Source organism: Scardinius erythrophthalmus (assembly GCF_964197995.2).
Source record: "Scardinius erythrophthalmus genome assembly, chromosome: 13".
In the NCBI taxonomy this organism is placed as follows: Eukaryota; Metazoa; Chordata; class Actinopteri; order Cypriniformes; family Leuciscidae; genus Scardinius; species Scardinius erythrophthalmus.
Genome location: NC_138233.1, coordinates 1,817,648 through 1,889,736, shown reverse-complemented (window position 1 = coordinate 1,889,736; position 72,089 = coordinate 1,817,648). Strand labels below are relative to the sequence as shown.

Below are 72,089 nucleotides of genomic sequence, written 5' to 3'. Positions count from 1 at the left end.
TAACATGTATACGTTTATAATACGTCTTTTGTTGTTTTTGATTTGCATTAATGACACAGACAGGTATTTTAGGCTGCTGTCAAGGCAAGTTTATTAATATAGCGCATTTCATACACAATGGTAATTCAAAGTTCTTTACATAGAAGAAATTAAAATAATCAAAAGAAATAAGAATAATTAAAACAGTTTAGAATAAAAAAAGAAAAGAAAATACAAACAGTCGGACGAACAGTGGCACAGTGCTCATTCAGTAAAGAAAGCTGAAGCTGGTTCCAGCATAAGAGCTAAAGCAGACTCGCCATGTTTAGAGTGAACCCTTGGTGTTTCTAGCGGATATGATCCTAATGATCTGAGTGATCTGTTGGGTTTTATTTTAGAGCAAATGGTTGCTACTCATTTGCACTCCCATCTGCAAATAATCTGTATGAGCCCCTTCAATCGGGATTCCCTAAACTCCACAGCACTGAAACAGCATTAGTTAAGGTCACTAATGACTCGTTAATCGCTTCTGATTCTGGCTGTCTTTCTATTTTCTGTTTGAAAGCTTTTGGGTCTCAAAAGCTACCCTTAACAAACTACAGTTGGTTCAAAATTGGAAACAGGACTGGAAACAGGACAAGGGATCATATCACTCCTGTATAGGAATCTTTACACTGGCTCCCTGTCAGATTCGTGTTGATTTTAAACTCCTTATGCTTACCTATAAGGCTTTGCATGGACTGGCACCTCATTATCTCTCGGAGCTTTTAACCCCTTACACACCAGCACGTGATCTCCGCTCCTCGGAAGCTGGCCTTTTAATTGTTCTGCTTACTCGTTTACAGTTTTTCTCGATTGCTTAAACACTATAACCAGGCTCTTGAACTAAAATTTCAAAACCATAATGCCATTTATCAAAAAGCACACCCATTTCACTAAACTATAAACACTATTCCCTGTTTTGACACACGAGTCAGATTTGTTGAACTGTCACTGCAAAACTCTACACACAAATCCCTTCATTTCTCATTGCTTAGACCATGTTGTCATTTAGAAAGTACTAGCATTCAATATTGTTCACTCAAGTCAGCACAGCTTCAGCTCAGTTACACACAATTACCGACGTGGAAACACTAAGAGTCAAAATTTAACACACATTAAAGCTCTAATATGTAACAATTTTGTAATAAATTATCCGAAAATAACTTGCACAGTGTGATATATTTCCTCCAGTTGTGTACTTACAATATCTCAAAAGTCTCCAAAGATTTTTTATTTCAGAGAAATTCAGATTTTAAATAACTGGCCGTCCCGGAAAAGAAATGTCGCCTCTTAGTGACGCAATGTCCGCTCTATTCTTTTTTTCCGGTGTGGACCATGTGATCAGAGCCCGTCTACATTCTCTGATGTGATGTTCCACCACACCGGAATATCACATTGTCAAATGCGGAAGTGGTGGTTATAGCGTTATCCATACTGTATGGTTATAGCTGTTATGGATTACGATTACTCTTTGGCGAGTATTGAAGTGGCAACAAAGCGAAAGCGTCCATATTCGGATACACGCAGACTGTGTGACAAACGGAGGAATAAAACCGGATTAAAATCGGCGTTTTCGAGATGGAGAGAGCTGCGCGACAATCTTGGACTTGACAGACAGAGACTCTGCTCTCGCGAGTGTATTGATAGACAGGTAAGCAAATCAATTATTTTTTATTGTACCAGTAACATAATAGTTACAGTAAAAATTATTTTAATCCTCTGAAGTCGGCAAACGCGCGGGCGCGTTTTGCTGGATTTTCTCCACATTGTAGCACTAAACTTAAATTACTCCGTCATTTATGGTCATACAGAAAAAGAAATATAAAAAAAGAATCTGTGATATTTCTATTTTTGTATGTGTCCACTTCCAATCAAATCAAAACATTGTGCTTTTGTAAAATAAAGAAAATAAACAGGGTGTGCGTTCTGCTTCTCCGTCGCGGTGAACTTTTTTTTCTTGAGCACGTCTATAAACTGAAACAAAACTCAGCGAATACTTGTCACACATTTATGAGCCATATACCTTTATAAACATTTAAGTGTGTACTTTTAATAGATATGAATTACACCACATGCCTGTAATAATATAGCATAACATTTCACGGTCCTTGCAGTTCAATAATTATGATGACATAAAATAATACAATCAGACATGCAGGTAATACAAAAACAATTAAATGACCTCATCCGTGATCATGATTAATTTATTCCATTTAGATACATCGCTAGATGGTGTAAACGCATTAAAAACGACATCTCCCATCGTCACCTCCTTCATAGCGTCATCAAGCTTCGCCTTTGTTATTGTTGGAAACTGCGCCCTCTTGTGGTCAAATACCAAAGTCACATACTGGAGCTTTAATCAGATCCTTCAATAGAGAGATAAAAGGGCCCAAATCAGTTTATTGCTGTTTGGAACAATGGATCCAGAAAGACATGAAGGAAGAGGGAAAAGAATGAGGAGGAGGAAGGGCAAGGACAAGAAGACAAGCAGTCTCAGATGAAATTCAAGCCACTCTAGTTGCCCATGTCTTTATCAATGGTATGACTGAGGGAGGCTGGGCTACGAGTAAGGCCAAATTTGAGTCGCTTTACCGTCGCCTCGAGAACCTTCAGGGAGGAGTGGTGGCAAACACAATTCTATCACTGAATAAGAGACAAACATTTCCAATAGTTTTTGATGAGGTTTATTTTCTTGCAAGAAAAGGCCAGCAGTCGTACAGTCACACAGAGTGACACAGAGTGTGATAGTGAAGGGAGGGTATCCTTTCTCCTTTATAGTCTTGACTCCCAGAATGCTAACTTTCTAGGCCAATGATGGTATTTCAGCCATATGTGGAACCAGTAACATGCGGTGAAATCTTGTCATCTTTGTAGGCTTTCCAAGTCATTAACCCAGCCATTAGTGAACTGAACGTGGGCTTCCATAGATTTATAATTACGAAACTGAGCCTCGGAATAAGCACTCACACCACAGACTAAATAAACAAAAATATCTGGAAATGTAAATCGTCGGGGTCTCGAGTATATTCTCTTGCAGGCACCTCATACGGATCCATATTTCCGATCAATGACATCTTTTCCATGTACCGTTTTCTTGCGTCAGGTAGAAGTTTGTCTCTGTATAATACATTTTGTTCTTTTAATCGACTTTTCAACATTGTTTCGTGTAGTAAGTGGTTGTTTTAAATCTCGCCCGATGTGGCCTCACAAAATGGCGAGATTTTGACATAAAATTCAATCTGAGGGCAAAGTTTGGTTTTTCAGCAAGAGTGAATGGTTTTGAGTGTAGAGCTTCATTTTGAACTGAAAATAGGATGTTTGGGGAATTGGGGGAGACGTTATGGATTTGTGTTTTGTTACAGTTTTTTACAATCACTATGGCAATTTTTTCAAAACTTTTAACAAATTTCCTAAACGCTTCACGCACCAACACACCTACAACAGTAACAACACACAACTGGCAAAACCGTTCATTTCATGCTCAAAATCACACATTGTAAACTAAACCCCAGCACTAATTTTCAAAATGCAATAATACACTAGCACAATACACTACGTCTACAAAAACACTGCAAACATGTTTCAAAATCAAATCATTTTTCAAAACACTGACGCACGTTCTCTTCAACAGGAAGATTTAGTCAATCACAGCACAGTGTCATAAAAACACTATCATCAGATGGAATTACAGAAACTGCATTACAGTTTTTTTTACGATTGCTATGACAGATTTTCCAAAACTCTTAACACAGTTAGCACTACATCCGTCTGTGTAAGCTATACTATTAACACATTTCTTGTTGCTTTAACATAAAATGCATACAATTAACACAAATTTAAAATGCTTGAACTTCTTTCACACACAAGCTCAAACAAGAACAAAACAATGGATTTTTACTGCCAGATTTACCAATGCTTTAACACTGTATGTCAGAACAGATAACACCATGTTCTAACCCTAACCTTACAGTAAAGTCAAGGTAAACAGCTGTTTATACTGTGAACTGAAACACAAATATATCCCCTGTATTTTATTATACAGTTTTTCTCGATTGCTTAAACACATTTGCCCACTCTGACATCACATTTTCAAAACAGTTAACACACAGGATAAAACTGAAGCTCAATGGCCAAAATTACTCATTTTGTTTGCAAAATGCTCTAACACTCAGAAAACATTAAAAACATGCAACATAAGCAAATATTTCCATCAAACACAACAACTTGGGGTCAAATTAATTTATTCTTTCAATCAATCATTACAAAATGGACAACAAAATACAAAATACAGCCATCAATATGAAATATGATACTACAAACTCGAATGGATACTGAAAAAAATAAAAAGCTACCAAAGGAAACTTATGGGTGGAAATACCTTTAAATATATATATATATATATATATATATATATATATATATATATATATATACACACAAAAATGAATTTGTGATGTGCCCCTTCAGCTTCAAGCGATGTGCCCCTTCAGCTTCAAGCTCCATTACTCTCTAAGGCTACGTTTACACGTAGGTGGCTATTTTCATAAACGGACATTTCACCCCTCTTCGTTTTCAAAAATAACATCGTGCACACGAACCTGTGTATATGCTGTCAAGAGCATGCCAAACCTGTAGGTGGCAGTGTAACGAGAAGCTCAAGCCCACCTTAGCCAATCAGAATCCCGAAAATAGTCACATTCTGTGACGTCGCTACCTAAAACTCCGGTTTTCTCTGTTTACATGCAAACGTACAAACGAAGATTTTCAAAATCTCCACTCTGGCCAGAGTTTTTAGAAAGAATCGGTTTCATTGGCGAATCCTCCGTTTGCGTGTAAACGAAGGGCGCAAACGAAGGGAAATGTCTCCGTTTTTCAAAATAACCATGTACGTGTAAACGGGGCCTAAGAAAAAGAGCAAATTCATAAAGCAAATTATTCCAGTCGCATACAACTATGGTAAACAAGGTATTACAATAAATCTGTACCTGCACATACTGGAATCGTGCCTCCTTTACGATGTCAGAGTTTCTTTGAAATGGACCTCTGTACAGCTGCTTCATTCTGACATGGTTTTGTTTAATGACTCGATCTATAGTTGCCAAACTCACACTGCACTGTAAAAAATTATTCTTTGGTGAAGTAAATACTACTGAAAAAAACCAATGTAATTTACATGAAAAAGTTAGTCCAGGCAAGAATTAAAAAAACTAAGTAAATTCCATATCAGTACTTAATTCAAGCGAGTAGAAATGGAAACGTAAATATTAACTCAATAAAATTAAGTAAAAATTACTCAACTTTTCTGATACTGGGGTTCCCATCATGCACTGGACCTTGAATAATTAATGAGGTTCATTTTTCACTGTTTTCCAGCTGTATTTACACTGTTTTATCATTGCTTTTGTTGTCAGGATTAGTAACTTGCCATTTTGTGACATTTCGAGTAAATTTTCTGCTCAAAATGACACATTCAAACACAAAAATGATCCATCAAATGTTACCGTCATTGTGTATTGTCTACGAAGTATTGAGGTACTGTATTTGCATTCACATGAGACTTAACATTTGACATGATGTAGTATAAATTACTTAGATAATCTAAGTAAAGCACATACTATAAATGATTGGTATAATTCAATATTATTGTTTGAGTGAAATGTAATGCAAAGGAAATTTCAACTCAATCGATATTAATCAACCATTTACTAGCCGAGTTAAAATGACTTATTATCTTTGTTACTTTCACTTAACTAGGTTAAGTAAAGTTTACTTAATTCCATATTTCAAGTAAATTTAACTTAAAGATTTCTAATTAAAGCTACTGATGAATATGTTTAGGTTTTTACTTGGCAAACTTTGTAAATTTACTAGCATTTTCTGAGTGAAAAAAATTAGCAAGCTTTTTTCAAGAAAATCTTACTCCAAATTTTTTACAGTGTTTATGTGTCTAAATGCTCCCTGATCTGCAATTACTGCTGCCTGGATTTCACACAGTCTGATTGCATTGTTTGCCACTACCATATCTACAATGGCAGACTCCTGTTCAATACTAAATATCTTTCCTCTGCCACCAGTATGTGATAATGTGTGGATTCTGCAAAAAAGCATGTCAAAATTGACATTACTGTATGACAGTCACATAAATGGGATTGATAAAACATCTGCATTACTACAGACACAGTTTGTTCTGCTAACAGAGCAATACAGTAAAGCTGAAATACACAGAAATACAGAGGTGGCATCTTTTATAAATGGATGAGGACTGATTGCTGATTGAAGAGTTGTGCAAATGAGTTTCACACAGGTGCATAGAGATTTAAAATTATGCAAGTACTTTCTATCAGCTGTGAATAGATGTTTTCCTTTTGTTCAACACAGTGAATCCAATAGAGTTCGGGGTCTTTCAATGAGATCTCTGGTTACTGTTTTGACAAAGGGTGTGAAAAATGTGTGAAACAAATGAAAAAGTGTTAAAACATTTGCAAAAGAAGACTTCTGCTGTGCTAATAATGTGATGATGAAGATCAAGCGGATCCCAGTTTCATTTAGTGTGTCTTAGCAAATGAGAAAAACTGTATTGTTACTGAGAAATAGCTGATTGAATTATGCAAATAATGTGGCATTCCACCATTCCCGTGCAGTCACAGCCAGGTTTGACGCCCATCAGAGGATGATGTCTATTCTCCTTGCCCCTTACTTCCCTTTCCTCAACCCCATTGAGGAGTTTCCTCCGCCTGGAGATGAAAGGTTTTTGACCATAGTCCACAGGATCAAATGTCCCTCCTATGCAAAAGATGCTGTATACCAAGACATCACAGCTGAACACTACCAGGATAAGAAAGCCAAAAGATTCTTCCCAAGATGCCTTGCCAGGGAAGATATCAGGTGTGATGTGGATGAGAACGTAGACAAATGCAGAAGACTGTGCAGATTAGAAGATGGCCTTTTCTGTTTGTATATTTAGTATTTTCACATACAGTAATACTGTAAATGGCAGCTATATTGCATATTTTTGTTATCTTGCAGAAATGTCCTGTTGCAAATAAAGCCGTTACTGCAGCAATTCTGTCTCTGTCTTCTTTTTTTCATAAACCATACATTCTATAAAGCTACTCTAAGAAGGGGCATTTATTTTGTTGTATTGCAAAAAAAAAAAAAAAAAAAATGCATGAATTTACATTACAAACAAAACAAAAATGTAGAGAGACTTAAAAAAAAAACAAAAAAAAAACTGCAGAGCAAAACACAATCTATGATCAATACAATATACTGTCTGTTGTATAAGGGCAGACCTGACACATATAAAATAATGCAGTTTCTGTAATTCCATCTGATGATAGTGTTTTTATGTCATTGTGTTATGATTGATTAAATGTTCCTGTTGGAAGAGAACATGTGTTAGTGTTTTGAATAATTATTTGATTTTGAGACATGTTTGCAGTGTTTTGTTAGACATTGTGTATTGTGCTAGTGTATTATTGTATTTTGAAAATTAGTGTTGGAGTTTAGTTTACAATGTGTGATTTTGAGCATGAAATTAACCGTTTTGCCAGTTGTGTGTTGTAGGTGTGTTAGTGCGTTAAGAGTTTAGGAAACTTGTTAAATGTATTGAAAATTTTTTATGTATGTCAGGTCTGCCCTTATACAACACACAGTATACTGTATTGATCATAGATTGTGTTTTGCACTGCAGTTTCTTTTGAAGTCTCTCTACATTTGTGTTTGTTGGGTTTAGGTCTTTTGCTGCAGAAATTCAATAAAAAAAGACCCGTCTCAGAGAGCTAGAATGTACGGTTAACCTTTTGCAAATAAACTCTTTATTGCAGCAATTCTGTCTCTGTCTTCGTTTTTGTAATGAAAAAGAAAAAAGAAGACAGAGACAGGATTGCTGCAATAAAGACTTAATTTGCAAAAGGACATTACTGCAAGATAACACAAATGTGCAATATAGCTGCCATTTACAGTATTACTGTATGTGAAAATACAAAATATGCGAACAGAAAAAGCACCAGAAGAAAAAAAAGAAAAAAAAAAGATTAATCTTCTAATTATCTATTTGCATAACTTTAATCAGCTGTTTCTCAGTAAGAATAGACTAAAATACAGGTGATATATTTGTGTTTCAGTTCACTATATAAGCAGCGGTTTACCTTGACTTTACTGTAAGGTTAGGTTCAGAACATGGTGTTATCTGTTCATACAGTGTTAAAGCATTGGGAAATCTGGCAGTAAAAATCCATTGTTTTGGTCTTGTTTGAGCTTGTGTGTGAAAGAAGTTCAAGCATTTTAAATTTGTGTTAATTGTATGCATTTTGTGTTAAAGCAACAAGAAATGTGTTAATAGTATAGCTTACACAGACGGATGTAGTGCTAACTGTGTTAAGAGTTTTGGAAAATCTGTCATAGCAATCATAAAAAACTGTAAGTAAACGTGTAATTTATTCTGTTATGATTAATGCCTCATATGTATACACTCAAAAAAATAATCTGTTGAATGAACAATTAAATTAAGGAAAGGTTTTCCACGAAATTGAATTACATTTTTCAAACAAAATCGAATTAGTTTGAAATAATTTGTTGTAATCTTGTTGTATGAATTTAAATTAATTTAGTCATTCATGCTAGATCAAGTTTTGTCAGGTTAACTACATATATTTTTTGTCCTGCCTTAAAATCACCAACATTATAATTTTAGTTTATTTGACTCTATGGTCACTTCTAATGATAGACACATAAAACCATTTTTTACATAGTAATATAATATTACTTGTGCAGGTCTGCGTGTGAGGTTTACACATAGTGTTTGCTGAGTGCCCACAGCCTGAACACAAGGTTCAATGCACATATAGTGTAAATCTGAGCCCACAGACTAAACACAGTCGCCACTCTTCTGCATAATGGTAACCACAAAATTCAAAAACATTACAGAAAGTCCTCTAAGTTTCTAACATAACTGACTCAATTAAAAAAAATTTGGTAAACCATTTTTTTTTTAAATTACATTGATTACATTTAATGAAATTAAGCTGGAATCATTTCTATGAAGGGTTGTGTTATATATGCTCATTTTAATTAATGAAATTGAACAAAGAGCTAAAATCATTTTTTGAGTGTAGGCTTATAATAGGGTATTAAGTATAATTGTAACTTTGTATAAGAAACCTTATTGTTAAGAAAAACACTGTAAAGAGTTTTTATAAGAAACCCTTGAATCTGGTTCACTAGAAAAGACACTGAGACTTGTTTTCTTAAACGCGTTTATTAAGACATTGTCATTAAGAAAGACACTGAAACTGTTATTTTAATGTTCTTTATTACAAATATGGTTTATAAAGAAAAGACACTACAACTGCTGTTTGTAAAAACATTAAGAAAATGGTTTATAAAGAAGAGACACTGCAAATGGTCATGTAAGGTCATTTATTGAGAAAATGGTTTATATAGAAAAATATACCACACTGAATGTTGTAAGCATTTATTTATTACAGCAGAGTAAAGAGTGTTAAGTGAATATGCAATTTATTCTGTACTAACCAATGCCTCATATATATATAGGCTTATGTATGTTATTAACCACAATTGTAACCTTGTAAGTGGAGTATATATGCAGTTTATTCTGTATTAACCAATGCCTTTTATGTATAAGCTTGTGAATGTTATTAATCATGATTATAAAGTGTTGTATAAGAAAAACACTGCGACTTGTTTTGTAAGAGCTTTTATTGTGAATCTGGTTTATTAAGAAAGACACTACAACTTGTTTTGAAAAAGTTTTTATGATGATAATGCATGAAAAGAAACAATAATAATGTACTAGATGTTTAAGCATTTAATCATTTGAAAGAATAACATATAGTAGATAGAAACAACACTGAGTAGTGAAAAGCATGTATCGTAGTGAAGTAGAAATGGAAAGTATTACCTGTTTCTTTGCAGACTAAGTGTAGAAGACGACAAAGGATCCAAGCAAGGAAAAGAAGAACAAAGGAGAGGAAGGCTTTTTATAAGAAGCTCTTGGAGGAACTGAAAGGGTTAACAATAGATCAAGATTTTGGATTGGATAAATTGTCTCCAAGTGATTGAATATGTGATAAGGGGGTGTGATATGAAGTACAGTGTAATATGTCAATGTCAGACGCTGTAAATACCCTGACAGTCTCCTCAGTTCAATTGCCTGACACCTGCAGTTGAAGCTTGTGAACTGCTTATTGTACGCTTTGAGTTTTTATTTAATTTCATTTTATTATTTAGCATGTAAACCAATTAATTTTTAAATAATAAAGATACTTATAATCAAAAGAAAGAACCAGCCTGCCTTGAGTCTCTGCTGTATGAAGAGTTGAGCTGAACTAAACCACGGAGCAGTCTTTCGACTGAATTGTTTTATATTCTTTATATTTATTATATATTCTTATTGTTTAGAACGAATTTGACTTACTTTACCTAACCTGAGAATAAATAAAATTAGGTAGAAGGTGTTTTAGAGTAAGCACCATAAAACAAGAGGAATTGAACATGTATTAGAAAGAGCTTTGCTAAATAAAGGAGGAAAATGCAGTCATTACCGTCTATGTGTTGCGGACGAGATCCAGGAGATCCAGCGATGAAGAAAAGGTCCAGAAGGAGGAGGACGAAGAGGCGAAGAGCTTTATATGAGGAAGACCTGAGGGGCTTTCCAGAAATAAGGACAGTTCAAGACTTTGGGCTTGACCGATTGGCTGGACAAGACTGAATGTTTGCAGAGGGAGTTTCCAGGAGGAGAGACTTCTGAACATGTAAAAAAGTTAAAGGACTGGAATGACACAAGGACGTCTCCGGTGTTAGATGCCTTGCCATTGCGCCTCGTGAAGATGAAAGCTTGTAAATTATTTGGTTTTGATTTACTTTTATTTTATATATTAGTACCTTTGATGTAAACTAGTTAACCTGTATTTAATAAAAAAAATATATATAATTGAAATTAAGAAGCTCGTCTGCCATAAGTCTCTGTTGTACAAAAGATTGAGCTGAACTGATCACGTCTTCTGTGATCTAAATATTGTAAATATGGAAATTCAAATACTTATTATTTAGGACAGGTTTGACTTACTTTACCTAACCTGAGAATAATTAAAATAAGGTTAAAGATGTTTAAAATTACGCACCATAAAACAATATATATATTAGTATATGGGATTTATATTACTCTGACCATTCAAATATTGTTATAATTGGGAAAATGATTTGTAGATGGTAAGGAAAGACAACTTAAACTTTTAAATTACAATGAACTTTTTCTGCTAATGATGAAGGCATTTTGATTATACATTGTTTGCTTGCTTTTAGTAGATAGTAGTTTTAGTAGATACACCTACTTATGTTAAGCAACATATAACAATGATTTCAAGAGGAAAACCCTGAACCCCCCATACAGTATCTTTTGTCACATGGCCGTCTGATATACATGGGTATCTAAATGTAAAAGTAACAATAGCCTAGTAAAACATCTGGGCCCGTATGTATAAAACTTCTAAGAAATGCTCTTAAGAATAGTCTTAAGCTTTGACTTAAGTGTCAGAAAATACTTAGTAAAGAGTAGGACTTTTCTAAGAGTAAGAGACTTTTATAAAGCAGCTAAAAGCAACTTTCAGTAAAGTATAAGACTGATTCTTAAGTGCTTACTGAAGTGGGACTTAAGTGTTGTGAACTAAGGACTATAGTGATGTCAACCCAAAATGGCCGCCCTCAACCACTGAATCAGCCAATAGTGAGCCTGCAAGGGTGAGGTCACTGCAGCATGACACCAATCATTTAAACTAATTTTAATAAAATCATTTAATTAAGACACTGAAACTTTAATATTTAAATTTATTAAAAAAATGCTTTGCAGTGCATTGTGCAAAATTATCACAAATTAGTATTTATGCTGTGGAAACCCTTTTCTATTGATGCGTGTCTCCTCATTTACAGTTGGAGCAATTATGCAAACATGAGTTCCATCAATGGATCCAACAACTCAGGAAAGCCCGAAATACTCAATAAAGTGGCTTTATTTTACTGCGAGATTTGAAGATCAATTGGAATGTCAAAGAACTGCCATATAGTATTGGCCAAAAGTGAGGCCAAGGAAAATTGACACTCACCCTTTATTCAAATAGTATTAAAAATGTGCTAAAGATTTTGTACGCATATTGTGTAGTTGTGCTTGGAGTCAATTGTTTATTTGTGATAACACAATGAAACATGTCAAACTGTACAGACATCATTTTTAGCCATGGCTTTCAAACAAATGAACAAGAGAGGACAATGAAATATTAATAACTGACTATGTTGCAGACAATGTATGATTTTTTTCTTCTCCTTTGAGCTTTTTAGTTTTTTTAAAAAAAAAACCTGTAGCTGTAGTTTGCCCTTTTTTCAACAGTATTATTGATCTTCCTGGATTGACACCATTGTCTGAGAACTGAACTGAGCTGAACGAAGACATCACTGTTTTCTCAGAGCGGCTGTATAATGAACTAAATAGAACTAATGATCTTTTACAAAGGAAATGAATCATCATTGAACTAACTTAAGCTGCACAATGACACTATTTTCTTCTAGAGCTGCTGTACAGCCTAAACTAACTTTGTTGCATTATTTTCATGCTATCACTGTAAAGCTGCTTTGAAACAATCTGTACTGTAAAAAGTTACTTGACTTGAAATTATTTTGTCAGATAAATATCTTCACTAAGTTTTATTTTCCTTATATTTTGATGGTTTAAGCAAACTTGTAGGGTCATAAAAAAAAAACAATAAAAAAAAGTCCGCACATCACTTTTATCCACTAATGTGTTTGGTGTGGTCAGTGCCACAATAGTGCTATTAAGACCCTGCTTACTGTGGAATGATGAGCTCAAGTCAGTACTGCTGCTTTTTTCCAGTCAGCAACAATGTAATTATTAGTTTCCTTTCAATGCATTGCTATAAAATCAACTCCGTCATCATTTACTGTAACTCCAATACATCATATTTTCATTGAAAAGTGAGTGGCCTCCTCCTCTCTGCTGTCATCTTGTTACTCCTAACTAGGTTAGGAGACCTCTTCAGCTCTCTTAAATAATTTAGGAGCTGAGACCTAGTCTTGACACTTAGGAACCTTTATGAATCACACTTATTCTTAAGTCTAGGAATAAAAGTAAAATGACGTCATTCTTAGAATTTTGACAGACTTGAGACTAAAATTTTACTCTGAGTGGCTTTATAAATACGGCCCCTGGGCCCGTATTCATAAAGAATCTTAATGCAAAGAGTAGCTCCTAGTGACAAAATTCTAAGAAAATTCTTAGAAATGTGGGCGTTTACCCTTAAAATTAAAGAAAAACTCCTAGTAAAGAAAAAAGTAATTCAGAAAGCATCTTAACCCTTAAAAGAGGTCTTTAGGTCAAAATTGTTAGGAGCACGGACGAGGACTTTTAATAGGCTTAAGAGTTTCTTTAGCAGAGGAGAAAATGGCAGAAAGACGAAGAAGGAGAAGAAATGTGTTGCAGGCAATGGATGACAGTGAGTTAATAAGAGCTATAGATTAGATCGTGCAGGGATCATGTTTGAGACTGATCTTATTAGAGACACGCTAATATCTCCGACACAGCGCAGAAATGCCATAGTGCCTGAAATGAAAGTAATCACTACATTACGATATTTGGCAACTGGGAAAATTCCATGTTTGATACATTAAAACTAACATTCAAACCACCGCTTAAATAGACATGCCAGCAATCAGTGTAACTGGAAAGAGTGGAACAATTTTTATCATTCTAAGCAATCAAATACCTTATAGGAAATCAACAGCATGGTAAATAAAAAAAGGATTTATACACATATATAATGTGTGTGTGTGTGTGAGAGAGAACGATCAAATAGGAAAAATTACGCATGTAAGTTCAAAGTGGAGGCTTAGAATAGACCCTATACTTAAAATCACTTCTTTTTTTTCCTTCTTGGACAACCAACCAATCACAATCTTCAAAAGATTGTGTCATACATAGCAATGGGGTCAACCCCGCCTCCTCACTAAGATAAAAGTTTTTGTATTTTCCTTACTCAGAGTTGCTCTCAGATCGGTCCCGAATCGCTCTTAAGCTAAGACTCCTACATAAAAGTTTTTAAGCTAAATTAAGAGTTTTCTGAGAGGATTCTTAGAATCTTTATGAATACGGGCCCTGGGCCCGTATTCATAAAGAATCTTAATGCAAAGAGTAGCTCCTAGTGACAAAATTCTAAGAAAATTCTTAGAAATGTGGGCGTTTACTCTTAAAATTAAATAAAAACTCCTAGTAAAGAAAAACGTAATTCAGAAAGCATCTTAACCCTTAAAAGAGGTCTTTAGGTCAAAATTGTTAGGAGCACGGACGAGGACTTTTAAGAGGCGTAAGAGTTTCTTTAGCAGAGGAGAAAATGGCAGAAAGACGAAGAGGGAGAAGAAATGTGTTGCAGACGATGGATGACAGTGAGTTAATAAGACGCTATAGATTAGATCGTGCAGGGATCATGTTTGTGACTGATCTTTTTAGACACCTGCGCTACCAAGGCTTGAACCGCGCGTCCAGTCAGGTTCAAGTTCTCCTCCTGCTGGTCCATCCTCGTAGCGCTCCTGGACAGGAATTCAGCCAGGTCAGAGTCTCTTGCTGCATCCATGAGGTCAGATCGTTCTGTCACGTAAAATAAGGACAGAAGATGCAAATGCAAGAATAAGGTTTATTGAATGAACACGTAGTCAGAGATATAAAGCACACAGTAGATGGTCCCTGGTAGCGCAGGATGGCAGATGGGCAACCCGGATCCCGTGGTGTAAACAGGTGAGAAGATATCCTTGAAGACGATGACAGGAACACCAAACGAGTCCGCAGAGTGAAGAGACGAAACAGGATCCACAGAAGACGACAGGCAGAACGAACTCGACAGGAACACCACACCGGGAATCAGGAACACCAAACGAAGACTCACTACACAAGGGAAAATCCCACAACGATCTGACAAACACAAGACGAAAGACCATGAGCTAAAATAGAGATCGCTGATCAGAATCAGCTGGCGCTGATGACAATCAGCGGCTGATCAGCGACCACGCCCACATACACACACACAACACAACACAGCGCGAGAAGGAGTCAGTGAATTCATAAACCGTGACAGTCGCTCACACGACACCGTTCTAACTGAAAACCGTCAACGTGATCCGGCCGCTCATCAGATCAAAACAGTGCCTGGTGGCTCGAGAACGCAAAGCCTTGCTTTGTGCGTTCAATTTAGAATTTTGCACGTGCAAGTTGAAAGGCATTTGGTTGTGGATAGTAAAACATATCTGCAACATTTATCAAGTTCATGAATAATTGTGCTAGTCACTAGTCAATAGTCACAGTGGTGGACCAGGAAGGATTCTGGGAAATGAAGTGCTGAAGGCACACTGCTTTGTGCAGATGTCCTGAAGGGAGGGACAATGTGAGGGTGCTGTTCCTACACCAGGCAGTGATGAAGCCAGTCAAGATGTACTGGTGTAGAACGAGCTGAGGATTCAGAGGCTCATTCCAGATTTCCTCAGCCGTCTCAGGAAGAAGAGACACTGCTGTGCTTTCTTCACCACTGCCTCTGTGTGGACTGGCCATGTGAGTTCCTCTGTGATGTTAATGCCAAGGAATCTAAAGTGGCTGACCCCGTCTACTGTCAAGCCATTGATGGTGATGGGGGTGTGCGCTCTGTCTCCTGAAGTCCACCACTAGCTCTTTGGTGTTTTTGACATTGAGTGAAAGGTTGTTCTCCTGGCACCAGTGTGTCAGGGTGCTCACTTCTCTCTGTAGGCTGTCTCATCATAGTCGGTGATCAGTCCTACTACAGTCATATCGTCAGCAAATTTGATGATGACATTAGAGCCGTGCAGTCGTAGGTGTAGAGGGAGTACAGGAGTGGGCTGAGAACGCAGCCCTGAGGAGAAGTCGTCGTCTTGTTATCCTTTCTGATCAATTGCCGTCTGCCTGTCCAGGATCCAGCTGTTCAGACTTCAGACAGTGTGTAATGTGTAGACTATGTGACATCAGTATAACGTATAATGTATTTAGCTTCTACCCCTTTAAACCTGTGATATTGTTGATCCCCTGCCACATGCCTCTAGTGTTGTTGCAGTCAAACTGTCTTTTCACCTTATCCCTGTACTTGTGTTTGGTTGTTTTGATGGCTTTCCTGAGGGCATATCTGGCATGTTTGTATTTTTCCTTGTTACCAGTATTGAAGGCTGAGGTTCACATCTTCAGGGCTGCATGGACCTCGCTGTTTAATCATGGCTTTCGGTTAGGGTAAATTTGGATTGTTTTGGTCTAATATGCACTTCCTGATAAAAAATGTTAGGGTGTCTGCGTAGACCTAGGCGTCATCGTCGGAGGCAGACCAGAACATTTCCCGGTCCACGTGATCAAAACAGTCTTGTAGCATAGCATTCGATTGGTCCGACCAGCACTAGATAGTTCTGAGGGCGTGTGCTCCCCGTTTCAGCTTCTGCCTGTGAGCGGACAGAAACAGAATGGATTTGCCGAAAGATGGACAGGGGAGGGATTTGTATGCATCCTTGAAAGGAGAATAGCAATGATCCAAAACCCGATCCACTGGTGTGCTGCAAATGATGTGCTGAAACTACTTTGGTATCATTGTACGGAGGTTGGCCTTGTTAAAGTCCCCGGAACAATAAATGCGGCCTCAGGGGCACACCGTGGCGTTTTATTTAAATTTTTCTTTGTTTAATTCTTGAAATACATTATATTCTTCACGGGGTACAGTTCCTTGAGTGCCTGAAACCAATCTTTAATGCTAATATATAAATTGCACATTTGCCTCTGGATACAAAAAGATTACACTGGTGTTTGACTGAAATGTAACATCTATGCAAAATAATCCTTGAAAGATTTCTCATTTAAGGTTATTCCTGTTTGGAATATGTGAATAATTTATGCTACTGCCCACTGACATGCTTTCAAAGCTATTGCTATCCAATTTTTTTGGCCTTCAAACACCTTAAAATGCACATATGTACAGTATATATTAACATGGTGTGTGTGTGTGTGGTGTGTGTGTGTGTGTGTGTGTGTGTGTGTGTGTGTGTGAGAGAGAGAGGGATTGTGTGTGTGTGTGTGTGTGTGTGTGTGTGTGAGAGTGATTGTGTGTGTGTGTGTGTGAGAGAGTGAGAGAGATTGAGTAAGTGTGTGTGTGCGTGTGTGTGTGTGAGAGAGAGAGAGAGTGTTTAAGTGTGTGTGAGAAAAAAGAGAGAGTGTGTGTGTGTGAGAGTGAGAGTGATTAAGCTTGTGTGTGTGTGTGTGTGTGTGTGTGTGTGTGATGTATTTTACACAAATTCCAATGGTTGTGTGATGTTTCTTTGTCAAGCCATGTTAATAATAAATTAGTTATGTTTTCTGCATCACTTTTAAAGTAATGGATCCTTAATAAATGTTTTATTGGGCTAAATATTTCTCACTTTAGATTCAGTCACACAAAGGTCAAGGCAAGTTTGTTATTGGGTATAGACAAGTTTATTTATTAATATAGCACATTTCATACAAATGATAATTGAATTGTAATTCATGGTAATTCAAAGTGTTTTACATAAACATTTTTTATAACAAATAATGTAATAAAAATAAGAAATAAGAAAAACAAAGAATAAGACATTGATTACAATTGATCTAAAATGTAATTAAAAGAATAAAAAGAGGACACATAATGATGTGTTAACCATTATTATACATTCATTTTATGAATAGTAAGTGTTTCTATAGACACTAAGCTTTAAATTTGCATCAATTCTCTTTATACATGAGCATTTATTTACTGTGAGTAAATGATTTCTTAATGTTTTGATAAATATTAACTCATTTAATACATGCTTTAAAATACATCAGATACAAGTTCTTAACAAATGATGAAAAAACATTATCTAAGTATTTACATATGAGCTAATTAAAAATGAATAATTTGTTAGTTACAGTAACAATGAATGAAGAACTCACTATTTGTATATAGTCTGTTTATGTGTTAACGATACTATTAATAAACTATGAATTAACTAATAGTTTGCAAATGATTTATAATAAGTTTATTAATGTATAACTGTTACCATGAAAAGAAGGCTCACACCAAGAACGATAATTATGAATATAACTATATCAGCGTCTACACCAGCTGATGATATCGTTGTTTATTATAAGCTTGTCTGTCTCTTTAAATGCTCGAGCTCGTTACAGCACGCTGGATTCTGATTGGCTGCCAATGTTTTTATCGTTCATCAGCTGATCAAATCGTTCTGAAAGTGATTCCAACAATATTGTTTTTCTGTGTCATTATCGATATAGTTGTGGTGTGAACTGCTATTCTTTAACCCAATCTGAAACCCATAAGTTTTACACAGAAAGCAAATGAAATGAAAAATAAATGTGAATTTAATTGAATTGGAAATAGAAAAGTAAAAGTTTTTTAACTGAAATATTTCTTGTTTGTTTAAATGCAAACCACATTTTTTGTATAATGTTACAGATGGAATTATCATAGCACAATACTTGTTATGCAATTTGTTATTTATCTTCATGTTGTGGTTGAAACATGTCAGTGGTAAATATGATGGGATAGAAAGACCTAAACTGTCACTTCTTTTATATAAGTTCTTTTAAACATGAAAACAATGGTCTGGTCTTGGTTATTAAACTGCTCCGGGTCGCTCTCCAGCCCTGTGTTTACTACATATCAGGACTGACCCAGAGGCCGTTCAGCTGATTTATCTAGAGTTTCTGTCAAACAATGAACTTAAGGCTCTGTATAACTCAGAGTCCACGTTCCTGTTACGCAGGTTCACAGACATACACATTGCTTCCCTTGTGTAGGCATACTGTATTCGCCACTCTTCTGGGTAACTTACTTTACGAATCAAACAAGCAGCCAGGTGCACAGTAGCTGTTTTGCCATGGTTCATGAGTATACATGATGTCGCAAATATGAGCATGTGCAGGGGGATCTCTCCGAATGCATTTACCAAACTTTCTGGGACAAGATATGGAATAATAACACGGTCTTCTAGTTCCATGCCTCTGTTCTGCATTAACTCGTGAAAACGCTTCCATGCTTCATCTTCAGGGGTCAGCGGGGATAGAAGGATCACTGGGATGTCGTGGCGAGATCTTCGCATGCTGTTCCAGTGATCTGGCAAAGGGTTCAGCTCCCAATCCCAGTACGCAATATTGTAAAACTCTCTGTTTGACACTTCAATGAAACCCTGAGCAATTGCAAATGCAGCTTTGGCGTCAATGCCGCAGTTCCACGGAGAGTAGAGAATGGTGTCTCTGATGTTAGGTGCGGGCACCAGTCCTCCTGCTGACATAAACTGGTCGACAATACTGCCATGAGCCACAAACACAATGTCTATGTGATCTCCGCCAGGCTTTATCAAATTCTCAAGAAATGGACTCAACCTCTCATGGCATAATCGTAGAAGATTCACAAATTCATTCTGATCAGGTAATGCCTTAAGCCAGGAGACAACTTTGTTGTCTCTACATGTTCCCTTGATAAAGTCCATTATTTTCTGTACATTTTCAGTCATCATGAGAGAATATCCCCCCATGTCCTCGATGAGGTTCTTCATTTGAAACAATTTTTGGTTGATTTCCCTGTAATGAGAAAAGTTGTACAGCGAGTCAGTTTCCTTCAGACATTCATTATTGTTTGCATTTTCAATATTGCAGTAATGTACAATCAGATACAAAATACAAAACATTTTGGCTTTGGCCAAGACAGATAAATTAATATTGATTTAAAATGTGTAGAAAATAAAATATCATACTGCATTGCATCCAGCTGTTCCTTTAGCCTTTGTTGGCCGTCCAGTATTTGCCTGGCTGAATCCCGTAAGAACTCGCAGGCCTCCGTGACCCGATCGCCCTTTACTAGTTCTACACTCGTCACAATCAGGTCGTACAGACACAGGCCTAAACCAGTCGCACCCTGTACATAGAAAGAAAGTCACAATCACAAAATCACTGTCTAACATATCAGGGCAATTCAGTGAATATATTTTATATTGTTCTCTTGAATAGTCACTGCAAGAGAATATCAAAGCCGCAATTTTCTTAAAATGAAATGCTTGAGAAAATAAAGCCGTTACCTCTGATCCTGCATCAGCAGCTTTAATGCCAATGAGTTCGATGTTCTTCACCATTTCTTTGGCCGACACCTTCAGGCTCCTCGTGATCTCAGGGGAATGATCGAGTCCCAGAGCGTGGCAAATAAAGTCCGAGGCCTCGGCTGGAGCCAGTCCACCAGGTGTCATGTGACGAAAGAACGTGGCCCTGTTGAAACCTCTGAGAAAGTCTAGGGGTACGGGAGTATTACTCCTTCTGGCCAGAGCACACATAAGTTGAGTGGCCATCTCACAGTCCAGCTCATCAGCATGAGTCCCGAGCGGCGCTTCTGCACACCCGTCCTTCAGTGTTTCTCCACACCTGTCCTTCAGATCTCGCAGTAGCTTCTGAATGTTCGTGCCAGCCTTCTCATCTTCCTTAAATAATTCAGTAGTTTTATTAAAGGCACTGATGGAGACAGGTCCCTCTACAGTGCTTGCTGCGCCCAACAATACTTCGCTGGCCAGACTTGGGAATACTGGTACTGCTACTGCAGATCTTGAGAGCGCAGATCTAACCACCTTAGCGATTTTGCTGCCCTGATCTTCCAGCTCTTGCGCAAGTTTCTCCAGCAATTCTGCACATTTCTCTCGGTTCTCCAGCCAGCGGAAGAGCGCATCACATAAAGTATCTGCTGGCTCCATGATTAGAGCAGGAACTGTGAAAAGAGAAAATGACATTTATTTCTCAAAAATAATCATTTGTTAATTACAGTAACAATGAATGAAGAACGTCTGGGTTTCTAATGTAACCTCTGTTCCCTGAAGGAGGGAACGGGATTGTTATATTAGACATGAACTGATGAATTCTGGTCTAGGCTGAGAGCCCAATCATCTTTGAGTGTAAACTAAACGAGCCAATGGACATTGTCATGCAAGCTCTTCATCGAGCACCCGCCCCAAAAAAAGAGTGTATATAAGGAAGCGCGCTTGCACACACACTCAGTGTTGCGCTGAGGAGTCGAGACGGTGTGTTCTACGCGCAGCACTTGACAAAGAAACTTGCATGCATGAGAAAATAAAGCGCGGGACGTGCTCGCGCTGCCGGCCTCAGACCCAGGGGGTCAATCGAGCTCTCGATTCCCGTACCACCCCCGGCGGCCGCCATTGGCTATCAAGACCATCACCTGCTGTTAGCACTCCATTGACTCCCATTCATTTTGGCGTCACTTTGACAGTGAATAACTTTACATCTGAGGCGTTTAAAGACTCTGTTTGTCCATTATTTATTTCAAAAGAAACACGACAATGTATAAAATGCTCCATTACCTTGTAACTTATGTTATGGCCCCGTAGAAGCAGTTTTTGTAAAAATAGGCTAACGATTGCGTCATAACGTATGCGACTCTCTGGAAATGACTGTATATATACAGGAGGAGACGCTCGCAGTCAGTCGGGGGGACGTGGAGGCATAAAGTCCGATAAAGTCAAGGGAGAAGCCCATAGAGAATTATAAAGCTTCTCCTGCTCCAGCTCATGAACAGCTCCTACTCACGCTCTCCGTCTCTACGAGATTCGGAAGGGAATGATTTAGATTTCTCTCGGCACAGCTACTAGAAGACAGACGGGTTGCTCACGTCACATCCACGTCGTCGAGCTCAGTGTGAGTCTGCGCAGTCGCTCAGCCATCAGGAAGAGAGTGCTTCTAATTTGCTTCACTTGTCTCCGTTGAAACCTATGGGGTCGCTGTGTCCAGTTTATATACTGTCTGTGCTCAGACCTGACGCCGTTCAGACAGCATGCGATCGCGACTTCAGTTCTCTTTCGCAGATTATTAGGTTTGAATAGTCAAAATGATAAGTAAAAATGCGCGTCCTTGGCGATTATTCACGTAAACACAGTCGGGTATGTCTTTAGTGAACGTAAACCGTTTGTCAAAATAAATCGTATATGTTCCAGTGTATTGGATACGTGCAGGTGTTAAAGGGCCGGACCGGCAGCGTAATATTCTGTGTGATTAATGTTCACCCAATCACCCAATGATTGACTGAATAAATTTAATCTATTTATTAAGAATTTTATAGAGTGAAGACCTTATTGTTTTCAGCTACAGAAGGTCTATTTAGCTTTAAAAAAAAAAAATTAAGCACTGTTTATTTTATTTGTCTCTTATAGTATTTGTCATATTGTTTTTAATTTGCTTTTTTGCTTATTTTTAATAACAAAGATTAAATTAAATTAAATATCAATATTATAATTATAAAATTACATTTAAAAAATATTAAATGACTCGTATCATGAAATGAGATTTTGGTCATCCCAACCTTTTCAGAGTTGTGAAAGGTCTGCAAATGTTAGCATGATTGATAATAATGTGATTGTTGCAAACATCTCGGTAAGGACGTTCACACTGACATGCAATTATTATTATTATTATTATTATTATTATTATTATTATTATTATTATTATTATTATTATTAATAAAGGGGAGGGAATGGTCAAAGCAGGGCAGGAACATGCTGGTCATGTGAAGTTTTAGCTTTTAAAATTAATTTATAAAAAATTATTTGTAAGTTCTGTCATATTTTCCAATTACTTTTACTGTTTTATTTTTTTGCCGTGGTATCGATTCAGTATCGGTATCGAGGTATTTTGCTCTGGTATCGGAGTCATAATTTTGGTATCGTGACAACACTAGTCAACACTGCACTGGCTCCCTATTAAACATTGTATACATTTTAAAATATTGCTGATCACTTACAAAGCACTAAATGGTTTAGCTCCGCAGTGCTTGAGCGAGCTCTTAACGCATTATAGTCCGTCACGTCTATTGCGATCTCAAAACTCCGGCCAGTTGATAATACCTAGAATATCAAAATCGACTGCTGGCGGTAGATCCTTCTCCTATTTAGCACCAAAACTCTGGAACAGTCTTCCTAACATTGTCCGGGAAGCAGACACACTCTGTCAGTTCAAAGCCAGACTAAAGACACATCTCTTTGACCTAGCTTTCACATAATACATTATAGACTTCTATAATCTAATGTTAGGCTGCATAGATTAGGTCAGCCGGAACCGGGAACACTTCCCATAAATCCTGATGTACTCGTTACATCATGAGAAGAATGGCATCTACGCTAATTTTAGTGTCTGTGTTTATCCCAAGGTTTTCCCGCAGCCTGCCGGATCCAGGCCGTATCCAGATCTGATGAAGGACCTTCGCCTGGACCCGATGACAACGCAGTGCTGAAGTGCCAACTAGTCTCTCCCTATGGAGGATCCCACTACCACTCTACAGATAAAGCGTTGTCAGGAAAATTAGTTTCGCGTACCTACCCCGAAGTGACAAAATAAAATAAAATTCTGAATCAAACCTATAAGGAAACACCAGTACTTTGTTTAGGCTTGGCTTGTAGGGAATTACAAAACCTGCGCACATATATTCAAACGCACATAACTATAGAACCAGTTCTTAATGCACATGTGAACGCCATCAGCGTTTCTCACAGGATCGCGTTTAAAGTCTGTGTAGAGAGAATGGTGTCGTCTTAGCGGCCCCTAATTATGACCGCCGCTAGCGTAGCTGCGAAAGCGGTCATATAGGGATTGTCAAAGTTTTTTTTTTTTTTTTTTCGTCATCTACTGAATTTTTCGTCAACGATACCAGGGACACCGAAACACCGGGGAACATGAAATTTGGTGGGCATGTAGCCCCACTAGACTTTTACGGAAAAATTTCGTTTGGTCCCCGGGGGCCACTCCCCCCCCGCGCTGGGCCCCCCCATACCCAAAAAAATGCAGTTTTTCCTAAATAACTACCTGAACCGTGGCACCGAGGATGAAGACATTTTTATGGTATGTTGGTCTTAAGGGCCCACATCAACCTAGCCCATAATCACTCATTTGTGATTTGCGCCCCTCCCATAAAAAATGAAAATGCAATATTATTCTGCTTTAATCGCCCCTATCTTCAGTTGAGATGTTCAGAACTGCACCATATTTCATGTGTATGATTAACTTGACATCCTCTGGGGGTATGCTAAGTTTCGTAGAATTTCATCCATGGGGGGGTATAAAATAAATTCATTTATGTGCACATTTAGTGACTGTACACTCATTGGCCTGTAGATGATGCTGTTGAGCGAAGGGTTGCTGGTTTAGGATGATACTGTCACTAAGGTTGCCAACTGTCCCGAATTAGGTGGGACGTCCCGTATTTTGGGCCTAATTTATTTGTCCCGTTCGTGACCTCCCGTGTCCCGTTTTTTGACAAGCTGATAAACCACTGACTGATACAACAGCAACAGCAGCAGTGCTGACCACGACACTTGAGAATGATCACCGACACCTGTCATCATCCAATCACAGCTTTTTTTAATCAATGTTTTGAGACAAATCATTGTTTGATTTGCGAACATCCTCTGCCGTCGGGTCGCTTCCGCTTCAAGACGGACTCGTCTCGCGCTAACGGTAATTTCCTTTCACTGTCCACGTTTTGATTTCGGCTAATCAATTTTGGCGAATGCAAACAACGTGATTATTGTTCATGAGTCTAACACCCAGCCACGCAAGAAAACATGTAATCTACCTGAGGGAATAATATGCTCAAAAAACATTTCTGATTATTATTAATGTTTTAAAGCTTTTAGAAAGTACATATAAAGCTTTTGTAACATTATCTTAACTGTCACTTTTGATTAATGTAATGCATCCTTGCTGAATAAAAGTAGGCAATTACTTTCTTTATTTTTTTCCCCAAAAAATAATCTTACTAACCCCAAACTTTTGAACTGTAAGCCTAGTGTATAATGTTAAAAAAGCTTTCTATTTTAGATAAATGCTGTTATTTTGAACTATGGTTTGTTTGTAATGTGACTTTTTTCATGTATGACATTAAAATTATTTTTAGAATTAAATACATAAATAGGTTAAGCAATACAAATGTGTTTATGTCTGATAACCTTTTAAACACAAACTTAACTGCAGACACTGAAATGACGTACACTGTGTGATACAGTACAAATATTTTGAGTGTCCCTCATTTTCCTATAAATAACCACGATTGTCCCGCATTTTCCTTTTCTGAAGTTGGCAACCCTAACTGTCACACACACACATGCAGGAATACAAACAAACGCAAGCATGCACACACACTGACATCCACACGCACAGACACACACCCATACACACACATACAAATCCACATGCACAGACACACACACACGCGCACACACATGTACGCACGCATACATACACGCACAGACACACACACACACACAGACACACACATACACAAACACAAACACACACATACACACACAGACAGACATGCACATACTACTACTTTTTTTAGGTATATACATAAACACGCAATACAGCCAAATTGCTCCACGTCATTTATTTTTGTGGAAAGCCAGTGCAGGCCTGAGCGGCGGTCATATTTTGTACCACCATGCGGTACATCTAGTTTAATAACAAATGATCGTTGCGACGGAAGCGAATCAATCAAAACTAACTTTAGTTGGAAAATAACTTTATTAAAGAACCGCTATAAAGCCAGAACAATCTTACCTTAAATCATACGTTTATCTCTGTAAAGCTGCTTTGAGACAATCTACATTGTTAAAAGCGCTATATAAATGAAGATGACTTGACTTGACTTAGGAAATAAGAAAAACAAAGGCATTGATTAAAATGGATTTAAAATGTGATTAAAATATGTAAAAGAGGACACATAACTATTAGTGCAGCAGATTAATGGCATATTTCGAGAGAATCGTTCAAATTGGTATAGAAGCATGAAATTTGGCACAGATACTCTCTAAGGGTCACTCTTTGGGAAAAAGGCGTTGGCCATCCAAAAATTCAACATGGCGGCCATTTTTTCAAGATGGCTCAGCATGGGATTCAGTGTCAGCTGATCTAGTTTTACTTTCACTGTAGTTCTTGACTAGTAGTAATAGTATAGCTAAGTTTAGTGTCCCAAATGCTTTCTAACAGCCCCTCATCAATTAGCTAGTAATAGATGTATTTAGATAGCCGCACCTGAATTGACAGGTTGTGCCAGCATGGGAGAGCCGAGCCAAGGGTAAGCGGGGCAATACATGACTTGTTCATGTATGCTTACCTGGAAGGTGTACAGATCACATGGGACTTAACCTGTTAAGCTGCAACCCCACTTTTGAAAAATCCCCAGAAATGACATACCCAAACTGAAACAGATACAGTTCATGAACCCTTTGCACTAAAAGCACAAGTATGATCTCATTTGAAAGCTGACACCTGGTAGTTTATTGTAAATGTAGAATTAATTATTGTCATAATGATTTTTTTTTTTTAAATAGCTTCAAAGTTTTGTAAAGTTATTAGAATTTTTTTTTTATGAAACATATTAATGAAAATAAAATTGAAGTTGGCACTGGAGCAATCTAGAAATGCACTACAGCTAAAGCCACATGTCTAAACATTTTATATTTAAAATATGAAGATAATAAGTCTAAAACTCTGTATTTAGTTAAATGTTTTTCAAGATCATGTCATGACTTTATTTTGATTAGGCTACTCTAAAAATGCTACTGATGTTTAGTCGTCTTCTAAGCATCCATTCAGACTTTTGTCTCTATTGTTTTGTGGTGCAAACGAGCCCCATTCAGTCTCAGTCTCCCCCTGCACACATTCACACCTCTCCAGACTGGTTATGGCTCGAAATATGCATTTCTTTTGTCTGCATTATAGTTACTAACGACTGGCTATTCACAGCCTATTCATAGGGTTTCAATCCCTAATTTCTTTTATCAAAGTTCTCACTTCACATTTGAAGTGCACTAAATAGTGGTCAAATGCACTAAAACATATCAGTAAGCATTCTTATTTAGAACAAAATTCATAAAAGAATAACCCCTGGTGGCAGGTGCACCTGGGCTAGCTAGCATGTTAGCTTAGCACACCATCAATACACGACCATTTATGAGATTAAAACCATGTTTGTGCTCCAAACTTACTTCATAATGCAATCGAGTGTTTTAAATAATCTTCTGTGATATAATTTGGCTTCAGATAAAAAAAAAATTAGACAGAAAACATTATTTATAGTTTTATGCACGATGATAAAGTCTATATCGATTAGCATTACATTATAAATATAATCTATTATTATAAAAATACCTGGCATGGCTTGAAGAACACAGGCAAATCAAATATCATAGCAAACATGTTTATTGTCTTCAAAACATGCATATTACAGCGGGATCTCTGTAGCTTTGTGTGTAGCAGTGACGTCCTGGAATGTCACATGATTATGGCTCTTCTTCATGTCCCATATATGGATTATTTTTTGTGCATATAGCGCCCTCAGGCTATTGGTATGAATTGAAAACACTGCACATCTCAGTAAGAAGCGATCATAATGATTACATCGACGCATTTGGGTATAAATTCAATAAATATTATTCCTGTCTTTAGAAATATGACGTGAATCTATGAGAATATATCAATATTTCTCCAAGTTTCCACATTTTTGAGCTAAAAGCCCTGAAGGACGTTGTTTTGTGTATCGCTGTCATGACGACAGCACGGCAGTTTTTTATGAATGAAAGCGGCTGACGTGCATAATTCATATTAAAGGTATCGACTCATTTTTTCATTTCATAACTCCTGACACAAATTAAGACATAACTGTCACTATAAGTTTCTCAGAATACAATAGTGGTCAAATACTGAAACTTGAGTATTATATCTTTTTAATGATGTATAGTTTGTCAAGGTATAACATTAAATCTGATAGTAACTTTGAACTATATAAATAAAAAAAACGCTTCAGTGCGCCCACGCACTGGTGAAGCTTAACAGGTTAAATGGCACTGGATGAATGATCGGGCTAGGTGTAGGTGACCCGTACCTAGTTGTATCCCATACCTGAATGTGTACTATGTCTATGATTGAGGTGGTTAAAGGATAACCCCTCGGCCTTAATCAGACAACAAACCTCCAAAATGGCAAATGAAAATCCCATGTCAGCCAAGAGGCCAACTGATTGGATGAAATGTTGTCTTTGTCAGACAGACACAAAGGAACCCCTCCAATCACCACCTACCCATCATGTTTCTCAACATGATGGCTATAAAATGATTGCCACCAACATTCCACTCTTTCACAAGATGAACAAAATGCCAATGACCCTGGACCTGGAACGACTGGATGAAGGTGGTGGTATAGAAGCTACTTTGAGAAGGAACCAAGCGAAGTATCACTACAATTGTTGACTTCGGTTCAACAACACAAAGTTACTTCGTGCCCAGAAGCAACAATCCGATGCTCAATGTAGTGAGACAGATGAAGGCCAAACAAAGCATCGCAGAACCATGATGCAGAAAAGTCTAGATGATCAGGTTTGCTTTTTTTTGTGATAACATATCTCCTAAATCTGACCTACATCAGGTAATGACACTGCAACTGAATGACAGACTACATGAATGTGCACAAACACTAAATGATTGCTAAATTATTGTCTCAACTAAGTGGTGCTGATGCCATTGCACAGGAGCTGAAATAACATCATTTGTGTCTCATTCATCTTTACAACAGAGAGAAACTCCACCTCAGAAGGCTTGAGAAAGAGTCACAGAGTGAAACGATTCAACCAGCCATCTTTCTTATGGCTCTTTCTGAACTGGTCACCTATATTGTTGAAACCAGTCTTAATTCTGATGGTCCTTTCGCCTTCCCTCTCGCAGATACAGTGGGGAGAACAAGTATTTGATACACTGCTGATTTTGCAGGTTTTCCCACTTACAAAGCATGTAGTCTGTAATTTTTATCATAGGTACTCTTCAACTGTGAGTGACGGAATCTAAAACAAAAATCTAGAAAATCACATTGTATGATTTTTTTTAAGTAATTAATTTGCATTTTATTGCAAGACATAAGTATTTGATACATCAGAAAAGCAGAACTTAATATTTGGTACAGAAACCTTTGTTTGCAATTACAGAGATCATACGTTTCCTGTAGTTCTTGATCAGGTTTGCACACACTGCAGCAGGGATTCTGGCCCACTCCTCCATACAGATCTTCTCCAGATCCTTCAGGTTTCGGGGCTGTCGCTGGGCAATACGGACTTTCAGCTCCTCCAAAGATCTTCTATTGGGTTCAAGTCTGGAGACTGGCTAGGCCACTCCAGGACCTTGAGATGCTTCTTACGGAGCCACTCCTTAGTTGCCCTGGCTGTGTGTTTCGGGTCGTTGTCCTGCTGGCACCCAGGCACGACCCATCTTCAATGCTCTCACTGAGGGAAGGAGGTTGTTGGCCAAGATCTCGCAATACATGGCCCCATCCATCCTCCCCTCAATACTGTGCAGTCGGCCTGTCCCCTTTGCAGAAAAGCATCCCCAAAGAATGATTTTTCCACCTCCATGCTTCAAGGTTAGGATGGTGTTCTTGGGGTTGTACTCATCCTGCTTCTTCCTCCAAACACGGCGAGTGGAGTTTAGACCAAAAAGCTCTATTTCTGTCTCATCAGACCACATGACCTTCTCCCATTCCTCCTCTGGATCATCCAGAATGTCATTGGCAAACTTCAGACAGGCCTGGACATGCGCTTCGGCTTGAGCAGGGGGACTTCTTCCCACTGCAGGATTTTAATCCATGACGGCGTAGTGTGTTACTAATGGTTTTCTTTGAGACTGTGGTCCCAGCTCTCTTCAGGTCATTGACCAGGTTCTGCCGTGTAGTTTTGGGCTGATCCCTCACCTTCCTCATGATCATTGATGCCCCACGAGGTGAGATTTTGCATGGTGCCCCAGATGGAGGGAGATTGACCGTCATCTTGAACTTCTTCCATTTTCTAATAATTGCGCCAACAGTTGTTGCCTTCTCACCAAGAAGCTTGCCTATTGTCCTGTAGCCCATCCCAGCCTTAAGCAGGTCTTCAATTTTATCCCAGATGTCCTTACAAAGCTCTCTGGTCTTTGTGGAGAGGTTAGAGTCTGTTTGATTGAGTGTGTGTACAGGTATACAGGTAACGAGTTCAAACAGGTGCCGTTAATACAGGTAATGAGTGGAGAACAGGAGGGCTTCTTAAAGAAAAACTAACAGGTCTGTGAGAGTCGGAATTCTTACTGGTTGGTAGGTGATCAAATACTTATGTCATGCAATATAATGCAAATTAATTATTTAAAAATCATACAATGTGATTTTCTGGATTTCCGTCTCTCACAGTTGAAGTGTACCTATGATAAAAATTACAGACCTCTACATGCTTTTTAAGTAGGAAAACCTTCAAAATCAGCAGTGTATCCAATACTTGTTCTCCCCACTGTATGTGCAACCTGTACCAGCAGCGTATCCTTTTTTCTAACAGTGGCCCTTCCTCTCTGTGGACTACACCTTGCCGTGGTGGAGAGGCTTGTGTATGAACTCCATTGAACCTATGGAGCTATGCCGGCGGGGATTTTCTATCCCTGGCAAGTTTAACTAAGCTGGACAGGTCAAAGAAGAGGAGGCAGACAAAGCAGACATTATAACTATTTGACAGAAATGGTGGCCATCTTGAAAATGGTGGCCATCCTGAATTTTTGAGTGGCACATACCTTTTTTCAAAAGAGTGTTCCTTGAAGAGTATTTCTGCCTAATTGTATGCTTGCATCACCATTTTAACAATTTAAATAATTAAGGCGAGACACTACGGGTGAATAGGGTAAAAATTATAACTAGCAGATATCACCATGAAACTTTCCCAGTTGATTACCTACATTAAGATGAGAAAAAAATGTATTAAAAGTTTTCTGGTTTTCTGTAATTTAATGTTTAAATATGCAAATTAGGCAATATCTAATTAAATATGAGCTAATTTGGACATATTTAAATAAACGAAATCTGAGTATTGGATAAAGCCAGATTAAAAATTATTTTTTCATTGTGTTCACATATTAGATGGGGAAAAAATACAGAGGCATTTATGGATATCTACTTTTGTTATCCTGTAAATCAGAATATACTGTCAATAGCTTTAAAAAATGATTTTAGCCCAGTTTTTTGGAATAAAATGTTATATAAATCAGGCTAGGAATAATATATTTACAGATCCCTCTGTTAATGTCTTCATAATATAACTAGGTACAAGACTGGAAAGATTGGTGTATATAGGTGCTACTGAAGTGGAGATTTCAGACTTGGAGTATGAGAGAAAGGTCATTTTGAGAAAACGGGCTTTAAAGATTTATCATCAGCCAATGAGATTGCGCATTCAGCCCTTTTACTTTCACGATTGGTTGCTGATAAAAAGGAAATTACCATATTTGAATCCGACAGCATTGTACAGTGAAGAGAGAGCTTTCCAGCGGTGCCTGTGATGACAGAGAGCAGACAGAGATCTCGGATCGGCGGGAGGATTTACAACGACAACTTTTGTTGAATTTACGCGAAATCTACAGACGCAAACAGACAAAGTGTAGTAAAATAAAGACCTAAATGTGTATTTCGGACTTTTTTTCACCACAGTCTGAAAGAAGACATGTTATTGAAGACAAATATCCAAAAATCTCAAAATTGACCAGTAAAAAAAACAAAACAATGTTTTTGCCTGCCATGTCTCACCTTAATATTCGACAGGAACAGTGGCCATCTTTAAAAATGGCGGCCATCTTGAATTTGAGGGACAAGCATCTTTTTCTATTAACATGTCCTTTAGAGAGTATATTTGTATAACATTTTATGCTTGGATCACTGTTTGAATAATTTATATAAAAAGCATTGAATAGCAATGGCGGCCATTTTGAAAAATGGCCGCCATATTGAATTTTTGAGTGGCCAACGCCTTTTTCCAAAATAGTGGCCCTTAGAGAGTATCTGTGCCAAATTTCATGCTTCTATACCAAAGTGAACGATTTTTTTACTAATCTGCTGCACTATATGTTTGTTTGTTTGTTACATTTATATAGCGCTTTTTCTGAGACCTCAAAGCGCTTTACATAGATGGGGGAATCTCCTCAACCACCACCAATGTGCAGCATCCACCTGGATGATGCGACGGCAGCCATATTGCGCCAGAACGCCCATCACACACCAGCTTACTGGTGGAGAGGAGACACTGATGAAGCCAATCAGTATATGGGGATGATTAGGAGGCCATGATAGACAGAGGCCAAGGGGCACATTTGGCCAGGACACCGGGGTTACAGCCCTACTCTTTTTCGAAGGACATCCTGGGATTTTTAATGACCACAGAGAGTCAGGACCTCGGTTTAACGTCTCATCCGAAGGACGGTGCTCTTTTGGCAGTATAGTGTCCCCGTCACTACACTGGGGTGTTAGGACACACACAGAGCACAGGGTGAGCGCCCCCTGCTGGCCTCACTAACACCTCTTCCAGCAGCAACCTGGTTTTCCCAGGAGGTCTCCCATCCAGGTACTGACCAGGCTCAGCCCTGCTTAGCTTCAGTGGGCAACCAGTCTTGGGCTACAGGGTGATTATGTTGTAATCGTACCATTATTATACATTAATTCTATGAATAGTAAGTGTTCCTATAAATAGTAATTAAGCCTTAAATTTGCATTAATTTACTTTATACATGACCATTTATGTACGGTGAATTAAATGTTTAGATGAACATTAAAAAATCATTTAAAATGAAAAATAAAAAATAAAAAATTGTTAAAGGATGAAAAATCAAGTCTTTACATATGAGCTAATTAAAAAAATGATTTGTTAATTACAGTAACAATGAATGAAGAACTCACTATTTGTATATAGTCTGTTAATGTGTTAATTATACCATTAATAAAGACAAATAATATAAGAGACTTTTTTGATGAATAATGTGGTTTTCCAGATCTGTCTGCAGTTGTTTTTAAAGTTGCATTTTGTTCATTTAAATTGCTGAGTAATATTGTATTTCATACTGTAATAGACAAAACTGTATATATATATATATATATATATATATCTGCTATACAGTGCCAGCCTCCTCTCTGCCTGTTTTTAAAGCAATGCTTGCAGCAGATACTGTATATAAATTAAGCAGACTGAGTTGAGGTATTTTCTCGAGGACTCTGTTGATCAGGCGTGTTTACAGGCGTCAGCGGGATTTCAGGCGGACATTTTGACGTACCGGTAATCTTCAAATCCTGGCAGAACAACACCGGTTCTGATCCGAGACCCAGCTGGTACTGCCACACATACAGACGCTCGTGCGGCTTCAGCTCACATGATAGTTGCTCTTCCACCTCAGTCTCTTCTGTCCAGTTTTCCAGTTCAGTCTTCACACTTGAACCTCTGTAAAGTCCCAATAAGGTGAACTCGGCATTTGCAATTAACCCTGCGAGTGCTCCAGCTGTGATCTTGCCTGATGTTTGTATCTTCCAGTGTTTTGTGATCTGGGACATCTTCTCCTTATTGTATCCAACCCTTTTAGTAATTTTCTTTTGCCATGTCACTGGTGTGGGACTGTCATTATGTGCAGTTTCAATGTTCACCCACTTTCTGAATGCGGGGCCGCTGGTTATGGACAGCCCGCCTGGCAGGAAGTTCAGAACATTGGGGTGAACGGATAAGACATCAGTGCACTCATCATTGTTGAGGTCGGTCCCTTTGTAGTATTCAACTCCCCACTCTGAGGTTGGCTTGAGGAAGTAGAAGTAATTTGGCTCACCCCAGTAATAGAGACCATCTCTGCAATTGGGATGCAGGGGAAATTCATCAGAATCGGAGTCATTACTCAGGTCTGCTGTTCTTCTGTAAATGCCCTTCTCCTGGAAGATGATGTAAAACCAGCCAAAGGCTGACAGGTAATGGTCTCCGCCCCGACAGTTGGGATGAAGGGTGAAGACTGCAGAATCAGTGTCTTCTGTCAGGTCAGTGACTCTGCGGCAGGAATCACCCTTAATGATGTAAAACTTGCCTTTTTCGTCAGCTAAGTAATGGTCTCCGTGTCGGCAGGCGGGGTGCAGAGCATGAATACTGAGGTCTGACCCTGCTCTGAAATCACTCGACCTCATATAGCAGCCGAGATCAGAGCGGATGATGTAGCAGTGAGAGCTTGATCCACAGAAATCAACTCCTTTTGTTTTGCGCCTGGGAACAATACCTGCCATTTTGCCTTAACCTGCAACACAGGATAACAACAAAAAAGTTGTGAATAGTTCACTGTTTTCTTTCCCAGCATTTACAGGGTTAATGATGAGAGTTTAGGACGTGCGTATGAGGAAATATAAGAGCTGCTGTTCCTGATGTTATTGCTGTTCTGCATTAAAGCTTTAAACAAAAATCTCCTTTTTTTGTCTTTCTGAACACATTACAATACTTTTGCAATCACTTCACCAGAAATCTTTCTTCATCTGTACATTAATTATAACTTTTGTACAGGGAAAATAACTTTTGATGCATCGGTCTAATTTAATCATCTTCATCTATTAATATCTACAGATTTGTATGCATGAATTGTGCATTTCCAGTTCTCAAAACAGTTAATAACAAAACAAAACTTTATACAAAATACATCATGCTCTTCTTCGCTAACCGAACAAACAGTTCATTGTCTGTGGCTGTGTTTGTGCGCACGGGAAATATGCTGCGCATAACAATAGAAAACAAGGAGAAACACGCAGTCACATGCTCAAACAATCAACAACGTCGCTCTAGATGTGTAAAAACAAGTGGAAAGCGCGAGTGCGCCGCTCTCTCCTTTCCACAAGCGTTTGCTCTCCCGTGGCGTCTGTCGTTGTTATGCAACCGTGAACCGCGCTCTCCATGATGACAAGGAAGTATCAGCAAAAGATTCATTGATTTCTAGCCCTTGCATTAGCTTTACTACTAGATATATTTATGGAGATGAAAAATAATAAGGTGCCCTGTACAGCTATGATCAGCTGTTCGGCCGAGCATTCAATGTTGTTACGCTGCAAGCTGATCAGTTTCAATTTCATGATTAAAATGACATAATTTGGAAGCGGATAATTTCTTCACAAACAGCTCATTATGACTCAATGTTAGAATGCTGCACCTACACTCGATAGTGTGAATAAGATCAGCGCAACGCAGACCACTGCATTGACAGCATGAAACATATGATCTGTCTACGGCCAGGGCTCAGCGGAAGACAGAGAATACCGGTGTGATGAACAATCGGGTCCGGTGTGATCATAGACAGTATATAAACTGGACACAGCGACCCCATTGGATTCAACGGAGACGGTTGAAGTCAATTAGAAGCACTAACTTCCTGATGGTCGAGCGTACTGCGCAGACTCAAACTGAGCTTGACGACGTAGATGTGACGTGAGCAACCCGTCTGTCTTCTAGTAGCTGTGCCAAGCGAAATCTGAATCATTCCCTTCCGAATCTTGCAGAGACAGAGAGCGTGAGTAGGAGCTGTCCATGAGCTAGGAGCAGGAGCAACTTTTGCTAAGTATTCAGATTAATTATTTTGTCATTTTGCCTCCACGTCCCCCCGATCGCCCGCGAGCTTCTTCTCCTGTCCATACGGTAATCTCTCTACTGTGCGACAGAGAGTCGCGTGGTTATGACGCAATCGTTAGCCTATTTTTACAAAAACTGCATCTACGGGGCCATAACGTAAGATACAAGGTAATGGAGCCTTTTATACATTTTCGTGTTTCTTAAGAAATAAACAATGGATAAATGGAGTCTTTAAACGCCTCAGATGTAAAGTTATTCGCTGTCAAAGTGACGCCAAAATGAATGGGAGTCAATGGGATGCTAACAGCAGGTGATGGTCTGCTAGCCAATGGCGGCGCCTGGGGAAACTTCAAAATAATATGAAACCCTGCCACTGTGTGACCCTGTTCACCACACCGGTCCAGCGCTGATTGAGGAATTAAAAGTAAATAAAAACAGTTTGACATCTTTTTTCTCGCATCTGTGAATTTATTTTTTAATCATTTGTTCTGAGATGAAGCGAATATGTTTGTGCGGGAATTTCTCGCACTATAAAAGCTAACCTTGCGGGAATGGTTTAAATTATGCGCAATCCCCACATTCCCGCAACGAAATTCAAGCCCTGAAATGGCAGCTGGATGTGTAACTCTAGCATATGGCGCATATGTCATATAAAGTTAGGCAAGGCCAAACAGCGTTATCCATGTTGTTTTGCGATTGCATCGCTAGAGTAAGCTAATAGTGAAACTGATAGCGTTTTTCATTTAATTACAATATGACCCTTGTGAAAAAGAAGTGTGCTTAATTGTATTGAAAGCGCACTTTTTGTGTGCTTAAAATAATCAAAGTATACTTTTTGAAAAGTGCACTTGCAGATAATATAATAAAATTAAAATTAAAGACCACTTATGTGTACTTAAAGGGAATACACTTTAATGACAATATTTATTAACACACTTAAGTGCACTTTTTACAAATGCACTTTGTAATAATATCTAATTAAGTTTAACGTAAAGTACACTTTCATCACAATATTTATAAACATACTTAAGTACAATTTTTACAAATGCACTTTGTAATAATATCTAATTAAGCTTAACTTAAAGAAAGTACACTTCCATCACAATATTTCTTAACACACTTAAATACACTTTTTAAAAATGCACTTTGTAATAATGTCTAATTAAGTTTTACTTAAAGAAAGTACACTTTTATCATAATATTTATAAACACACATAAGTGCACTTTTTACGAATGCACTTTGTAATAATATCTAATTAAGTTTAACTTAAAGTACTCTTTCATCACAATATTTATAAACACACTTAAGTACATTTTTAAAAATGCACTTTGTAATAATGTCTAATTAAGTTTAATTTAAAGTAAGTACACTTTCATCACTATATTTCTTAACACACTTAAATACACTTTTTACAAATCCACTTTGTAATAATATCTAATTAAGTTTAATTTAAAGTAAGAACACTTTCATCATTCACAAAATTTCTTAACACAGTTAAAAACACTTTTTAAAAATGCACTTTGTAATAATGTCTAATTAAGCTTAACTTAAAGAAAGTACACTTTCATCATAATTTTTATAAACACACTTAAGTACACTTTTTACAAATGCACTTTTTAATAATGTCTAATTAAATGTTACTTAAAGAAAGAACACTTTCATGACAATATTTATAAACACACTTAAGTGCATGTTTTAAAAAATGCACTTTGTAATGTCTACTAAGTTTTACTTAAACATACATTTGAAATAATTATGATTTATAGTGTTTTAAATTTATTAAAGTTAAAGTTACAAGTTATTAAAGGAAATTTATTTTGATGTATTGACTAATATATACTAAATAAAATAACAGTTTTAATGGAAAACATGGAAATTAATAGATTTTAATTCCAACTCAAGTGTGTTGTCCAAAATTAATTTGTTAATGTATTTTAAATGTGTTTTGTCTATAATATATACTGTGTGCATTATGCAGTTGAATCTGCTTATACATCTGCTTATACAGTATAATCCAGTACAACTTATTGTTGACATTTTTATCACCAGCCCTTGCTCTATGAACTCAACTAGTGTCAGCTTTCTACATAATATTTGAAAATAAAATGTAATATATGAGAGGAGTCTAATAGTAATGTGTTGTAGCTACTTTACATCTGTGAACATAATACTTTCAATATCATTATGTTGTTCTAAGTCAATTAAACACACATTTAATTGTATTAATTGCGAGCAAAAGTTAAACAAATGTAAACAAAATTAATTTGCATTTAAATTCAGTTAAAATACATTTAATTTTAATCACACTACACTACATTGAAAAAAAGATTGACTTTTAGTTAGGTTAATGAGTAAATTTTTGTGAACTTACAGAGTTTAACAACACAATGAGTTAGAACAACAGAAAAGCTTTTTCGATCATATTCAGTGTAATCGACACTATAATCCGACAGAACAACATAAATATGGTGGTTTTAGAAAAAAAACCCGAGCTTCTAACTCCACCCGGAGCGTGTTATTTGTTTTGCAAAAATCCACCGCTCCCGCTTCATCAGGTCCAATCAGCGCAGGGGGGTGTGAGATCTGACTGTCAATCACAGGTCGTGCACACGCCACAGATCCTCTCTCCCTCGCGCAGACACGCACGTTACAATATCACATGCACACGCCTGTCGCCTGAAGTTCGCCTGAAGATTGTACGAAGCGTGATGGCGGAGAGTAAATCTAATAACAAGCTTCCAAATCCTCGGTTATTGCTATGGATAGATTAGCCAGGGCAGCCTACCTCCGAGTCCATGGTGTTGATTGATGCTGAAGAGACGCGCGCGTTCACAGAAAACCAGGCACACACACACTGACGAACACGACCTCTATGGGAGGGTGCTCTTTGGTAGTAGTGGGGGAGGGGCATGAGAGTTGTAAACATTCAAAATTTTGGCTAAATCGACCCAATCTGCCAGACTTGCCGAATATATGAATATGTTGTTTAATGCGCATGCGCGAGAAATACTACGTCATTATGACGCACTACTTCACTAGAGGTTGAAAAATGCGCTATGTTTTGCGATCCGTGATGATACTGAAGCTAGCCAAACAAGAGAACAAAAGGAGCACCACGTTTGGATGTTTGTTTGCAGATGAGACGTTATGCTGATAATCAGTCAAGTAAGTATATATCTTGATGCTTTCTTTAGTTCATTTTTTTTCACCGTAACATGCCAGTTGCTGAGTGCATTTTAATCGCAGATATTATAAACTCAATAGACTCAAATGAATCATGTTTTCAATAATTTATATATGATTGCATTCTAATAATGTCTTACATTGTAATGTGAGGAAGGCGTGTGTGGTCGTGTTCGAGGAATTTGGTTGCTGTTTTAAAAAAAATATTAAACCGACTTTTTAAGTTATTTTAAACAACCTAGAACTACTAAAAATTTGCTAAATGCTGATCCAATATTGTAACACTCGACGACGTTTATATACATTTAATACAAATAATCAATCTTATAACCACCATAAATATTTAGGCCTAATATATTACCCACCTCTAGAAAAAAATGCTTGTAAAGTGTTCAATTTCATTTTGTTTTTAAACAGTTGTTCAATTACTAACGTTATTTGTTTTGGAATATGTAATATTTTTGTGTTTATCTGGATTTAAACATTCATTTTGCAGGATCAGTTCATATTTGTTATTGGAGATACAGTGCAAGCGGTGTGGAATCACAGACCTGTATTGATGAGGATCATGAGGTGATGTTACAAGATTTATCATGACAGCACATCCTGATCAAGCTAAAACACTACTTTCAAGCATAGACAGTATAAGAAGTGGACAGAGCCATCTCATTGGATCTCAATTGAGACAAGTGAAGCCCATTTTCAGCGATTTCTTAGCACTTCCTTTCCTGACGCGCAGACTCAAACAAAGCAAAGCGTTACACGGACCACGTGAGCAACCCGTCTGTCTTCTAGTAGCTGTGCCGAGAGAAATCTGAATCATTCCCTTCCGAATCTTGCAGAGACGGAGAGTGTGAGTAGGAGCTGTCCATGAGCTAGGAGCAGGAGCAACTTTTGCTAAGAATTCTGATTAATTATATTGTCATTTTGCCTCCACGTCCCCCCAATTGCCCGCAAGCTTCTCCTCCTGTCCATACGGTAATCTCTCTACTGTGCGACAGAGAGTCGCAGGTTATGACGCAATCGTTAGCCAACTTTTACAAAAACTGCTTTTACGGGGCCGTAACGTAAGATACAAGGTAATGGAGCATTTTATACATTGTCGTGTTTCTTTAGAAATAAACAATGGATAAATGGAGTCTTTAAACGCCTCAGATGTAAAGTTATTCGCTGTCAAAGTGACGCCAAAATGAATGGGAGTCAATGGAATGCTAACAGCAGGTGAAGTTCTGCTACAAGATGGTGGCACGCGGCCGGCTTCAACTTCGGGTCGACTTTCTTCCCGCTTGCTTTCAAGTCACTAACTATCCCTATAGCTTTTAAATGCTTTGAATCTTTTGCATGTGCAAGTAATAAATTCCCACCTGTGCATTTACACATGCGCCCATAATCATCATATATTTTATAGGTAACAAACCAAAGGAAGAAGGCTTGCAGCATTGCTGTGTCAACCGTGGTAAATACAGGAACAGGAACATCCTTCATGAAGATAGCTATGTGGGGCAAGCTTAAAATGTAAGAATACCTTTCTTAATTTGCATTGGTCCTGGGTTTGCAAGGGTTATATATCTATATCTGTGTAATTGATAAAGTTATGCTTAATTCCCTGTAAAGTAGCAATAAAAAGGTTCTCTATTTTGAATCACTTTAAGCCCAGTGTCAGTAAAGATGGCGTAGTCAGTGGAATCCTGGTATTTGTGGGAAATAGAAGGAACCTTGCCCAGCTTTCTGGTGACTGAGGTAATCAATCACATCACACATTCATCAACAGTTAACAGTCAAAAGTTTACATACACCTTGCAGAATAAACTGCTTCATCAGGGTAGTACTAAATAAAAATAAAACGTATACATTTTTGTGATCCCTATTATTGCTAAAATTGTTAACATTTTGCAGATACTGCAAGGTGTATATCAACTTTGAAGCGCAACTGTATCTCTATCATTCAATTGAGCCAAATATAATAATGGACTGGATATGTATTATAAACAAATTTTCTGTTGTTTTTTTTTTTTTTTTCTCAAGGCATTTTTTCCATTAACATTTCCAGAAAGAAAGAAAGATATTTAGAAGAATGTTAGTAACCAGACATATTTTGGTACCATTGACTTCCATAGTAGGAAAAAAAAATCAATGGTCAATGGTACCAAAAACTGTCTGGTTACTGACATTCTTCTAAATATCTTTCTTTCTGTTCAGCAGAAGAAAGAAATTCATACAGGTTTGAAACAACATGTGGGTGAGTATATGATGACAGAATTTTCATTTTAAAGTGGAGTATCCCTTTAAGAGCTAAATAACAAGGTTCGGTAACACTTTTAATTAGGTCTCATTTGTTAATATTAGTTTATTTTTTAGCCAACATGATCTAACAGTATAAGCACAATAAGACTCGAAAGATAACGTAACTTAGTCCAGTATCCAGGCACTGGTAGACAGGATTTTAGTGCATGTGAGCTTCACATGTACGCTCTGAGAAATGCACGCGTTAGAACAGTGCATCAGCACGCGAATTAAATGTTTAACCGACAAGGCATTAAAGCACATGCAAATTATGAACTTTTGTGAACTGCAGTCTCCTGTTCCGCTGCGTTAACATTTTATGTGAATATACGTCGCGTTGTTCAGTATGTTGGGACAGAGGCGCCAGAACAGATATAATGCACGATTCTGCGATATTTCTACAAAAGCAGATCGTGGAGACATTTTAATCGTCCACGATCAAAAATCGTCATATCGCACACCCCTAATCTAACCAAGACTATTGTCTTACTTAGGGCCTGTTTACACCTGGCCACTTCATGCGTTTTCTCAGATCGGATAGCTATCTGATTTATCAAAACGATTCCATTTACACCTGGTCACTTAAATGTGTTTTTGCGAAACGGATTTAAATCCGATCTTCAATTCCCGCGCTATATGCAGATTTAATGGAGTGCACGTCACGAAAGCAACAGATATGTGCTGCATTTTATTGATCATCAGCTAAAATGTCTAAATCAAAGACCGCAATAAGAGGGAGCAGTAACAGCCCTGGTAAGATCATTTCGTTTCTTTACTTTTAATGATGATGATTGTGTGTTAAGCGTCTGCGACTTACTTTCACTTTGATTTGCGATAGTTTGCACGTTGGCTTAATGAATAGATGCTGAGCTTCTCATCTGCGGTGATGCGTGTTCCAGTAGCGTCGTCATAACTGGCTATAATATGACATATAGCCTATAACACACTCTCACACGTTTATATTTTAGCATTTTTGGGAGGAGTACAATTTACATATGTGGTTTTAACAACCAGATGCATTTACACTTGTCCAGTTTCGTCTGGAATGCGGCCCAGACCTCCTCCTGAAGTGGTTTGAGCGATCGGATTCAAATCCGTCTCGAATGCGTTTCGGAGGGCATTTACACCTGGTCTTTTCATGATCGGATAGCTATCCCATCACAGAACACGCATGAAGTGGCCAGGTGTAAACAGCCCCTTAGACTAATAAATGCTTAAAGTATTATTCATTCTTAGTTCATGTTAACTGAAGTAGGTAACTAATATATTTTTGTAAAGCATTACCCAAAGTTCTCTTTCCAAAACTGTTTGTGTTTATGCATAGTGTTTCTTGGGGTTTTCTTGTGCATCAACAAAAAGGTTTTTATGTATTTCTTTTAGAGATTATTTTGTCAGTAAATTTAGAGGGTTTTACATTTAGTTTTTGTTGATTGTAACATTGCATTTAATTCACACTTAAGTGTATTGTTAACTGACATTAAAGTATATTTTAAATCACATTAATTGCATGTCATTATATTGTGTAGTGCACTTTAAGTATATTTTAAAAACACTAGAAGCAATTATGAAAGTAGATATAAAGTTGTAATAAAGTACCAATTAAGTTGTTCCAAAAAATCACTCTTAATGGCAACTTATTACATTTTATTTCAACTTAATATATGATATATTTGAAATTAATTACACTTAATGTGCATTAAGTGCGCCGAAAAGATGGCATTTAATTCACACTTAAGTGTATATATTTAAAGTATATTATTTATGTAATAAGTACACTTTATAAAAGTACACTTAAGTGCACTTTTTTTTCACAAGGGGAGGACTGACGGTAGGCTATAAAAATCAGCGTTTCTGTGTAGGTGATGACAACCATCTTTACAGCAGCAATCAAAGCATCGCTAATTACGGTAGACCTTAATTTGAGATAGTAAATTTGTTCCTAATCAAAGGGAACACTCGAGCACAGAACAGCTGGGTGAGTTTTGTATTGGCTTATTGGATACAGTAAATGAAGACTGTCAACTTCTTTTCAATATTATTTCATCACCCAAAACACTCCCACTCTCTGCTGTATATTCATAACCCAATTTTTCAAAAACAACAACCAAGCCACATAAACAATGCCATTGGCACTAGTCTACATTGCAAACATGTCTCTTAATGCACATAATGTTTCACCTTTTTGCACAATCTTGAAAAAGTACTATTGTTGAAATTCTCAGATCAAGCAAACTTCAACCCACCCTTATCCACTCCCTGCTAACGTTAGTGAACCGCACCCGAGCGAGCACACTTCGCAGTTCACCTGGAAATGCATTTTTTATCTCTACCCTTCATACATAGTTTTAGCTGTCCTGTCGACTTCTTGCTTACAAAGTTACACTACAAATACATTTCTGTTAAAAAAAGTATGGTAACAAAACAGCTTGTAAAATTTATTTTATAAGGCTTTTTTTTAATGAATTATTCTTAAATCATGTAAAAAATGGCTTATAATCACAAGCACAGGAACACAAATACAGGTCTTCAAATGAGCTCTGAACGCTCTCTATTAGAAACACACTCACCTAGACGTGTGTATCAGCACTGGATCTGACGGGCAGCTTCAGTCCGAGAGAGAGAGATATCTGACTCCTTAAAACAAAAACAAAATCGTATAGTTTTTTTGTTTGAAAAAAAATGTTTGAAGCAAAAACTCACTTAATTTTTTTTTCTTTCTCAGGAAACCAGTCATAATTTCTTATGTAATTTTACTCATCTAGTAAATGCTTGTTGATTTAAGAATATTTATATATTTGGACTGGAAACAAGACAGAAATACTAAGTAAGAAAAGCATGTTTTGCAGTGTAGGAAACGAGCTCTTTATGTGCTGAAGGGGAAATGGCCACAGCACACACTGATAAACCAGATAAAGATAAAGTCTGCAGTGTTCAGCTGCTCTTTAAGCTGAACTGCAGTAAAGTGTAGGAAATGCTCTTTAACAGCGCCACTGCTGACACGCGGTCACACCAACACTTGATTGAAGAGCTTCTTCTAACTCAGAGCACACTCGATGATGATTACAGAGCAGAACAACACACACTCGGCTCTGAAGCGAAAGCTTGAATGTGCGAGTGCAAGAACGCTTCCTTATATTCCTCATATACTTCTCGGGTGTGCTATGGCAAATCTTGCACGCCAGTGTCCATCGGCTCGTTTAGTTTACTATGAAGATAATATGATGCCATAATGAATTGCATGCGCAGGGTAAGATTTGTGAAAGTGTAAGAAAAAAATATTTGCAGCATTTAACTGTTATTCGTAAGTGTAATTCATGTATTGTGAAGCTGCAGCTTCATGCTAACGCAACATAAATAGGATCTGTATTCTTCTGACTTCCATTTTTCAGCGCTAACACTTTTGGCACGGTTTTTGAGCACAAATACGGCCAAAAGCAACAGAGTCAGGAACTGCAAAACAGATTCATTGCGTAAAATCAAACTTTGTGTAAAAAAATAAACTGTTGCAAATGTCTATATGACTTGTTGTGTACATGAGGCAAAAAAGTTACCGAAATAACCGATTTGTACAGTTGAGTCTTTCCTTTACCTGCGCTTCCAGTTTTGGCACGGTTCTCTCACTCACTGAGTTTTGCAAGTGCAAAGAGGAGGGCGGGTCCACCTTCTTCATGTAGCCAATCAGATGAGCTTCTCGCTGACTCTAGGTTTACTCTTATCTGATTGGTTCAATAAACACGCCAATCACCAGAACACATCTTTATCTTCATTTGGCTCAGAAAAGTTCTCGTTGCCGAAATGGTACTTTTAATGCACACATGTATACATGTTAAATAAATAGATAAACAAACAAATAAATAAACATACATCATGATTGCTTAATAAGCTGTGCACCATTAGGCTGATTAAGGCTGACTAACATTCATACTGAATTTCAAGCTGGTGTTAACGTTATTGGATTGAAATTTGATAAATTATATAATCTGTTACACCTCTGAGCAGATGTTAAACTTTACAATCAAAACATTTAATACCCATTCTTTATGTAATAATACCATTCTGATGCAGTGTTTTTCACATCATGTCTCTGTTTATGGTAATTAACACTCAGTTATATACAGGTGCTGGTCATATAATTAGAATATCATCAAAAAGTTGATTTATTTCAGTAATTCCGTTAAAAAAGTGAAACTTGTATATTATATAGACTCATTACATGCAAAGTGAGATATCTCAAGCCTTTATTTGTTATAATTTTGATGATTATGGCTTACAGCTTGTGAAAACCACAAAATCAAAATCTCAGAAAATTAGAATATTACATGAAATCACACAGTAATTACACAGTAATCCCATGGTCATTGAACCAGGTTTTGGTTATTTTGGCAGTGTGGGCCGGTGCAAATCCTGCTGGAGAATGAAGGAAGCATGAAGTGCTCTGGAAATGTCCTGGTGGACGGCTGCGTTGACTCTGGATTTAATAAAGCACAGTGGACCAAAGTCCTCTTTTCTGATGAGATCTCATTTGGAAACCAAGGTCCCAGAGTCTGGAGGAGGAATGGAGAGGCACACAATCCAAGATGCTTGAAGTCCAGTGTGAAGTTTCCACAGTCTGTGTTGGTCATCGGCTGGTGTTGGTCCACTGTGCTGTCCACTCAATGCAGCCGTCTACCAGGACATTTCCAGAGCACTTCATGCTTCCTTCAGCAGACAAGCTTTATGGAGATGCTGACTTCATTTTCCAGCAGGATTTGCACCTGCCCACACTGCCATAAGAACCAAAACCTGCTTCAATGACCATGGTGTTACTGTGTAATTACTGTGTGATTTCATGTAATATTCTAATTTTCTGAGATTTTGATTTTGTGGTTTTCACAAGCTGTAAGCCATAATCATCAAAATTATAACAAATAAAGGCTTGAGATATCTCACTTTGCATGTAATGAGTCTATATAATATACAAGTTTCACTTTTTTAACGGAATTACTGAAATAAATCAACTTTTTGATGATATTCTAATTATATGACCAGCACCTGTATATTGTCTTGGTCGCACTGTCAATATTCATTCTGATTAGTGATTACTTTTGTGTGACTGATCAAGCTATTTTATGTAGCTAGCATGAATAACAAAATGCTTTCCCTGTGTCCAGATTTGACTGTAATGAAAAACTAATACTAAATCAAAAACTTTCACAAAAAGTAACTAATTATGTCTGAATAAAAACCCAGCAACCAGGGAATATACAGCCTCTTGATATGATTATATATAGGGCTATACAGCCATCTAGTGGTTACCCGATGGCATTGCAGGTGATAAATGGTGCATAATTTAGAGATGCTCTTAAAATACACGTTAAAGGGAAAAAATATTATTGTAACTCATTTAAGTAGCCTATGCATGCAGTAGTGCAGATACTAAATTTTCTTAACACACCAGCTCAAAATTCAGTATGGACTCATATAGGCAGCCTAATGGTTCACAGGCTATTAAGCAATCATGATCTATTTGTTTATTTATTTAACATGTATGTGTGCATTAAAGGGTTAGTTCGCCCATTTAAGACATGAAGTTGTATGCAATCCTTACCAGCACTATAGTGCATACACACTGACCCACTCTGTGGTCACCTCCCTGGTCAGAGTTCTGGCCGCTGGAAGTTTTTCAAGAAAGTATTCCCGGTTAGTTTCCGGGGCCTCAAAACTGTGCGTTTTTACGTGAAAAAATTATATGCGTTTCAAAGCTAAGGGTCTAAACATTTCATTAATTGTTATTAAGGATGTAGCACTGTCTGATCATTTCTGTATTTTCTTTGATATATTGATCTCTCCTGCCACTGAAGCTAGATCTGTGTCTGTCAAGAAGAGATTCTTAAATGAGAACACTAGTGTACTATTTATGAAGGCTATATCCTTAACACCAAGCATATCTGCAGACTCTGTTGATTTTCTCCTTGATTCTTTTAACTCAAAAGTTAAAAGTGTAATTGATGATATTGCTCCTGTCAAAGTCAGGAAGAAGAATGGCAGACAAAAAGCACCTTGGAGAAACTCAACAGCAGTGCAAAATATGAAAAGACAATGCAGAAAAGCAGAGCGCATGTGGCGGAAGACTAAACTTGTAGTCCATTATAACATCTACAAAGACAACCTTCATGCTTTCAATATGGAACTAGGCAAAGCTAGACAGACTTTCTTCTCAAATATTATAAACAGTAATTTAAACAACACACACACTCTTTTTGCTACTGTAGAGAGACTGACAAACCCCCCCAAGCCAGATTCCCAGTGAAATGCTCTCAGACAGCAAGTGCAGTGAGTTTGCTTCTTTCTTCTCTGAGAAAATCAATAATATCAGAAAGGTGATCAGCACATCCTTGAGTTGCACTGAGGTTAGACAGATCAGACCACCTGAGAAAGTAGTTACTATGTCTGACTTCAAAGAAATTGATGGCAAAATTTTGGAAGAAACCGTACAGCACCTTAAAACATCAACATGCGCTCTTGACACACTTCCCACATCATTTTTCAAAAGTGTGTTAAACAGTTTAGAAGCAGATCTCCTAGAAGTGGTAAATGCTTCACTTCTCTCTGGGAGTTTTCCAAACTCCCTGAAAACTGCAGTTGTCAAGCCCCTCCTGAAAAAGAGCAATCTGGATAAGACCATATTAAGCAACTATAGACCGATCTCAAATCTTCCTTTCATAGGTAAGATCATTGAAAAAGTTGTCTTCAATCAGCTGAACAGATTCTTATGCTCGAATGGATACTTTGACAATTTTCAGTCTGGTTTCCGACCGCACCACAGCACAGAGACAGCGCTCATAAAGATAATAAACGATATTCGCTTAAATACTGATTCTGGCAAACTATCAGTGCTGGTTCTACTCGACCTCAGTGCTGCATTTGACACTGTTGATCATAACATACTTCTTGACAGGCTGGAAAACTGGGTGGGGCTTTCTGGGATAGTCCTAAAATGGTTCAGGTCATACTTAGATGGGAGAGGTTATTATGTGAGTATAGGTGACCATAAGTCTGAGTGGACATCCATTACATGCGGAGTCCCTCAAGGCTCAATTCTTGCGCCACTCCTGTTCAACCTGTATATGCTCCCAATGAGCCAAATAATGAGAAAGAACCAGATCTCTTACCACAGCTATGCAGACGACACACAGCTCTACTTAGCCCTATCGCCTAACGATTACAGCCCCTTGTACTCCCTGTGCCAATGCATTGATGAAGTCAACAGTTGGATGTGTCAAAACTTTCTTCAGTTAAACAAAGACAAAACTGAAGTCATTGCGTTCGGAAACAAAGATGAAGTTCTCAAGGTGAACGCATACCTTCACTCTAGGGGTCAAACAACTAAAAATCAAGTCAGGAATCTTGGTGTGACACTAGAGTCAGACCTTAGTTTCAGTAGTCATGTCAAAGCAATAACTAAATCAGCATACTATCATCTGAAATATATTGCAAGAATTAGATGCTTTGTTTCCAGACAAGACTTAGAGAAACTTGTTCATGCTTTCATCACCAGCAGGGTGGATTATTGTAATGGACTCCTCACTGGCCTTCCCAAAAAGACCATAAGACAGTTGCAGCTCATACAGAACGCTGCCGCCAGGATTCTGAGCAGAACCAGAACATATGAACATATCACACCAGTCCTCAGGTCTTTACACTGGCTCCCAGTTAGATTTAGGATTGATTTTATAGTATTATTACTAGTATATAAATCATTTAATGGCCTAGGACCTCAATACATTGCAGATATGCTCACTGAATATAAACCCAACAGATCACTCAGATCATTAGGATCATATCAGCTAGAAATACCAAGGGTTCACTCTAAGCATGGCGAGTCCGCTTTTAGCTATTATGCTGGAACAGCTTCCAGAGGAGATCAGATGTGCTCCTACAGTCACATTCAAATCCAGACTCAAAACACTTCTGTTTAGCTGTGCATTTACTGAATGAGCACTGTGCCACTGTTCGTCCGACTGTTTGTACTGTATTTTATTTTATTTTTCTAAACTGTTTTAATTATTCTTATTTCTTTTATTATTTTAATTTATTCTATGTAAAGCACTTTGAATTGCCATTGTGTATGAAATGTGCTATATAAATAAACTTGCCTTGCCTATTTAAAAAAAAAAAAAAAGTGTTCTATTAAACAATACCTACTTTTTGACTACTTTTGGAGTTTACTTTTGTGTGTGTGTCACTTAGAAAGCAACAATTAATTCCTTCCAAGTGTCAAAGACTGAGCAAAAAGGCTACCTTTGTTCCAAATCCTGTAACTTTTCTTTACTTTATGCAATCTCTACAAAATTTGCAGCTCACATGTAGAGGGAACATCACCAAAAAAGAATTTTCCTCCTACTGTATTTCCTTCCTGAGTTATTGCATGTTAAATAAGAAAGATAAATATATATAGATTGTCTTTTATCAGCAGTTTGAAGCGTGTTCTATCAAACGATACTAACCTTTTGCCTCTTCTTGCTATAGTTTTGGAGTTATGAGTCTTTACTTTCGTCTGTGTCACTCAGAAAAAACAACTTTAAAAATACTTTCAGGGCTTAAGGGGTTAATTATCTAATTAAGAAAAAGTTAACTAGTTACAAATACAGATAAGAAGCAAGATAAAGAGATAAAGTAGACAGGAGAAGAAACCAGTAGTCAAAAAAACAGTTCAAATCAGCAATGGTGGATATAAAGAATATACTGTGATGTTTGACATTTAAGAAAATCCAGATGAAGTCCTGAAAGTTCCTCTAATAAACCCTGCCAGTGTCGGCAGAGCAGATATATCAGGGCAGACTTCAGTACTTTCACTGAGATCATGAAACAAACAATCGCAAACTGAGGTTTTGTTGCTTTTCTTTCATTCATGTTATTCATTGAATGTTATTAATAGTGAATAAATCTATGAACAATGTACTTACGTGTCTACTGTATCAGAGAAGTAATCAGTCTTCAAACGCCAGCAGTCTGAGAACACGAACCTTCACTCGATTTGACTGAATTACAGCAAACACTTCTTAACAACTTACAAGCTCAAGTGTGTGTCTCGATGTCCTCTGCATATTTCTGAGAGTTGGAGGATGTCTGTGCTGGGCAAAACTTTGTTGGGACGTTTTATAGAGCTAGATCTAATACGGGAACCACAACTATTCAGGGGTGTGTTTACCGAAAATATCGTTAGCCAAATATGGTTTGCATGACGTGGACTCAAAAAATCTGTATCTTGAGTCAAACGTTACATTATTGAACAGGAAACACACCTGTGTCTGAGTTAACTTACTGTAACTCACTGCGGTCAAGCCAGCCGCCAGAAAAAACACTTGCATTATGATAATTTAATCTATCTATCTATCTATCTATCTATCATTATTCTAATTGAGAGGCCCATAAAAACCTCATTTCTAATAAGTAGAAAAAAAAAATCAATGGCCAGCTCTTATAAGGGATGCCCAGTATACAGTATACACACCTCATCTGAAACAAATTTACTGCAGCATTTTAGAGATATATGTCATTTATCGACTTCACAGGCCTAAAACGTCCGTATTTTCTAATAAGTAGAAAAAACTACTGGTCAGATTTATTTGGCGCACATCTCTCTCTCTCTCTCTCTCTCTCTCTCTCTCTCTCTCTCTCTCTCTCTCTCTCTCTCTCTCTCTCTCTCTCTCTCTCTCTCTCTCTCTGTCTCTCTCTCTCTCTGTGTGTGTGTGTGTGTGTGTGTGTGTGTGTGTGTGTGTGTATGTGTGTGTGTGTCAAGTCTCCTTCACTTATACAGCGCTTTTAACAATATAGAGTTTCACAGCAGCTTTACAGTAATAACAGGAGATTACAGTAACAGAGAGTGTTCAGGCTTTACAGCAGATCTAGAATAAAGTTATTGTCCAGATAAAGTTAGTTTGATTGATTCACTTCCGTTGCAAAGATCATTAGTTACTTAGGGAGTCTCAGTTTGGTTTCATTCGCTCGGGACAGCCTGTCAAAATCACACACACACACACACCATCCTTACCCTCACTGACCCCTACCACCACCACACAGCTCGCCCCACTCTTTCAAAGACGAGGAATTGCTCCTAAATTTTTCAAAACCGCCAAGGCATGTGGAGGAGGGTTTTTTTTCACTTATATTGAGTCATTCAGGAGTGATCACATTTGCATGAGTTTCGAGTTCTACCCCCCACGTCAGATCACTGCCCAGCGGCCAAAGTACACAGGACCACCTGGGCGATCTTTCTCTCTGTCTCGCTCTCGTTCTTTCTATCTTTCCGGTGGTCACTCTTTCCATCCGCTTCGCTCGCTCTCTCACGGTTTCCTGGCTTCAAATGTTTAGTGACTGGGTAATGTGGGTGTGTTGAGTAATGTTTGCTGGGGTGTGAGATTTGATAAAGATTACTTTTAACAGTGTTATTAAATTAAATAACTTTAAGTGAGCCTTAAATGGTGGCAAAGGTAATATAAATGTAAAAATTGAGAGAAATATTTTATATTAGTATACTAGGTTATATGTTTATTTATTTATATAGTTATTTATGTATTTATTAGGAATAATAATCAAATGGCGCCAGCAATCCAGAAAGCGGACCCTGCTACTATGCGGGATAAACACTAAAGAAAAACAAGATTTATTTATTAGGAAAGTAAGAAAATCTCTTTATCCCTGATACATTTCCGTTTTATAAGTTTATTATTATATTATATTATATTATATTATATTATATTATTATTCCACTTTTCTTTTTTCAAGCTTGACTGTAGAGGTCATTAATGAATGGTGTTTTATGGGAAAGAGCTGTGCGTGAAGATTCTTTTAAGCAAGTGTTCTTTTGTGCTCCACAGAATAAAAATTACAGCATGCGGATTTGGAATGACATTTTTAGATGAATCATCCCTTTCAGTGGAGACAGTTGAAGTCATGAATTTGCTTACCAGTTGATTATGAGTCTCTTTGTGACACTGTCTGTGTGTTTGTCAGTTTTGTCTGTAGGGTTAATTTTTAAACTCCCTGATTCTCATCATAGAGTACAGCAGTCAATCTGTGTGAGAGCATTCCATCTTTCCTGCGAATGTGTGTCCGTGTTTGTGTTTGGACTTTAAATGCATGAATGTGCATTTGTACGTGTGTGTGTGTGTGTGTGTGTGTGAGGAAAGCTGGTCCTCCTGTAAATTTCCACAGTGAAAGGCTGCATTATAACCATGTCCATATTTCCATGACCTCAAGCCAAGCCCTTCCAGTCTTCTCTGTGCGCTGCGTTAGTGTGTGTTTGCGTATCTGTTGCACATGTACATGGACGTCCTCTAACTTTTTTCCAATGAATGGCCATGGATTGATTTGATTGATGTGAAAACCCAACAGCGCACACTTGTTGAAGTGATGAACTTTTGGAGCTTATGTGGGTCTCAGCGATGGGGAATAAGGGGATTAGGGTTTATTTACAGCTGAAAACATACTGCATTCTTACATCCTGATATGTTTACATTGTCCATGCAATAATATTTGTTTTACATTTTATGATACAGTAAATAAATAAAAAATAAGCTGTCGATTCAATTCCCTTTACCCAACTATAAAAATGGATAGTAATGTTAATTATCAATTATAAAAGTGTGTATATACACACACACACACACACACACACACACACACACTTATATATCTAATTGATATCTAGGGCCTAATTATATAATAATAATATATTATATATTACGGGCCTAATTATATATCTAGGGCTGTTTTCCTGGTTGCATTCGCACCGCCAGTAGAAACTCTGAAGTTAGGAGACCAGATTTCTCATGGTGCAATACGGGACGGGATGGACAGGTGCACAAATACGTTAGATACAGATTACAGTTTTTCTCAGTCGCTTTGGTGCATTTCTCACATCACTATTTACATTTGCACAACAGTTAATGCAGCTCTCAGAACAATTAGTACAAACTGCAAAACCTAGTTGATAACCTGCAAAAGCGTGTCACTTGCTCTAAATGGATCATTCCTCAAAAGCAAGTGTTCATGTCAATGAAAGTGTCAGTGTCATCAAGATGAAAAGTCCTGACACCATTGTCTATGAACAAGATAGTCAAATGGCTTAGTCATGTTTTCATTATGACAGTTTACTCTGTAAATGTTTTCCAATGTCTTGGTGACACTACCTGGAAATGCTCAATACAGCACTATATACTATTTGCACAGCCATTTGAAAAATACAGTAAAGTTACACATTACTGTATTTAGTGAGGTAACTGAGTACAAGACACTGAATATGTATGTTTCACATTTTTACTGCATATGCTCTTTGCAATTCTAATTTGTTCACAGCATTGTGCAAAAGAAAAAATACACCCTTACAACAAACATAAACTCCCTTTGGGTAGAGCTGTGCACAACTGTACATAATATTGCAGTACATATTGGAACTGAACATACAACATACATAGTACGGTAATCATTCATGCACATCCAGACGCTCCTCTCTGTCTGGCCACATAATTTCATTTACATCACAGCGAATATCATCTCTTGCAATGCAGTGAGGAAAGTATTTCAGGAAAAAAAGATTTTGATTTTTGATTTTGACAACTAGTTCAACATTTTTGTATGTAATGACTCAAGCAATGAAATGAGGACTATTAGTTTTATATGGAATGACTATTCAGCATTCACAAGTATAGTTAATTTTGACTGACATGACATAAGCAAATGATAATGTTATAAAACAGCAGAGAGTTGTATGAAAGCAACTGATGAATGTCCAAAAGCATTTTTAATTTGTTTGAAGGAATGAGAAACTGCTACTATGATGTGCACAAATGACTAAATGTTGTGGAGGTTGAACTAACTGTTGTGCAAATGTAAATAGTGATGTGAGAAATGCACAAAAGACTCAAATAAACTGTTTTTCAGGTACAGAAGGTTTATTTAACATGTATACGTTTATTATACGTCTTTTGTTGTTTTTGATTTGCATTAATGACACAGACAGGTATTTTAGGCTGCTGTCAAGGCAAGGCAAGTTTATTAATATAGCGCATTTCATACACAATGGTAATTCAAAGTGCTTTACATAGAAGAAATTAAAATAATCAAAAGATATAAGAATAGTGAGCCTACGTGTGACGTACAACACAGAAGCGCTGCGCTGTTCCCTTTCGTCAGCAGGGAACTCCGACGCCTCGTCGGGGGAGTTACCCTGACGAATTGGAATCACGCTAGGGAGACCAATTGCCTTCGAGTGAATTAAAACGAGCCAATGAACATTGGCATGCAAGATTTGCATTCCGCGCCCCGCTTACCAGTGCTGGTATAAAGGCAGAAGCAAGCACATACACAAAAGCTTTTAGCTTCGGAGCCGACCGATTGTGTCCTCTCTGAGTGAATGAGCTTTAAGATTGTATTTATCTTACGCTCTACGAGTCTGCTGTTTCGGGAAGGGACCTCTCTGTGTTGGTGAGACGGCGTTTCAGCGACCGCGCGATTTCCTGTCTGCCGGCTGCGTCTACACGCTGTTAATTCAAAAGCTGTTTTTACAGCTGGTAAACGGTTGAGTGCGCACAGCGGGCTTGCAGTTTCCCCGCTGTGTTGCCGCGTTGGGTCCCCTGTGTGCTTCAGCACAATAAAGAGAGTATTTTCTTCCTGAAAGAGCAACACGAGTGAAGATCGCGTCCTTTTCAGGACGTTTCACTCGTGTGTTTCTGGATGTGATCGTTTCCTGTCCTCATTGACGGCCACGTTCGTTGTTTCACATACCTAATCAGTGTGTGAGACTACGTTCGTGGGTGGTTCATGTTCTCTCAGGAGTGCATGACCACGTCGGCACGTTGTTCGTCTCCCCTTTTTTAAAAGGCTCGAGCCGCTCGCGTGCCGTGTGCCGTCGAGCGCCGGCTGACAGCGCGGGTTGTCACGGCAACCCAGCGCGCGTCATTCGGCGCTCTAGATGCGCGATCAAGACTCGTGTACCTCTACGAGGTTGAGTCCCTTTGCTTATTCCCCATCTAGTTCCTTTCCAAAAAAGAGGACTACTTGGCTAATAGCATTGGTGATCTGGGGGTTACAGTGTGGAACGTCTCGCCAGGTGAAAGACCCTCACGAGCTTCCCACTCCTCTGCTGAAACATGCTGAGACTGTGTTCTTGGGTGGTTTATGCTTTCTTATGAGAGCATGACCACGTCGACGCGTTGTTCGCCTTGCCTGAAGGCTTGAGCTCCCAGCGTGCCGTGTGTCATCGAGACGATGGCCACGTTCACTGTCTTGCATGCCTGGTTGACGGCCACGATCACTGTTTCACATGCCTAATCAGTGTGTTGTTCTCTCATGAGTGCATGACCACGTCGGCACGTTGTTGGTCTCCCCTTTCTCGTAAAGGCTTGAGCCGCTCAGCGTGCCGTGTGCCGTTGAGGCTTTCGGATGGGATTCTGGTCTTTCTCATGAGGGACCAAGCATTTCATTCGGGGCCCCAGGGGAGGGCAGATGTCGATTGCTACATCGGAGAGAGGGCTGTTATACTCTGAAAATGATGCTGAGTTCCTACTATAATGGTGTGTTCTCATGCTGAAGATTCAGACTTGACAGCCACACTTTCCTGGGCTTTTCTAAAGTGCCTGGATGGGTGTGAAAATTTTTTGGCAGTATGGAAGCATTTTGGTGCCAATATGGCAAGCCAAACATGCCTAAATCTGCAGAAGTTTTTCCTCTCTCACTACCCCTGCACATTCAGTGCACGTGGGTAGTTCTGACTCGGAGTAGAGCTGCGCTTTATGACTGACCGTGATTAGTCACAGCGCTGGCCTTCGGTCAGACGATGTCCACACTGGTGGTCCAGAAGCCCCCCAGAACCAGCCCGCTCGGTGTTCGTTTCCCCCCAGCAAAAGGAAGGGAAATGACCCTGAGAGGAGCGACCCAGAGTATGTGACATCTGCTCATCGGGGGTGTGTGTCATCACCACTCCTTCCCCCGGAGGAGGGCCGGGTGGAGAATTTCGTTTCTGTTCCGCCACTGGTCATCCAGTCAGCGGTACCCAAAGTTTGAGCAGTCCATTTCCTCTGAGTCACTCACGGTCCCCAGCGCTCAGATGACAGTGAGGGCTATGGCCTTGTCGCTCTCGTCTCTCGCTGGGCGAGGAGGAAACCAGGACTCGATGTCCCCGGGCCTCGCTCCTCGTTTCCCCTTACGGTTGAGACTGGCAGTAAAATAAGGCCAGTCTCCTCCGTTCGAGAGGGTCAGAATGGCAGTGAGCGCCGCCCCCGAACGGTGCCACTCCCGCTCCCCTCTCCCCAGCTTGCAGATAGCAGTGTCGCCACCTCGTTCACGTCACTCCTGTCTGCAGCTGGGCGGGAAGGCTCGGAGACCAGCAGCCGCCCTTGGGCCTCGCTCCTCATCTCCTCCCCTTCCCTCGCCAGGCGACAGCCCGCAGTAGAACACTCTCGGGTCTTCTCTGCCGTCTGTCCCCCGGTGGAAGCAGGTAGGTGTTGTCCAAGTACACACCCTGACCCCGCTCTCGGCCGCTGCAATGCCACCGGAGCCGTGTCCCTGCCTTCCACCTCGCTGCCCTCCGCGGGTACGCCGGTGGTGCGTGTGGGCTCGTTGCGGCGGTTTCTCGGAGCCTGGTTTGCGCTCCTGAGGCCGTCGCGCTGGCTCATCCGCACCATCCGGCTCGGCTATGCAATTCAGTTTGCACGCCGGCCTCCCAAGTTCAGGGGCATCCACTTCACCCGTGTGCGTCCGGTGGATGCTTCTGTCTTGTGGAAAGAGATCGATGCCCTGCCGGCGAAGGACGCGATCAAGCCGGCCCCTCCAGCCAATATGAGGTCAGGTTCTACAGCCCTTACTTCATTGTACCCAACAAAGGCGGTGGGTTACGGCCAATCCTGGATCTGCGAGTACTGAATCGGGCCCTGCACAAGCTCCCGTTCAAGATGCTCACGCAGAAACGCATTTTCGAATGCATCCGTCCCCGGGATTGGTTTGCAGCGATCGACCTGAAGGATGCGTACTTTCATGTCTCGGTTCTTCCCCGACACAGACCATTTCTTCGATTGCTTTCAAGGGGCGAGCATATCAGTACAAGGTCCTACCCTTCGGGCTGGCCCTTTCGCCCTGTGTCTTCACGAAAGTTGCGGAGGCGGCCATTGTTCCCATGAGAGAACAAGGCGTTCGCATTCTCAACTATCTCGACGACTGGCTCATTCTGGCACACTCGCGAGATGTGTTGTGCGATCACAGGGACATGGTGCTCCGGCACCACAGTCAGTTGGGACTTCAGGTCAACTGGGACAAGAGCAAACTCTGCCCCGTGCAGAGGTTCTCTTGTCTCGGTATGGTACTGGACTCGGTCGCCCAGACTGCGCCTTACGGAGGAACGCGTCCAGTCAGTGCTCAACTGCCTCAAGTTTTTTCGAGGCAAGTCAGCGGTCCCACTGAAACAGTTTCAGAGGCTCCTGGGGCATATGGCAGCCGCAGCCGCAGTAACGCCACTCGGCCTGTTGCATATGAGACCGCTCCAGCACTGGCTTCGCGATCGAGTCCCGAGGTGGGCGTGGCAGAGCGGCAGCTTCCGGGTCAAAGTCACCCTGCACTGTCGCCAAACCTTCACCCCTTGGTCGGATCCTGGGTTTCTACGGGCCGGAGTGCCCCTAGTCCAGGTTTCCAGGCATGCTGTGGTTTTCACAGATGCTTCTGCCAAGGGCTGGGGGGCCACGTACAAAGGGCATGCAGTCTCGGGTCTGTGGACGGGGCCCCAGCTGCATTGGCACATCAACTGCCTAGAGTTGCAAGCAGTACGCTTAGCCTTGTGTCGCCTCAATGGGCTTCTCAAACACAAGCACGTACTGGTCCGTACGGACAGCACTGCGACCGTTGCGCACATCAACCAAAAAGGTGGTCTACGCTCCCGTCGTATGTCGTGACTCGCCTTCCTCCTTCTCCTGTGGAGTCAGAAGCTTCTGAGGTCGCTTCGTGCCGTTCATGTCCCAGGGGAGCTCAATCGTGTGGCCGACGAGCTTTCACGTCGGTCCTCCCTTCCGTGAGAATGGCGACTCAATCCCCAGGTGGTCCAGCTGATTTGGCGAATCTTCGGAGCCGCACAGGTAGACCTGTTTGCCTCTCCGGACACGACCCATTGCCAGTGGTATTACTCCCTGACCGAGGGAACTCTCGGCACGGATGCCCTGGCACACAGCTGGCCCCGGGACCTACGCAAAGATGCGTTTCCCCCAGTGAGCCTTCTTGCACAGACTCTGTGCAAGGTCAGGGAGGACGAGGAGCAGGTCCTTTTGGTGGCCCCGTATTGGCCAACCCCGACTTGGTTCCCAGAACTCATGCTCCTCGCGACAGCCCTCCTTGGCCGATTCCTCTGAGGAGGGACCTACTTTCTCAGAGAAGGGGCACCCTAGTGCACCCGCGTCCAGACCTTTGGAAACTCCATGTCTTCTGGTCCCTGGACGGGACGCGGAGGTTCTAGATGGCCTGCCACAGGCTGTGGTAGATACCATCTCTTCAGCTAGAGCCCCCTCTACGAGGCGCCTCTATGCTCTGAAGTGGAACCTGTTCGTCGACTGGTGTTCTTCCTATGCGGAGAACCCACGAACTTGCCCGAACAGAGTTGTGCTCTCCTTCCTACAAGAGGGCTTGGAGCGAAGGCTGTCTCCCTCCACCCTCAAAGTGTATGTTGCTGCAATATCCGCACATCACGATGTAGTTGAAGGTAAGTCTGTGGGGAAGCACGACCTGGTCATCAGATTCCTTAAGGGTGCTAGGAGGCTAAATCCACCTCACGATTTTCACCCTGTACCCTCTTGGGACTTAACTTTAGTGCTTAAAGCACTCCAAAGTCCTTCCTTTGAGCCTTTTCCGACAGTTGAGCTTAATTTTCTGTCCATTAAGACAGCGCTCCTGTTAGCATTGGCATCCTTCAAGAGGGTAAGGGATCTGCAGGCTTTTTCGGTCGACGAATTGTGCCTAGAGTTCGGGCCTGGCCTTTCTCATGCTATATTGAGACCCCGGCTCGGATATGTACCCAAGGTTCCTACCACTCCCTTCGCAGACCAGGTGGTGAACCTGCAAGCGCTGCCCCTGGAGGAGGCAGACCCAGCCCTAGCTTTTCTCTGTCCCGTCCGGGCCCTCCGGGTTAATATAGACAGAACGCAAAGCTTCAGGACCTCAGATCAGCTCTTGTTTGTTACATAGGCCAGCAGAAGGGGAAGGCTGTCTCCAAGCAGAGGTTAGCCCACTGGCTAGTGGATGCTATCACCAGGGCTTATGAGTCCCAGGGTGAGCCCTGCCCACCCAGGTTGCGGGCTCACTCCACTAGGAGTGTTGTCGCTTCCTGGGCTCTGGCATAAGGCGCCTCGCTAACAGACATTTTAAGAGCTGCGGGCTGGGAGACACCGAACACGTTCGCTAGGTTTTATAGCCTACGTGTGGAACCTTTTTCCTCCCGAGTACTTGCTACGGCCAGTAATTAGAGGGAATAGGTGTGTCGGCTTGCGACGCCATTCCGTGAACGGATACGTGCGTCTTCTTGCTCCGTTGGTTACCCAACAAACGGCTAACCTCGTGAGTTCCTCCATCACCCCCTCCGGTGCCAGGCGTTGCGGACCGCCCGGCACCAGGTCTGCTACCTTCAGTAAGGAGTTGCTAGTAGACTGGGTGCTTTTTCCAGTGGTCCCTGCGGCGACCCGTGATTGCCACGTGCAGTTCAGCCGTGTCTTCCCCTTGACAGACTCATTCTGTCGTCCCTGTTGAGTACGCTCCTCACTCCTCCGGACTGGGACTACCTTCATGGACTGCCATATGTTTCACTACCCTATGTGGTTAGTACATGTGTGTATTTGAGGGCCTTCCTCTAGGCTGCCTCAGCTTCCGCAGCGTCCCCCCCCCCCCCCATTATTTCCTTGGGGTCGGGCACGCTTTCCCAGTGTTATCCAATATCCACTGATTGGGTCTTGCGGAACAGCAGTGTGATTCCCTAGCTAGCTCCCGCAAAATTTCTGAAACTGCTGCAGGGCTGTAGCTTAGCTGGGCGCTGGAAGGGGCCAGCACCATGGCGTTTTGGTAGGGATCCCAATTCGTCAGGGGAACTCCCCCGACGAGGCGTTGGAGTTCCCTGCTGACGAAAGGGAACGTCTCGGTTACGTATGGTAACCCTCGTTCCCTGAGTCCAGGTTTTAAGCATTTGTTTCTCTCCTGGAATTCATGTATGCATGTATGTTTGTAAGCAAGACACACACAGTAAGACAAATGGTTAAGAACCTTTAACTCTTTAGGTATGGAAGATAATTTAGCCAAGGGGGATTATAACACAAAAGAAATATATTTGAAATATATTTTCAGAGTATATTTTGGAATATATGCAAATATTTGAAATTGGCCCATTAAATATATTTCACACTTAACATCATAATATTTTTGTTATATTTCAGAATATATTTCAATGTATTTTTTTCTGTATAGGTCCCCAAAAGTGTCAAAAATATATGTGGCATATATTCCAAATACATTGAAATATATTCTGAAATATAACAAAAATATATGATGTTAAGTGTGAAATGTATTTATTGGGACAATTTCAAATATTTGCATATATTCCAAAATATATTCTGAAAATATATTTCAAATATATTTCTTTTGTCTATGGGTTAAAGGGGTCATTCTCTTCTAAATCAGCTAGATGTGGCCATGCTGGGTGTGTGGAAAACGCCTCGGTTACGACTGTAACCTCGGTTCCCTGAAGAGGGAACGAGCGTTGCGTCGAGTTTGACGCTATGGGAACGCTTTGCGTGATGATATCTTGAAGCACATGTAAAATCAGTCCAATGGCGTGGCGGAGCGTCAGATGCGGGTGACGTCACGTACCAGGAAACTATAAAGCCTGCTTGAAAACAGAGAGCGACAGCTTCGTAAAAAGTCTGAAGTAGCCGCTGACAGGCATGAAGGAGATATGGCAAGGTGACGCAACGCTCGTTCCCTCTTCAGGGAACCGAGGTTACAGTCGTAACCGAGGCGTTCCCTTTCAAGGGAACTCGCGTTGCGTCGAGTTTGACGCTATGGGAACGTCTATACCAACGCCACCATAGCTACGAATGTCTGTCCTGTGTGAAATCAAGTGAGCAGCACTAGGAAGACAGAACATGAGACCCTGGAGTAGAGTCCAAATCCAGAGAGTAGAACCTGACGAATGTGTGCGGTGAGGACCAGCCTGCCGCATCACAAACGTCCTGTAAGGAAACTCCTGATATAAGGGCCTTGGAGGCCGCCATACTCCTAGTAGAGTGCGACCGGACAGCCATAGGAGAAGGCTGTCCGACTGCTTCATAAGCAAGCGAAATGGCCTAACCACCCACTTGCTCATCCTTTGCTTAGACACTGGATATCCCTTGTTAGGGGACCCGAAACACCCAAATAATTGGTAGTTTTAAGCCACAGGGCAGCTCTGTGGACATAGCGTCTAACGCCCGAACTGGGCAAAGCAAATAGTTCTTTCCTGGTCCGTGAAAAGGAAGAGGACAGAAGGCCTGCAGAAAATAGTTAGAAGGAACAGAGCTTTCAGTGTCAAGAACTTCTCTGGAGCCTCCTCAATAGGCTCAAAAGGGGCCAGGGAAAGGCCTTGCAGCGCAAAGGACAAACCCCATGGAGGGACCCTAGAGCAAACTGCAGGCCTCAGCCTCAAGTGCCACGAAGGAAACGAGATACCAAGGGGTCTTTCCCCACAGAGATTCCACCCAAAAGCATGTGGTAAGCACCTATGGCCGCCACATAAACCTTTAAAGTGGACGGGGTTAGACCTGCAGTGAACCGTTCTTGCAGGAACTCCAGCACTGTACCAAGTGGGCAGTTAACTGGGTCCAACCGACAGTCACTACACCAAGAAGTGAATAGTCTCCACTTCAGGGCATAAAGTTTCCTCGTGGAGGGAGGAACAACCTCAGTTGAGAGACCTGACACTATGAGCTGGGCCCCCTCAGAGGCCAAGCCCACAGGTTCCACAGTTCTGGGCGGGGGTGAAATATTGAGCCCCCTGCCTGGGACAGAAGGTCTCTCCTGACGGGTAACTCCAGGGGAGGCCCGTCGAGGAGAGACACGAGGTCGGGAAACCATACTCTGCCCGGCCAGTGCGGGGCTATCAGAAGCAGGCAAACCCGGTCCCTGCGAACTCTTTCCAGAACTCCCGGGAGCAGAGCAACTGGGGGAAAAGCGTACAGACGTAGCCTCGGCCACGTCTGCACCATAGCATCCAGTCCCAGAGGAGCTGGATGCGTGAGGGAGAACCAAAGTGGACAGTGAGACGTCTCTCGAGACGCAAACAGATCCACTTGTGCTTGCCAAACTCCCTCCATATCAGCTCCACCACCTCGGGGTGGAGCCTCCATTCCCCGGGCCTCAGCCCCTGTCTCGACAGAGTGTCTGCTCCTATATTCTGGACCCCGGGGATGTACGCTGCCCTGAGAGACAGCAGCTTTCCCTGGGACCACAAGAGGATATGGCGTGCCAAGTTGCATAACGGGCGCGAGCGCAAACCCCCCTGGTGGTTGATATAGGCGACTACCGACGTGTTGTCCGTATGTACTACACATGGTGTCCCCTGAGACCTGTGATAAAGCTCCTCAGAGCCCGGAAGACAGCTAACATCTCTAGGCTATAGAATGCCAGGAACGATGATGGTCTTCCCACAGACCTTGAGATGAGCGACCCTCAGGATCGCTCCCCAACCCGTGAGGGAAGCATCCGTCGTTAGCAGTTTGCGACGACAAGGAGCTCCCAGCACTGGGCCCTGGGACAGGAACCAAGGTTTCTTCCACATAACCAAGGCACGTAGGCATCACCGCGTGACCTTGATTGTGCGAAATGGGTTGCCCCTCGGGGAAAAACCCTCTGGTCCTGAGCCACCACTGCAGGGGCCTCATGTACAGCAGTCCAAAAGGTATCCCGTTGGAAGCTGCTGCCATGAGACCCAACAGTCTCTGGAACTGTTTGACAGTGAGTAGCTGGCCTAGCTTTACACTTCTCACAGCTGCCAGGATCGAAGCGTGGCGATGACAGGCGCGCCTGCATCGACACTGAATCCCAAACCACGCCTAAAAAAGTGGTCCTCAAAAATAGAGAAGCACACTCTTCTTGCCGTTCAGCCGTAACCCCAACTCTTTCATATGGGCGAGAACAACGTCTCGATGTTGAACCGCCATCTAATGCGACTGAGCTAAAATCAACCAATCGTCGATGTAGTTCGTGATGCGAATACCCCGGAGGCGCAGAGGCGCCAGAGCTGCATCCACGCATTTGGTGAAAGTGCGGGGTGATAAAGCCAGGCCGAATGGAAGAACTCGATATTGGTATGCTTTGCCCCCGAAAGCAAACCTCAGGAACTTCCAATGACACGGACGGATGGAAATATGCGTCCTTGAGGTCTATCGTGACAAACCAGTCCTCGGACTAATCTGTGGCACGATTGTCTCAATGTTAACATTTTGAACTTGAGCTGCATGACAACTCGAAGACCTAAAATGGGACGCAATCCCCCGTCCTACTTTGGAACTATGAAGTACCGGCTGTAAAACCCGGTTTCCCTGTTGGAGGGAGGTACATATTCTATGGCCCCTTTCTCTAACAGAGTGTTTACTTCCTGTTCCATAACCAGAACCTGCTCGGGGCCCACCATTGTGGGCAGGATCCCCATAAACCGCGGTGGGCGTTACCAGAATTGTATCTAATACCCTTTTTCCACGGTCTGCAGGACCCAACGAGAAACATTTGACAGTAGCTTCCATGCTGTCAAAGATTCTACTAGAGGTACCAGTCTCTCGAGACTGGTTTCTGGATTTTGTTGCTGTTGAGTAGTCGGTTCGTCGCCCTGTAACGGCGCACCGGCAGGGAACGACCAAACAGACTGCTCTAGCACCCTCCTCAGAGGGGGCGGGCATCCCGAGGCCACTACGTTTCCAGGTGGACCTTGAGATATGTGCTCGCCGGAGACCGCTGCGCCCTGTAACACCGGAGGCGGCAGGGTTGGCAGAACGGTCCCCTGAGGGCACCGAAGAGAGACGGCCCCGTATTTTTCTCCTGCTGTTGAGCAGTCGGTTCGTCGCCCTGTAACGGCGCACCGGCAGGGAACGACCAAACAGACTGCTCTAGCACCCTCCTCAGAGGGGGCGGGCATCCCGAGGCCACTACGTTTCCAGGTGGACCTTGAGATATGTGCTCGCCGGAGACCGCTGCGCCCTGTAACACCGGAGGCGGCAGGGTTGGCAGAACGGTCCCCTGAGGGCACCGAAGAGAGACGGCACCGTATTTTTCTCCTGCTGTTGAGCAGTCGGTTCGTCGCCCTGTAACGGCGCACCGGCAGGGAACGACCAAACAGACTGCTCTAGCATCCTCCTCAGAGGGGGCGGGCATCCCGAGGCCACTACGTTTCCGGGTGGACCTTGAGATATGTGCTCGCCGGAGACCGCTGCGCCCTGAAACACCAGAGGTGGCAGGGTTGGCAGAACGGTCCCCTAAGGGTACCGAAGAGAGACGGGCACCGTGAAAAGAGGTGTTGACCGCTGCACTTCGGGGGGGGGGACTACCCTCATTGTCCTGAGCCCTCGAGCATCAGGACAAAAAATTTACTAAGAGAACCAGCCTCTCAAGACTGGTGTAGATGTTACTCGAGCGACCAATTCAGTGCCCTGTATGGCAAACCGGCAGGGAACGACTGAACTGACTGCTCTAGGACCCTCCTCGGAGGGGGCAAGCATCCCAGGACCACTACGTTTCCGGGTGGACCCTGAGATATGTGCTCGCCGGAGACCACTGCGCCCCGAAACACACAAAGTGGCAGGGTTAGCATAAATGGCAAAGACATCGTGTATAAACACACGCGGAATAAGCCTTGCCCACCAGAGATATATTTTTTATTTTTTATGTCACTCTGAGGGGCTTATTTAGGCAATGCCGAAACACTTAGGGACGATGCTGTTGCTAGAGAGAGATAGCTCGCGAGCATCTCTCCCACCTTTGGCATCTCCTCATAACCATGTCTCTTTAACCAGAAAATAGAGGAATAATCAGATATATTTGGAATTAAACACTCTATATGACACTGGTTTCTCCCACGATCTCGACACCTCAGTATGGAGATCGGGGAAAAACGGCAGATTTCGGCGTTGTGATTGTGCACGTGAGGGCAGGAAGCGTTCGTCAAGTTTATTATTTATTTATTTATTTATTTGAACGAACGTCCTGTTTATAAGATTGCCACACAATACATAGTCTATCGACTGCTCTTGTCTCTACATCCAGCAATTCTTCAACATTAACAACATCCAGTTCCTCAGAACTGGACAATTGCAGTGTTTGTGTAACCATCAGGGGGGAAGAAACCGCCGCGCGTGCTTCCGCACCCTGATGAGAAACACCGGGTCTATCAGGCAAGGGCTGAGATAAGGCAGAGCCCGTCTCAGACCCCGCTGATAGATCCATTTGCGAACCCCAGGACTGAGATCGCCGCTGTGCCTCGGCAGCAGCGGGACCCGAGCCCTGGGGAGCGCGAGCTTCCCGGAAGAAACTCAGCCGGGATCGGAGCAAGCGCATGGACAGCGCCTCACAATGCACACAAGCCAGCACCCTCGAGTGCTGACTGGGCATGCTCCTCTCCCAAACAAACAATACACAGAACGTGAGTGTCCCTACCCATAATAAAAACGCGGGCAGGGATGCACACACATTCTGAACTGATCGCTGGATTGCATAATGTGACAGACAACAATAAATAGACAGAGACAGATTTCACATAAAGCGCTACTGAAGACACAGAAGCTGTCGCTCTCTGTTTTCAAGCAGGCTTTATAGTTTCCTGGTACGTGACGTCACCCGCATCTGACGCTCCGCCACGCCATTGGACTGATTTTACATGTGCTTCAAGACATCATCACGCAAAGCGTTCCCATAGCGTCAAACTCGACGCAACGCGAGTTCCCTTGAAAGGGAACTACAGAGGAAAGACCTTGAAGAAGGAGTTTAAGAAGGGAATTTCCTGGGCTGGCTGTCAGGTCTTGCTCATGTCACGGGGGAGCTGCTGTGATTTTGTGACTAAGCCTTATGGAGGAGAATAAATATATTTTAAAATACAATTTGATTCTTGGTGTCTCTTATGCAGTGATGATGATAGTTTAATTATTGTTTTTGCCACATCAATTGGTGTTAGAAGTTGGTAGTTCCATGGTAGTTTCTTCTGGTCCTGAGTAAAGCGGATTGACGATTGATCATCCTGAAGCACTAGGCTTTAGTCTTACCTCGTGAAATTGAGAGAGAAGAGCAAACTGCTATCAGGGCCAGGAGGAACTCCATTGGAATCAGAAAGAACCAAGTGGCAACAGAAGCATCTCTGGTAAGAGACAGTCTTTTTTGTTTTGTGTGGTGGTGTAATTGGTATGACTGTGAGTGAACCATAGTGGCTGAGACTATTTCTTTGGTGCGGGTATAGAAAGTTACCGTGAGGCGGTAACTAACTCGTAAAAGTGTCCGGAAGAGCCACACCTGATTAATTTGGTGAACCGGAATCAATCGAGCGCTGGAAAGTGCTCACGAAAAGATTTTGAGTAAGCCGTAATTACAGGGCACTGGAAAGTGCAGACCTGGCTGATTTTGGGTTAAAAAATCGGATCTGTCTGAGACGTCTGAAAGATTGGTAGAGGTTGAGACGTCTGAAAGATTTTCCGTGTTGGAGGAAAATCCAAGGGAAATAGAAATCAGCCAATATCGGGTCATCTCACGGTAAGCTCGATAATTTTTATACACCAGTTTTCTGTCAAATGAAAGAATTAAGGGCAAGAAGTTGATCAAGTACCATGGTTTTCCCAGGGAGGGAATGTTAAGTGTCACTAGGCTGACAGCAGTGAGAGACGTGTGTGTGGATTGTAAGCAAACAATTGTGTACTGGTTAGATGCGAGGCAGAGCGAAAAGAAAGGAAAAGGAAGCAGAAGGAACTAGCATGTAGGGAAAGAGGGAAAGATGAGAAGAAATGTAGATATGAAAATGTATTTTATGAAAATAATTTTTTTCTGATAGAATTTATGGCACTATTTATGAACGCCCGTTAAGTCAAATTAAGTGATATAAGGATGAGGAATGAACAAAAGTTTTATTAAGCAGAATGGGGGAAAATTCTATATTTTAGTGGTAAAATAATGATGTCTAGAGAATTTTCCTAACGAGAGTTGAAGGAGCAAGCAGCTATAATGGCTGTCTGTGCACTTTATTGAGATATGAGTAATATAATATTTTGAGTTTTGTGAAACAGCAGAGATAAGTGGGACTGAGAAAATAATGATAACATTACAGTTGAATCTGCAGACCAGAACAAACAAACCAGTGAAATTAAAAAGAAAATGATACAAATCTCAACTAGAGGTGAAAGTAACAGAAATTTCTAGTATTACAGTTTTTCTCGATTGCCTAAACTCATTTCTTGAAACTATGCCTCGTATTCTCAAAACTGTAAACACAAATCCATAACGTCTCCCCCAATTCCCCAAACATCCTATTTTCAGGTCAAAATGAAGCTCTACACTAAAACCATTCACTCTTGCTGAAAAACCCAACTTTGCCCTCAGACACACACACACAAGCCCTCAGACACACACACAAGCCCTCACAAACACACACAAGCCCTCACAAACACACACACTACAACATAGTCTTACACACTGGTGCAATAAATTCAAAACAACATTTCCAAAACTGGCAAGTTATGTTGCACACTCTGCAGCCGCTCTGTGTGACTGTACGACTGCTGGCCTTTTCTTGCAAGAAAATAAACCTCATCAAAGACTATTGGAAAAGTTTGTCTCTTATTCAGTGATAGAATTGTGTTTGCCACCACTCCTCCCTGAAGGTTCTCGAGGCGACGGTAAAGCGACTCAAATTTGGCCTTACTCGTAGCCCAGCCTCCCTCATAGTCACACAACTGACAAAGACATGGGCAACTAGAGGCTTGAATTTCATCTGAGACTGCTTGTCTTCTTGCCCTTCCTCCTCCTCCTCCTCCTCTTCCTTATTCCTCCTCGATCTCTTCCTTCATGTCTTTATGGATCCATTGTTCCAAAACTCAATAAACTGATTTGTGCACTTTTATCCATCTATTGAAGGCTCTGATTGAAGTGTGTTAAATTTTGACTCTTAGTGTTTCCACCTGGATAATTGTGTGTGTAACTGAGCTGAAGCTGTGCTGACTTGAGTGAACAATATTGAATGCTAGTACTTTATACATTATAACATGGTGTAGGCAATGAGAAATGAAGGGATTTGTGTGTAGAGTTTTGCAGTGACAGTTCAACAAATCTGACTCATGTGTCAAAACAGGGAATAGTGTTTATAGTTTAGGGAAATGGGTGTGCCTTTTGATAAATGGCATTATGGTTTTGAAATTTTAGTTCAAGAGCCTGGTTATAGTGTTTAAGCAATCGAGAAAAACTGTAATGTGGGTTTGAAAGTAGATCAGTGTTTACAGTTTTTTCTGAATGCTTAAGCGCTAATCGTGATTCTTGTAGCACAATTTCTAAAACTATTAATATGTATAGCAAAACCATTCACTGAGTTTGCAAAACTAAAAGCACAAACACTGCTTTGCACTCAGTTTGCAATTTTGTAACACACACTTTGCAAAACTGTAGGCACAATTCACTGCACAACACTCTTTTTGCAGAACTTTAAACACAACTCACTGCTTACACTCAATTACCAAATTTCCAACACACTCCTAGCAAAATAATACACATGTATGGCAATCATTAACACTATTTTGCCAACTGTCTGGCACACTTTCACATGTGAAAACTGTTTTAGATAATAGGTTCACTTTGCAATCAGCCTAAGCACTATAAATAAGCCACAGGTAAGCTGTCTGTGTGGAGTACAATGGAAGGAGCTGGAAGAGTGAGAAGAGTGAGAATCAGAGGAGGCCGAGGGAGAGGACGTGGAGGTGAAGAAGTTGGAGGAAGAGGACGTGGAGTTGAAGAAGTTGGAGGGAGAGGACGTGGAGGTGAAGAAGTTGGAGGAAGAGGACGTGGAGTTGAAGAAGTTGGAGGGAGAGGACGTGGAGGTGAAGAAGTTGGAGGAAGAGGACGTGGAGTTGAAGAAGTTGGAGGGAGAGGACGTGGAGGTGAAGAAGTTGGAGGAAGAGGACGTGGAGTTGAAGAAGTTGGAGGGAGAGGACGTGGAGGTGAAGAAGTTGGAGGAAGAGGACGTGGAGTTGAAGAAGTTGGAGGGAGAGGACGTGGAGGTGAAGAAGTTGGAGGAAGAGGACGTGGAGTTGAAGAAGTTGGAGGGAGAGGACGTGGAGGTGAAGAAGTTGGAGGGAGAGGACGTGGAGTTGAAGAAGTTGGAGGGAGAGGACGTGGAGGTGAAGAAGTTGGAGGGAGAGGACGTGGAGGTGAAGAAGCGAGAGGGTTAGAGGAAGTTAGAGGAAGAGGACAAGGAGGAGCAAGAAGAGGACGAGGAGGGGAAAGAGGAAGGGTAAGAAGAGTAAGAAATAGAATAACTGATGACATCAGAGCTACAATAGTGGACCATGTCATCAACCATGGGATGACCCTGAGGGAAGCTGGCCAACGGGTTCAGCCTAATTTGAGCCGCTACACTGTGGCAAGCATCATTAGGACATTTCGAAATGAGAATCGGTAAGTACTTTGTGGTACTGCCAAACTCTAATGAGAAACACAACAGTACCATACATGCAAAAATACTGAAATTGTTACTTTACAGAATTGCTAGACGTCCAGATGTTGGGGGCAGAGGAAGAATGTTCACTCCAGAGCAAGAGACCCATATAGTGAACATGGTGATTGCCAATAATGCAATAAGACTGCGCGAAATACAGCAGCGCATAATTGATAATGACACCATCTTTCAAAATATACACAGTGTAAGCATTTCTGCACTAAGTCGTGTACTTGCGCGCCACAGAATAAGAATGAAGCAAATTTACAGAGTTCCTTTCGAGAGAAACACAGAACGTGTAAAGCAACTGCGATATGACTATGTGCAGGTAAGCTATAGTGTCATTGGTTCTGAATTTGGAAGTGCATACTGTAGTGCTGTGCATGGGCCTGATGTGTTGCATTTGTTTTGTCTTGTCCAGAGAGTGATGGAACTAGAAGCAGATGCCATGGGACATGAGCTACTTTTTGTAGATGAGGCCGGTTTTAACCTCAGTAAAACCAGGAGACGTGGCAGGAACATTATTGGACACCGTGCCATCATCAATGTCCCAGGACAACGTGGTGGTAACATAACCATGTGTGCAGCTATAAGCCAGAATGGTGTTGTTCACCATCATGCAACCATAGGCCCATACAACACTGCACACATTATTGCATTCCTGGACACCTTACATGACATGCTCACTGTTCAGAGACCAGAGCATACCCGATATGTCATCATATGGGACAATGTTAGTTTCCATAGGGCTGCTTTGGTCCGCAACTGGTTTACAGACCACCCATCCTTCATGGCACTCAACCTCCCTCCATACTCTCCATTCTTAAATCCCATCGAGGAGTTCTTCTCTGCCTGGCGCTGGAAAGTGTACGACCGTCATCCTCATCAACAGGTAGCCCTTTTACAGGCAATGGAGGAGGCATGTGGAGATATTGACCAGGCATCATGTCAGGCCTGGATACGGCATTCAAGGAGATATTTTCCCCGGTGCCTTGGGCTGGAGGATATCGCATGCGATGTGGACGAAATTTTGTGGCCGGACCCAGAAAGACGACATGATGGAGGCTGATTGTCTTTTTTTTTCCTTTTTTTTTTGTGAAATTACTATTTTGTGTTCTGACTTTGTCTTTGGTCTTTGGTTTTGATGAGTGTGAAACACCAATACTTGAAGTTTGGATCCTTATATGTTTACATGACACTATGACAAAAGTATGATCTCAAATTGACATCTGTACACAGAGAAAGCAAAAGCCAGATGTGTTTTGTATTCATACCATCAGTGTGTAGTTGGCACATTGTGTGCTTAGTAGATGATGACTTGTGTTTACTGTTTGATACGAAAACACCATTTTTACGAAGGTGTGAAGAGTTAATCTAGCTGTGTTCGCTTTTGCAAGAGAACTACAATGTTTTGATAATTGGGTGAAAGGTTTTCTTATTTGTGTGTAGAGTTTTGCAAAAATAGCCAATAGTTACAAAAAATGTGCTTAAGCAATCAGAAAAAACTGTAAATGACGATATCAAAGTGTTCGTCTAAAGAATAAGAGATAAAAACAAGGTCAAAATATTGAAATATTGAAGTCTTAAGGGAATCCTTTTGAAGGAACAATCTATAATAATATTTTTTATAAGTGTATTGATCAAATAAGCAGAAGCAGTATTACTGGATTAACAGTTGCTAAATGTAAAATGTGTAGAAAGGCATCTGATTACAGTTTTTCTCGATTGCTTAAACACTATAACCAGGCTCTTGAACTAAAATTTCAAAACCATAATGCCATTTATCAAAAGGCACACCCATTTCCCTAATCTATAAACACTATTCCCTGTTTTGACCCATGAGTCAGATTTGTTGAACACAAGCAACATAACTTACCAGTTTTGGAAATGTTGTTTTGAATGTATTGCACCTATGTTGCGACTATGTTGTAGTGTGTGTGATTTTGAGGGCTTGTGTGTCCTGTCTGAGGGCAAAGTTTGGTTTTTCAGCAAGAGTGAATGGTTTTGAGTGTAGAGCTTCATTTTGACCTGAAAATAGGATGTTTGGGGAATTGGGTGAGACGTTATGGATTTGTGTTTTGTTACAGTTTTTTACAATCGCTATGACAATTTTTTCAATACTTTTAACAAATTTCCTAAACTCTTAACGCACCAACACACCTACAACACACAACTGGCAAAACGGTTCATTTCATGCTCAAAATCACACATTGTAAACTAAACTCCAACACTAATTTTCAAAATACACAATATAACACATTTTAAATGTGTGTTAATTGTATGCATTTTGTGCAACAAGAAATGTGTTAATATAAGCTTACACAGACGGATGTAGTGCTAACTGTGTTAAGAGTTTTGGAAAATTGTT

General features: G+C 40.4%; 1 protein-coding gene across 1 annotated transcript; it reads right to left on the bottom strand.

Annotated features, from left to right (window-relative positions):
• Positions 1-17,543: 17,543 nt before the first annotated feature.
• LOC308701154 (uncharacterized protein) lies at positions 17,544-34,227 on the bottom strand. Its single transcript, XM_081383276.1, has 4 exons — positions 33,241-34,227; positions 20,179-20,852; positions 19,858-20,018; positions 17,544-19,684 (listed from the first exon to the last, which is right to left on the bottom strand). Exons 1-4 carry the CDS (start codon positions 34,220-34,222, stop codon positions 18,796-18,798), a joined length of 2,706 nt encoding a protein of 901 aa, XP_081239402.1. The 5' UTR covers positions 34,223-34,227; the 3' UTR covers positions 17,544-18,795.
• Between the last annotated feature and the right edge of the window lie 37,862 nt (positions 34,228-72,089).

What these genes read in the sequence shown, in the direction of transcription:
- LOC308701154 (XM_081383276.1), bottom strand. Translation starts at nt 34,222, where the DNA reads ATGGCAGGTATTGTTCCCAGGCGCAAAACAAAAGGAGTTGATTTCTGT. An exon ending in CCAGGATTTGAAGATTACCG is followed by an intron (nt 20,853 to 33,240) that starts GTACGTCAAAAT and finishes CTCTTTTCACAG; the next exon opens with TTCCTGCTCTAATCATGGAG. An exon ending in GAACAGCTGGATGCAATGCA is followed by an intron (nt 19,685 to 19,857) that starts GTATGATATTTT and finishes TTCTCATTACAG; the next exon opens with GGAAATCAACCAAAAATTGT.